This window comes from Simochromis diagramma, unplaced genomic scaffold, assembly GCF_900408965.1.
Source record: "Simochromis diagramma unplaced genomic scaffold, fSimDia1.1 OVJJ01000079.1, whole genome shotgun sequence".
In the NCBI taxonomy this organism is placed as follows: domain Eukaryota; kingdom Metazoa; phylum Chordata; class Actinopteri; order Cichliformes; family Cichlidae; genus Simochromis; species Simochromis diagramma.
The window spans coordinates 3,487,413-3,549,170 of NW_024387075.1; the positions used below are offsets into that span (position 1 = coordinate 3,487,413).

General features: G+C 40.0%; 4 protein-coding genes and 1 long non-coding RNA gene across 10 annotated transcripts in view; 2 read left to right on the top strand and 3 right to left on the bottom strand.

The window, feature by feature from the left end:
• The window catches only part of LOC120742216 (cellular retinoic acid-binding protein 1), an 8,883-nt gene extending 4,870 nt beyond the window's left edge, over positions 1 to 4,013 (bottom strand). Inside the window, exons 1-3 of the mRNA XM_040045392.1 lie at positions 3,844 to 4,013; positions 1,671 to 1,849; positions 1,322 to 1,435 (exon numbers count right to left, since the gene is read on the bottom strand). Of these exons, the coding sequence (XP_039901326.1) occupies positions 1,322 to 1,435; positions 1,671 to 1,849; positions 3,844 to 3,913 (363 nt within the window). The 5' untranslated portion in view covers positions 3,914 to 4,013. The remainder of the gene's footprint in view (positions 1 to 1,321; positions 1,436 to 1,670; positions 1,850 to 3,843) is intronic.
• A 3,026-nt stretch (positions 4,014 to 7,039) lies between these two features.
• On the bottom strand, positions 7,040 to 13,847 carry LOC120742215 (solute carrier family 25 member 44-like). The gene is made up of 4 exons (XM_040045391.1): positions 13,626 to 13,847; positions 12,217 to 12,885; positions 11,933 to 12,060; positions 7,040 to 7,891 (listed from the first exon to the last, which is right to left on the bottom strand). The coding sequence occupies exons 2-4, from the start codon at positions 12,842 to 12,844 to the stop codon at positions 7,700 to 7,702; spliced, it is 948 nt and encodes a 315-aa protein (XP_039901325.1). The 5' UTR covers positions 12,845 to 12,885; positions 13,626 to 13,847; the 3' UTR covers positions 7,040 to 7,699.
• A 603-nt stretch (positions 13,848 to 14,450) lies between these two features.
• On the top strand, positions 14,451 to 19,013 carry psma4 (proteasome 20S subunit alpha 4). 2 transcript variants are annotated; one of them, XM_040045393.1, is made up of 9 exons: positions 14,451 to 14,570; positions 14,976 to 15,001; positions 15,104 to 15,146; positions 15,591 to 15,753; positions 15,843 to 15,920; positions 16,220 to 16,308; positions 17,597 to 17,727; positions 18,049 to 18,172; positions 18,295 to 19,013. In XM_040045393.1, exons 2-9 carry the CDS (start codon positions 14,999 to 15,001, stop codon positions 18,447 to 18,449), a joined length of 786 nt encoding a protein of 261 aa, XP_039901327.1. In that variant the 5' UTR covers positions 14,451 to 14,570; positions 14,976 to 14,998; the 3' UTR covers positions 18,450 to 19,013. The 2 variants fall into 2 exon arrangements, with proteins under 2 accessions (XP_039901327.1, XP_039901328.1); XM_040045394.1 differs by having other exon boundaries at positions 14,479 to 14,570; positions 14,934 to 15,001.
• Positions 19,014 to 32,853: 13,840 nt separating this feature from the next.
• LOC120742283 lies at positions 32,854 to 49,474 on the bottom strand. 2 transcript variants are annotated; one of them, XR_005697835.1, is made up of 2 exons: positions 49,369 to 49,474; positions 32,854 to 34,080 (listed from the first exon to the last, which is right to left on the bottom strand). It is a non-coding gene; the product is annotated as an uncharacterized LOC120742283 (long non-coding RNA). The 2 variants fall into 2 exon arrangements; XR_005697834.1 differs by having other exon boundaries at positions 32,854 to 34,117; positions 49,369 to 49,465.
• Positions 49,475 to 49,610: 136 nt separating this feature from the next.
• On the top strand, positions 49,611 to 60,080 carry rbpms2a (RNA binding protein, mRNA processing factor 2a). Of its 4 annotated transcripts, none has more exons than XM_040045527.1 (8): positions 49,617 to 50,040; positions 52,304 to 52,381; positions 53,730 to 53,768; positions 54,011 to 54,073; positions 55,032 to 55,182; positions 56,011 to 56,174; positions 57,912 to 57,984; positions 59,001 to 60,080. In XM_040045527.1, exons 1-7 carry the CDS (start codon positions 49,777 to 49,779, stop codon positions 57,975 to 57,977), a joined length of 825 nt encoding a protein of 274 aa, XP_039901461.1. In that variant the 5' UTR covers positions 49,617 to 49,776; the 3' UTR covers positions 57,978 to 57,984; positions 59,001 to 60,080. The 4 variants fall into 4 exon arrangements, with proteins under 4 accessions (XP_039901464.1, XP_039901461.1, XP_039901463.1 ...); XM_040045528.1 differs by having other exon boundaries at positions 49,619 to 50,040; positions 56,011 to 56,159; XM_040045530.1 differs by lacking the exon at positions 54,011 to 54,073 and having other exon boundaries at positions 49,611 to 50,040.
• The last annotated feature ends 1,678 nt before the right edge of the window (positions 60,081 to 61,758 follow it).

The following is a 61,758-nucleotide window of genomic DNA, read 5'->3' on the forward strand; positions in this document are numbered from 1 at the left end:
ATGAGGAATGGATGGTTTCTCCAACTAACCATGGGAGCTTAACCTCTTAAGCCCCAAGCCTACCTGATCTCCTGCCTTTTGCCCCCGTATCAGGGGGCGTTGGGGCTTAAAAGGTTAAAGACATTTCCCATGAACTACACAGTATTTTAGAAAACTGGTAAAAAAATTGCACATCTGGTGTCACCACCCATTTCTGAACTCCCTTGACCATCTGCTCGGTTTGGGCTTCTGCTCTGTTTTTCTGTGGAAAATGACTACTTTCTGAGAGCTGAATAAAAAGATTGATACTATTGTTAACTGTATATACTGATTTTCATAATAGAGCTACTGATTGTTTTTACTATTAACAGATTGATCTGTTGGACTTTTTGGTAGTCCCCAAAGTCAGAGCTAACAGCTTTGGATGATTTGTTTACTCTAATCAACGCAAAAGCCAATTATATACAGCATGGTATCAAAAAGGACCAAAGGTAAAGTCTGGCCACCTCATATCCTCTTTGACTCTAGAATACTTTGGTACAGAGAGGAGTTCATGGTCCACTCTGGGACTATAAGGTGCCCAGATCATCACCCCTCCACCACTGTGCTTGACAGTTAAGTGTGTTTATGAGTTTTTGAGGGTTTGAGTTTTACCAAATGTGGCGCTGTGGATCATGGCCAAACAACTCCACTTTTTTTATTTGTCCAATGGACATTGTTCCAGAAGAGAGAAGAGGCTTTCACCTGGCAACCCTTTCATGCAAAAGCAATACAAAAACCATAATGCCAAATTTCTGCTTTCATAGAAGTGCTCACACTTGCTAATATTTAGCCAGTCATGCTCATTTGATTAGCAGAATCTGACTGCTACTTTCCCTCCAAAATCCTATGAAAGCAGCAAGAATGTACTTAGTTTTTTACAACTGCATTTTCATATACAGTCTGTGATAGAGGTAAATATTAACCTTCTAACTCTTGTGAAAAAACTACTCCTTTAAGAAAAATGCTTTGCTGAACTATTTGAACTGTGGTTTTGATTTTTAAAGCACCCATGTGAATAAAGACTTCCAAATCTGACACCCCGTCCCACTTTGCAATACATCCAAACATCTGTTCATTAATCTGCTGAGGGATTTCAGCCTCCGATGTTGATAATCCTTCTTGACGGTGAAAGTTTGGGAGCCACAATTTCACAGAAATTTAATTTTCTTCTACAGTGAAAAACAAATGTGATCATCTCAAAAAAGACAAATGCCCATAGTATAATGCATTCCCTATACTCTACAGCTGCACACACTGTCGCCACATTTCTAGTTAGAGTATAAACTTACAAATTACTCACCAATATCAGTTCATCCCCTTTGAGTTCTCGGCTCCAGAAGGTCTTTGGGCCGTTCCCGCTCAGAAGAGTCTGTTTGCTGTAAATCTTGCTTTCCGTTTCCCAAGTGGCCAAACTCTGTCGAAAAGCATAATTTTAATGAGTTTCCTGTATTTCATCACTTTGGCTTCACCTGGCTGTTAGCACAGATGTGAGGGTTGTTTATCTCTGTCTGTCACACTAATGTCTCATTTTTTTTTACTACTTCCTGCCACTTTTAAGGCTTTGCAGTTTGTTTGTTTCCCCCCCAGCATCCATAGCTTCAGCATAGGTACATTTCAGAGTTCAAATTTTGACAGGTCAATTCACTTACCTTACACTTTCTGCCATCCACTGTCTCCTCATTAAACTCTTCGCCAATACAGAAGTTGATCTCCGTGGTGCGCACTGTGGTTGAAGTCTTGATGTAGAAGTGCTCTCCGTTCTGTCTTATCTCCACATGGGGCTTGGATGCGGCTGCCACGGCTACCTTCCTCAGCATGGCATTTACACCTGAAAGCATGCACCAATTTCCCAATGAGGCACTTTGTGGCTCACCTATCTCCACAGCCAGTCATACAAGTCCTCCAAGGAAGTCCTCCTCTGCCTGCTCCACTCTGTGTGTAGGGGGAGGGGCACACACAGGCTTTTTGGTTGGCTATCTTTGTGATGACCTTCACTGAAATCAGTGTCAGTGAAGAAACTGCCAATCAGTGCCATGGTCTTTGTATAATTCATGGTTCTGTTATTTATTCGTTTGTGTTTTTGAATGTTGCTTCTTTAATTATTTTTTTATTTTAATCTTTAGTTGTAATTCTCAATTGTTTATTTTTTAAGTACCTTCTGTGCTGCCTTATGTCTGGTTATCATTGCCTGTGTGAGTTTGGTCCAGGTCTTTTCTTTCTTTTGGTTTTGTAGTTTAGATCCTCCTGTGGTTTTCTTTGTTTCTTATTTTCCTCCTTTGCTCTTTTCCCACCATTGTTCGTGTCTAAGTTCACCATCTCTTATTACTTTTCCCTCATTTTGTGTGTTTACTTTAGTGTGTTTTTGCTGTAGCCTCCGTCAGGTTTTCATTGCGTGCTCTATGTTTTCTCTCTGTGTTTGAGATTCATCTTATTTGCCAATTTGGGGTTTTTTTTATGCTTTTGTTGTCCAGTAATTTGTAAAACCTGGTTTTCAATACAACTTTTTCAGGTCTTCTATCCTCTACATTTAACTATTAAATCTAAATGCCACACCCCTACATAGTTCTAACCTAGTGTTCTTTTTAACCTGAAAAACTAGGTTTTAACTCTAAAACAGGCCTTAAGAAAGAGAACCAGGCAGAAAGGTCCATGTTTGACAGAATCCCTCATGACACTGACGGTCTAAAACTCTATTTGGTACCAAGTGGTTTTATTTATTTTATTGTTTTGTTCGCAGCTGTCCTCTTTTCGAAAAAGAAAACATAACTGTAGTATGATTGTACCTATAAAAACATGGTTACACTCTCTGCACAACTACAGCACATAACAGTGGTGTTCCATAAGGAGAGCATCTATTAAAGCAAAGTGATCTCTGTCCTTGCATATCTGCTTTATTGTCCCTGCTTGCCTTTGTTTAGAAGTCACCCCATGCCACTGATATTTACATACATTAAAGTGTGTTAATGAGCCTGTAGACGACTAAATGAATACATTTCAGATATCTACTTCTTACTGCTTTCTCTATATTCTATTGTCTGGTGTTGACTTGTCACCTTACATTTTTTCTGCTCCCCTCTAGGGCCAAAAAGATGGTAAGAAAAATATCAGAGCTCATGTTTCTAAGTAAAGGTAGAAGATGCCTGTCCCATCTATCTCAGTCAAACGAAAAGTCATCACCTTTTAGCTGTCAGGAGAAGATGTTAGAGTCTAAACTTGATGGTTTAATTATTTGATAATCGGAGCGTTCAGCGTGTACAACTGAGATTTTTATCACCAGATGTTGTCAATTTTGAGAGTGCAGTGCCAATGTGATGACATGGAGGAATGCTTATTTGATTTGTTTAGCTGTCCTGCAATACGTGATAGATTCTGTCTTTCAAATTAGTGGAAAAACCATTAACCAGATCTGTTGAAGTGCAAACAGTCAGATGACAGAATTCTTCAGTCTGTTTCCACTCAAGTGCACCACTAGAGCTTAAGTGCGGTGTTTGTTCCAGTGTTAAATTTGTCTCCTGTCACTATATTTTCCTATTAAAAAAATAAACAGCAAGTACCAGACTAAAATTAGGCATATGTGGATTAGCAAATGACTTATATTTGTATCAATTTAAACAGCCTTTTGTTGTAGCTTTTTGGTTTTTTTACATTTATAAACCACAATTTCACTGAACTTGCCTTTATTTCAAAGTAATGCATTTCAATTTAATTGGGGTAATAAAAGATAATAACCCACTAACTAGAATACTGCATTTTCAGTTATGTTTGAAAAAAACCTTTGAATAAACTCACACCTTAAGGTAAGAAAGAGTCATTTGTCCTCACCCAAAGCTTTGAGAAGCTCGTCGAAGTTCTCGCTGCTTTTCATTTTCCAGGTGCCTGTGAAATTCTGCATTTTGTGCGGTTTTGATTGTGTGTCAGCCGAACGCCTCCTTTCTTCTGTCTCCTCTGCTGCCTTTCTTCAGGCTTTCTCTCTCCGCTTCCCTCCGTCTGTCCCTGTGCTCCCTCCCTTTCTCCTCCCTATGTGTAATGATCCCTCATGGCAGACCAAACCCCCTCGACCTCTGCCTCCCCCTCAACAGACACATTTATACACCTACACACACACACACACACACACATATCTCTGATGGTTTGTTCTGATTAGAGAATTCTTTTCATGACCTCAAACTGCTGTTTAGTTTCAAGGTTTTCAGGTCTCATCTCATCTGCAGTGGAAATAAATTCAAATCTTTTTCGCTAAATTTCTCAGAGCTGATTAAACAAAGAGCGCTATCATGTACTGAATAGCAAATCCGATTTTAAAGGATGTGTTTGAAGTAGCAGAAATCATGTTTTTGGTTAGTTTTTGAGTAGTTGGAGGGGTTTCCACCTCTACAGAGGTGAACGTGGTGCGTTATAAGTTGTTTTCTGGATTTGTTACAAGACAATAAAAGCTGTCCATATGAAGACATTTCCCAAATTTTAACACCTATGTGGAGTTCCCTTGCAGAAGCAGTGCGTCACAATCCGTTGCATGACCTTTATTTTTGCTTGAAATGAGGACTGATTGAATTAGGACCCCCATCTCATGTCTCCCTTTTGTTTTGTTAGGCTGCAAAGGAATCACTTTACAGTATAAGGTGGAGAGGAGAAAAAATTACAGCAGTCTTCTAAAGATGAAATTTTCATCCACACAATGAACACATCATCATCTCATCACTTTTGCTGAAGATGAGACAGACTTATGTAATAAAACTCCTTTGTGGTCACTATTTGCCCTCTTTTCACATATCAAACAACTTTCTTGTGTAATCGTCTTTTCAATACCACGCTCATGTGGATGCTTTCAGTGCACCACACACCCTCACACAGCTTCCACCAATACATCCCATGAGAATGAGGGGCCCTCCCTTTAACCTCGGCCAAGTCAGATTTGTTCTCCGTCTGACGGCCCCTCATCAATCTTTTTGACAAAATGCCTCCCAGACATGGCTTGATAATTAATGTATAGCTCAGAACAGGGAGCACTCTGTCATCCCACCAGGAAGTGTCAGCTCAAAGGAGGCCTCTGCCGTCTTCACTCGGCCTCCTTGTTTGTTTCATTCATCAGTAGATTTGTCCGTTGGTCTCTGGGTGGCTTTATTTTCAAAGGGAAAGTGAACGTTTTGTTTGGCATAGAGAGACAGTTGGAGGATGTGTGACAGGCTCAGAGGGAAGAGTGTACGCTGTAAGAGCATTGCCTTTTGCCATCTGTTGTCCAGCTCATGCAAATTGAGCTTTTTAACGTACGTGTCAGTTGCGTTGGTGCTGCAATCTGTTTAATCTGATCTTAAAGAGTCAGGGTTTTTCACTCATGTAGGTCTCCAGTGACCTTTCTGAAGAACTGAGAACGTGTGACTGTACACTAGCACTTTTATTATTATGATAACAAGGATTCCAGTCTTCACACTAAAATATTTGCAAAGCTATTCTATTGGGAATAACACCATTTAAACCCAGTGGACTTTGCAAAGTAGATCCTTTCATCTCATTATCTAACTAACATAATGAGATATGACCTTTGGTGCCAGAGCGTCACCTTGGATAAGATCTATGGATGCCTTACGGTTAGGTGAACATCAAGGAAACACATTGTCCCATCAGACCCTCTTATCTGCACGTTGAACTCCCCGAGGACCATACACAGGAATGCACAATATTGACATGCACCCTCAATACAATAATAATTAAAAAGATTTTAATCTCAGTGAGATTATTTCCTTGAATAACTAAGATAAAAACAATAACACTAAAGCCAACACTGAAACTAATCAAAAATTAAACTGGAAATAAATAAAAACTGAACGGAAACAAGAAAACCCAATATGGAAACTACTGGATTAAAAGCAAAGTCAAAGATTCAAGTAGAAACAACACCCCCCCCCCCCAAAAAAGAAAAAACTATAATAACTGACAGACTCCTTTTTATAGCTCTTATGTTTTATTGAACAAATACCTGAAGACACACTGACACATGATATGAACCCAGGTGTATTCTGCGTGACATAATCAGGTTTCGATTTACAGTAAAAGACAAAAATATATCACTTTCATTAGTCACTCGAGGCTGCATAAATGAAAATGGGGAAAAAAGTATTAATCTTAAAAAAAACCATTTTGCATTAATTCCCAGCTCATCCATATGGAGTCTTAGTTTTAGTTCATTCCAAAGTCCAACTGGGATCCCGTGAGTTATTCCAACACAGCAGACGTACGCGTAACTTAACACATGGACAGTTATGGCTCCACCTAAACGTTTAGACACGTTACCTTCTCCTGTCTTAGAATCCTTTCTACAATCTGACCATTTCAGATTATTTAAAATAAATGTTTTGTTTTGTAATTGACTACCTTCCATAAAGTGCAACTAAAAACACCTATGTGAGCCCAAAGTTACTCCTCTTAAGCAAATGTTAGTCACCATATTCCCCAAAAGAAAATAAACCTGAAAAAATAATAATAATTTAGGTCTTTTTAAAATTCACACAGCTTAGAGGAAACATACAAATACATTGTGCTGAAATGGACAAAGCATTCACATTATTGCACATATACTGTCACAATAGCGAAACAGCAGTTAGTTCACAACCAGGTTAGAGTCACAGCCCTGAGCATAATGGAAAGATTTCACTTGTAGTCGCCTTCCTGTTAGATAACAAAACACTAAATGAGCCTTTTACTAACCAGCTTGATCACAGTGATATTTTCGACACTGCTAATAAAACCCCTCAGTAAAGTCAGTAAAAAGTGTAAATAAAACATTATACGGTATATGCACCATGTTTTGGATCGTGTCAATTGCATGATGACTTTGAATCAAAATAAAAATCTGTCACATTGTAGATTCTAAAATGAAATGTTTGAATGCAACCTGGCTGATGCACACAGCTTTAAAAAGCATTCGCATTAAAAAGGCAGGTTTTAAAAAAAACAACAACAACAAAAAAATAGGCCAAGAAAAAGGAACTTCAAACGGAGATAAAAGCCAGTCTGGTGAACATAAGGACACAAACACTTGGGAAAGATTTATTTACTGCTGATGTGAATGCGTCATCGCCAGTTAAATGAACTTCATCCAAACCATCATCAAAACACTTCTTGGCTTTTTTTAGAAGAGCACAAACACAGGTTACTACAGTAACCATCTGGTTACTCTCACAAATGATCAAACATAATAACTGTCAGCAATCAACTCTCCACAGCAAAGGTCCTCAAACAAGACTTTCAATCATCAAAATGCCAACACATGAGGATCAAATATATAAAGTAAATATATAAAGTAAGTCCCATTAGGCTGCATTATCTTCCATGCCCTCGCCATTACTGAAACAAAATGGCATCACCCCTTTAATTCATACCAAACAGCAGCAGGTTCTGTTAATCGGCAACACATAAAAACTGTAAACCTGGTTAATATTCTTAATAACCAGGTAATTCATGTTAAGGTTACTGGTTTGTTTGTTTGTTTGAAGTTGGTTTGAAGTTTGAAGATTAGAATTCATAGTGTGTATTTAAATTACTCCATTTTGACCCCAGGGCTGTTAAATGCAATTAAAGCAAATCCTTTTTCACTCAGTACTTACACACAAAGTCTAAATTAGGGTTGAGGGCTACAAGTGGCACAATAAACTGGTCCTTATATTGTCTCTCCAGATATCTTCTACCAGTGTCTTGAATCCACCAGCTCTGGTCGCAAACTCAGTTTCTTTAGTGTCTCATAGCCAACCACCATGACGATGGCGGTGGGTGTGGATGAAATGATGCGTGCAGACAGTCCTTTGGTCAATCCCCAGAAGCCCTCCTCTTTGATCAGCTCCCTGAACGTCTCAATGATGGAGTTCCTCCCTTCAACCTAAACACATACAAATCCCATTACCATTTAGAACCACACAAACATCACAGCTAAGAGTAGGGCTGAGTAATGTGTTTAATCTAGTCAGTCAAGGCAAACATTTCCTTATTTTCGTTTAGTAATGTAATATTTATGCTTTAAGGGAGAAACTGCGAGTTAGTTCAAAAAAAAAAAAAAAAAAAAAAAAAAAAAAAATTGTGAGTCATTGTCAAAATAAAGTTTTACTCTTTGGTCATGTTTTTTTGTTTGTTTGTTTGTTTGTTTGTTTGTTTTACAAGCTGGACCTGGGCCCTATTTCAGGAAGCCGGTTTAGAAAACTCAGAGTGAAAAACGATACTCAGGGTTGAGTAACCCCGAACTGTCCAACTCGGAATATTCGGTTTCAGAAAGGCTGATAACAATTAGTTCAGTCAACGCGGAGTTGCTTTAACCCCAAGTTAAGCGCGTGCACGAGGATACATAAAGCCCTGATTAGTGGAGCACAGATTAAGCGAGTCACCGTGGAGACGGAGGGAAAGAAGGCGCGGTCAATGTATCTTACAGCGCTTGAGGCTGAAATTCTGATGGCAGCATATGCCGATAACATGCAAATTTTGCGGAAAAAAAGTAACACAGCCTCAGCTGCAAAAGAAAGGGAACATGCATGGCAAAACAAAGCCGACAGAGTCAATGCGTGAGTGTTAATTTAAACATTGATCTAGGGATTTCCACCCATGTAACACGTTATTTTATTATATTTTATTTTATTTTTTATTTTATACATTTTATTTTGTGACGTGATGTGAGCGCAGGTGCAACCCAACAGGCCCCAAACGTTCCTGGCAGCAAGTAAAAATGAAATATAAAAATATAGTCCAAACAGGTAAGGTGTAATTGTATTATGAGCCATAGTGCTTGGTCTGTTTGTCTGATGTAAATCAATTGCAGTTAGAGGCTACATTAATTTCCCCTCTGTAAGCACTTATTGAAATTATCTGAGCACATTACAAGTACATATTTGCTTACTCTGTATGCTCAAATGTGACCCGTTATAGCCAACAGAAAAAAAGCGGAGGCCCGAAAAACAGGTGGGGGTCCTCCACCACCACCACTCACAGAGGCTGAGCAGTTGGCTTCCACATTTGTGATAATGTTGGCAGCATCACATATGATCTTCACAGTGCAGAGAACACAAATTAGCATCCATTACTATAATGAAATAATTTGTTAGTTTGAAATGCTACAGGGAACTATGTACCTGCACATTAATGCTGTGGAAAGACTTCCTGTTCACATAGTCTCCTTCATTTACTGAAGGAGCAATGATTGGAATGTGAGTGCCATCTATACAGCCAATCACGCCTGGGAACCGTGAGAATAAATGTAAAATTTAAGTAGTAGTTCAAATATCACCACATCATGAATTAAGTTTCGTTCATCCTGATACCTGCAATTTTGTGGAATCCCTCTTTGATAAATCTTGTGGGTCTATGACCGGGGAACACCACAAACGAGTACAGGAGATGTTTCAGTGCAACTGTAACATTCCTGACTGCCCGACAGACGGTAGCCTTGGAAACGTGCTCAGCGTCACCAATATTATACAGAAAGCTCCCGTTTGCAAAAAACCGAAGTGCAATACAAATAATATGTAATGAACTGAGAGGATGTCCGCGATGTGTCACATGAGCAATATTAGGCCTGAGGATGTTATTCAAATAAATTATAGATTGTGCTGAAAAACGGTAACGTTCACACAGAAAATCATCAGGAAATGATAAAATGTCCGAACGCGCTCTAATCACTCTCTCCCGGCGGAGAGCTCTGCGGAGAATTTGGGCTTCAACATCTACTGGCTCTTCAAGGAAGGAGCACGCCATGTCTGACACTTCCTACAGTCAGGTTTCTGACAAAGAGGCGGAGAAAGTCAGGGTTAGTTGAAGTAAACCTGCTAGGGGGCAGGTTAGCTTCACGGAGTGTGTCATCATAGTAACTCACTCAGAATTAATCTAAACTCGCTTTGTGAAACCGAAAACCCAGAGTTTTCGTTAACTCAGGGTATACTTACTCAGAGTTTGCACTAAACCGGCTTCCTGAAATAGGGCCCTGGTCTTGAAGTAAGGGCTACCAGATCATCTATGGTTTAGAGAGAACTTAAAGAAGAATAGCATTGATCCAAAAATAAATAAATAAATAAATAAATAAATGACATTTCCTGATCATGTTTGACTCAAATGAGACCATCCATTAAAGGGTGGTGGAGGGGGACGACGCCTCGGACAGGTTGCCAATTTGTCACTGGGCTAATAGCTGATTTTGACTTCTGCATTGAAACATCACTGTAGGTATGTCATAACCACAAACACCTCTGAAACTCTACACTATCACCATGGCATAACCCGACATGACATGCACCTCTCTGGAAATGTAACTACACGTCACATCGATGGAGCAACCAGTGTAATCGGCCTTTTCTGTACTTTCGATCCCTCCTGTGCATTTCTGGCTACATTTCCTCTGCAGTTCTTCAGTTTATCGGTGAGAGAACCATCACCACCTCAGTATAGAGACTAATAATCACAGCATTATTTATAATGACTTTATAGATTTGTTTCTATTAAGGCTGCCATCGCATATAAGACACCTGGATATAATTACAAGGTGGTTAACACCCGCAGGTATGAATGCTGGTAACAGCCTCGGCCACATGTGTACGTTACATCACAGACTCTACAAGGATTCAACTGTAACACACACATCCAGACAACTCTTCACATTTACACTTACAGCCAATTTATAACTACTATTTATGCTAGCATGGGTGTTTTTGGACTGTGGCAAGGCAGCCATGTGGGCAAGAAGGCCACATAAGCACAGAGGGAACATGCAAGCTTCACATAGAAATGTGCAGTTGACTTATGCACATGAACTCTTGACTTCAAACAAGTGGATTGTGTTGGACTCTGTTGTGTATATAAAATGTTTATGTTTGTTTAGTGTAACACTGAGGGCCGTGGGAGCGCTGCAATTTAAAATTCCTGTGTATAATCTGTACATACGGTTTTTGAAGATAAAGCTAACTTTGACTTTAGTGCCATTTTTTGCAACACATTCAACTTGCTATACATAAATATAACTTCTATATCCTAAATTTTAATCATATGTTTGCAATAAGTCCAGACTGACTAAATAAATTGCTTAAAAGTGCAACAGACCACCAAAAAGCTTAAAATGTTTTTTTAAACACATTATTCTACATAAACAGATAAGTCATAATGTATCCCCAAAATTGAAATGAAATGAAAAAATGTTGCATAAAATCCTTTCAAATCACAAATTTTATTCATTCATTCATAACTTCATTTTTGAGGTACTCTTGCTATAACCTGCAGCAAAAATGAAAATAAATGTATATTGTGGCCAATATGCAAAACGTATGCATGCACATCAACATAGACCATTTCCAAAAGTGCATTCAAACTTCTAAGGCACAAAAGTCAAACATGACTTTTTAATAACACAAGTGAAGCTGTGATAAGCCTTGGAGAGGGAAAAAAGGGGGGGAGGAATTACATCTTTTTGTTTTCGCAGCTAGTGGCGCTCATGAAAACATTTAACAATTTATGATGAAAACGTGGTGATATATATTGCGACACAGGAAGCGCTGTGAACAGCTGATCATATTGATAAAACACCTGCATCTGCATTATGTTTTTGTTGTTGCACATGCTTTTCACGTGATTGACATTAGCAGAAGGAAACAGCGGTCTGAGACATGCTGAAGGCACGATATAAGCACAACTCCTGGAATTTTATATGCAAAAAAAATAATGCTCTAACTTATTTGGTTGCATTTCTACCAGCATTTAAAAATGGATATGCAAAGCTGGAAGCACAGGCAATCCTGCTGGTGATAAAGAATAGGAAGGGTCATTTTCACACAGACTTCTTTTTGCAACCAAAGGTGCCACCACCTGTTGGCCATTCGACAGGAAGCAGTTTTCCTTTATATACAGTCTATACTTCCAACAATTGTAATTGGTGAGAAACATAATAGCTTACCTGGACTCGGGCTCTGACCACATCCATTGGATTGGTGACAGTAGAGGCAGTAGCAGCAGCTAGTGGTCCAGCCATGGCTTGTAAGATCAGATGAGGACAGTCGCTGGGAGCCAGTTTAGAGAGTTGCTCTGCAGAACATTACACATGCAGATATGATATTAATCACATGTTGAGGCCATGAAGCATTCATTCACACTACAAATTTACTAAAATAATGAAAACACAAAAGATAAGACAGGCTTACAGCCTCAAAGTCAAGAAACTGCACTATAGCTTCCACTTACCAGCATAAAAGTGATAGAAAGGCCACCACACAGCACTGTTCGGTATATAGGTGAGTAAAGAAGCCACATATCCCCTGTAGAAACCCCTAAACCCATCAGCAGCAAAAATCTGAGCAATAATGTTCCTGGTTTGGCCAAACACTTTCTTTGGCTTTCCAGTCTCAGTGTTTGAGTCAAGCCGAAAGCGTGTGAGGTGCTGCCCTTGGCCCTGCATCATCAGCTGCTGAGATATGACGTCAATGGGAACAGTGATGCTCTGAGCGACCAGGGAGGCCGAGCCCCCCGCCACCAGTGACTTGACGGTGTTGTCCTCTGAATACTGCGAAACGTACTTCCTCACCAGCTCATAGGTGGTTATGTACGCTTGGCCTGAGATGAGGGTGAAGGTGTTGACCATGAAGCCACGATACAGGCCTCGTACGCCCTCCACCCGCAGGATCTTGAAGAAGGCATCGAAGGTGCCGCCATAGAGTGACTTGCCCTTCTGCACTTGTAGTCGAGTCCGGATCAGAGTGGCCGGGTAGACTGTGGCCCGGATTGTCATAGTCATGAACAACCCGAAGGAGTAGAACTTCTTTTTGTCGAGGTCCTCCCATTCGATGATCTGGATGTTCCTTTTCTGCTGCATCCTGACAGCTGTAGGTGCCCCCTCATCAGACGGATTCTTGTCTAACACACGGAGAAAAAAAGAAAGAAAGAAAACAGAACTGTCTTTAAAGTGGCAGCTAAAAGAAACTGTGTGGGGGGGTTTTTATATTCAAACTGAAAAACTGGCAAACATTTTGTGTTCTGAAACTCTTTTAGACACTGTATTCTGGAGATGAAGGGCAAGTGCAGAAACTTCATGAAAATCCTCCTGGATGCAATAATAACCTCTCCAATTTAGGTGATCTTGTACCATTTTGCCATTCCTAATATTACCTAAATATATTACGAAATGCCTTTAATACAAAACTGGTTGTTACTTCTCCTTGAGCAGTAATGTTTAACTTACATCCAGTTATCTACGAATGAGTTCAAGGGTCATGCTGACACTAGCAAATCAAAGCTAAAAGGCTGTTTCTAAAGAAATAAGTGTCTTACGTAAAAACTGTACTACCATGCTCTTACAAATGTCTGATTATATATGTACACATTATAGCAGAATGTAGCTGACCCCGGTATCAGAGGACACCGCGTTCCCGAGTAAACGTGGAGTCAACTGAAGCGCCAGTGTTTCAGCTGAAAACAACACGTAAACCTAATATAGCAACTAACACACTGAGCAAACCAAGAGCTTCACAAAACGTGCCAGTTGCCACCTACTGGTTTAGCGTTGTTAGCTAACATATTTTAGCTTAAGCCGCGCTAGCCCCGGAGTAAACGATGTTAGCATTGGTTGAACGTTAACTAGCTTCGTGACTACTTACCTATTCGGACATATGTTTATTTCTGAGTCATCTGCTTAGTGTAAGTCGAGCATGAAACATCGCGTCAACAAACGACTGGGAATGTGTAACTAAAGCTAGCGTGGGTGAAAGACAAGAAAACACGGAGTTGGCTAACTTCCAAGCTAGTCGGCTAACTCTCCGAGATCTTCCTGCTCCCATTCAAACGCCATGCTGTTCAAACAGCCAATCACATGCAAAGTGTCTTCTTCGCTTTCTTTTACTTTACGCTTCCGGATATCTCAGCTGTCTCGTTACTGTCGCGCACCACCAGGGCTGGAGTAGTAAATGTATTTCAGCAAGTTCAAGAGGCAAGAAAAGGCAACTTACCCGAATTCTGTTTTGAATATATACTTTATCAGGGCCCAGTTTCTGATATTAGTTTAAGTAGCGTTTATTATAGTGAACGCGACTTGGTTTAATTTATTGACCATCCATGGTATAAAATATGTTCCCAAGGATATTATAATCTTGGTGTTCCATTGATTTTACCAAATTAATAAAAGCAAATATTTACAATCTAAAGAAAGAAAGAAAGAAAGAAAGAAAGAAAGAAAGAAAGAAAAGGGGAAAAAAAGTATAACTGAAAACAGAACACAAAGGGTTGGTGTGACAGAGGAGGCAGTTTATCCGCTGTGTCTACCCGTAGAGGGAGCAGATGAAAGAAGGAGGAGGATGTACTTTTGCTTCAGTAAAGTTGTCATTTTTAAAAGTGCCATTAGGGGGTGTTCAAGTACATCACTAACCAGCAGTCAGTGAGCTGTGCACTGTGTTACAGACTGATCGGTCCTCCCACTGAGGGGTGGCGCTGCTGAGCGGCTACTTCACTGACGCGGTACGCCGGTGTTTGTGAGGAAACGCCAAACTGAAAGTAGTGGACCTCTCATCCTGGGCAGAAGTACGCCAACTTAGACTCGTTCATCCGAGGTAAATAATACACAATTACTATATAGTCACTACAGTACTTGTTATTCTAGCATAATTTTACATCTTTACTTCCTTTTGTCGTGGAGCAGCTTGGCGACTTCGTTTGTTATGAACTAGCTCGTTAGCATGCTAGCTAGCATGCTGAGATATTGCAGATTCATTCTGCTGCACCAGTTAGCCGACTAGCTGCCACGGGCTTATTAAAGCACGCGTTGTTTTTGTAAACCAGCCTCAGAAACTTTTAGCACCTATTTTGGTTTCTGACTGTAGCTAAATATATGTTCACTTTCTTTATCCCTGAATTCAGATACGTCTTGTGTCAATTTTAAAAAGGCATCGTTGTGTGGGTCTTGTCTTCTGCAGCTTACGCCTGTCTGTAACTGCTGCTCTTTTTACCTTTTCCAGGATATTGCCAGCGACTTGAGAAAATGGTACGTAGCTGTTATACTTTTTAAAAATCTCAAAATGTTGTTTGTTTGTTTATTTGTTAAACTAGTATAGGCATTCATTTTGTGTTGTTGTTATTTTTTTAGTCTCGCAGATATGATTCCCGGACAACCATATTTTCTCCAGAGGGTATGTTTTATTTCTTATCTAAGACTTTGTAACCAAATACTGGTCAAAATAATCCAACACAAGAGGCCCAATACTATCATTCTATTATTACATTATTACAATATTACAATCTTATGAGTTTTTGTTATTTTTATCCCTCTATGAACTTCAAAACAAATACAAACTATCCAAATACACCAACTCATGACTAGTACTTAAAGCAGGAACATGTGGTTTAATGAGCCTAGTACAACCCCCTAGAAATAAACACTCTGGGTCAACGCATGAATAATTTGAGTTTAGTATTTTACTTCAGGGGCTACCTGTGAGCTCTTATCCATGGTGAAACTGTTGTAAAAGTATTTGTCTTTAGTATTTTATATAGCCACTGTTTTCCAAAAACTGGTCTTAAAGGGGTTTGTTTTTTCAGTATTGTTCACCTAAAAACCCGACTGTAATTTACAGGACGCCTGTATCAGGTGGAGTACGCAATGGAAGCAATCGGTCATGCTGGAACGTGTCTGGGTATCCTAGCAAATGACGGGGTGCTGTTGGCAGCAGAGAGACGCAACATCCACAAACTGCTTGATGAGGTTTTCTTCTCTGAGAAGATCTACAAACTCAATGAGTAAGTGAGCTTCACTAGATTCTTACCTTCAAAATGTAGTCATTCATTTTGTTTTTTGGTTAACATTGCGTTTGTGGTCACATTTTCAGAGACATGGCCTGCAGCGTTGCTGGGATCACATCAGATGCTAATGTACTGACAAATGAGCTGCGGCTAATTGCACAGAGGTGAGTTTCAGAAGGAGACACATTTATGGCTGTAATTAGAAACAAAGGGATGATGGTGAATGCAGGCTGATATAACCACCACCAGCAGTTGTTTTCATAGCCATAAATAAAGAAAAGCCTAAATATGTGTAGACTGGTGCACTTTCAAAATGAATCTTATTACTTGAGTTATTTTATCACAAAATGTGTTAAATAGTTGGTGATCTGAAGTTTGAGATTACAGCCTTAAACATGTGTCTGTAGTTTCTAACCATTTCTCTCATTTACACCAACCACTAACCAGTTTGAATTCTTCTTAGGTATTTATTGCAGTACCAGGAGCCAATACCCTGTGAGCAGCTGGTCACAGCTCTGTGTGACATTAAGCAAGCTTACACACAGTTTGGAGGTAAGATGCACTGTCTGTTTTAATGCTCACAGCCTTTTACATTGCTCACCATGGCAAATCTCCTCAACTTATTGTCAGTCCTTACTTTTAAAGTGTTTTAAATGGGGATGTGCTTGACTGGTCAACTAGACATTTAAACACTGCTGCCCTTGCTCTTTAACACCAGAAACACTAGTTAGTTAAACATCCATTCATCCGCTTATCCTTTTCAGGGTTGCGGGGGGCGCTGGAGCCTATCCCAGCTGTCATAGGGCAAGAGGCGGGCTAACACACAGAAACAGAAAATCATTCGCACTCACATTCACAACTATGGGCAATTTAGATTAATCAGTTAACCTATCCCCAATAAGTGCATGTCTTTGGATTGTGGGAGGAAGCCGGAGTACCTGGAGGGAACCCACGCAAACATGGGGAGAACATGCAAACTCCATACAGAAAGACCCCAGTTTAATGGTGGAGTTGAACTCAGGACCTTCTTGCTGTGCGGCAGCAGTGCTAACCACCATGCTGCCGGTTAAACATAATATTCTTATTTTATTATTGTACAACTGTAGTTGCCGGTTCAAAGTCATTACTGTGCCAGCAACTGCTAACCATGGCTATAGCCCCTGAAAGACAGCTGCACCACCCTCGCTCTGTCTGTCTATGAAGGGAAGTTTTGAATGGGAAAGAGGTGGGAGTAAAAAGAGGACAGCCATGCTAACCCGTGTAATGCTGCAGTACTTTGATTTTAGAAAGAATTAGCAGGTGTATGTCAGCTGTGTATGGAAACAGCAACCAAAGCCAGGTGTAACCACAATCCACAGCAAGGTGTGGAGGCTAGCATGTTGCTGTTGCTGCTAGCACTGCTAAGCTTAGCAAGATTCTTCAAACTAATCTGACACTTTGTGTTTTTGCAGTGTTATACATCCATGATACAAAGTGACACACATAACAGCAACATTTAAAACATGATTTGATTAACAAGAAACGTGATTAAGTTTCTTCTAGCTACTAAAATACACCAAATATTTATCTACGTCCATTAACGTGCATGCAGTTTTCAGTGTTTTCTCAGTGTGTTTTGTATTCGAGACTAGTCGACTAGTGAGATTTTTTTTTTTTTCTGTCATTTAAGTGACTAGTAAATTTGTTGCCAGGAACATCTGTAGTTTTAAATGTCTCTTCATAACACTGACTTTTATACTTTTTTTTGTCAAACCTGATATCTGTGAAGCTCTCCTCTCTGCTTAAAACACAAAAGATGCATTTTATCATTTTCTAATAGCTGTGTGGTTTGTCTTGACAGGTAAGAGGCCATTTGGTGTTTCTCTCCTCTACATGGGCTGGGATAAGCATTACGGCTTCCAGTTGTACCAAAGCGACCCCAGTGGCAACTATGGAGGCTGGAAGGCAACCTGCATTGGAAACAACAGCGCTGTAAGCCCGAAAATACTCTGATAATGAAAATCTGTGAAATGATCTCATTACATACACCAGGTAGTGGGAAGCAAACCAGATTGTAGTCTTAAATCTCAGGAGCTCGTGATAATCCTGTATTTACCTTAGTTTCTTTGATTTTTATTTTATTTCTTTATTTTTTTTGTCTTGGGTTTGGTTAAACCCATATAGTAATGGATATTCTAAATGTTTGTGTTTTTTCTAGTGAAATTCTAGAGGCCTAAGTGACACATGTATACACATATTTTTTTTAATACACTGTTTTTGTGGCGTTTGACACGTTCACTTCTTTTGCTTCAGGCTGCCGTATCCATGCTGAAGCAGGACTACAAAGAGGGAGAGATGACTCTGTCCTCTGCTCTGGCTTTGGCTGTCAAAGTCCTCAACAAAACAATGGATGTCAGCAAGCTGTCGGCAGAGAAAGGTGAGGCGCAAAAGGGCTTTCTTACTGTTATTTCCATTTACTATCAGTGGACCAAAATTGGGTCCTGCCTTGTTGCCAACAGTATACGAAAATAAAACCCTGTTTCGCACCGACTGTTTCAGTGGAGATTGCCACCCTGACACGGGAAGATGGGAAGACGAAAATAAAAGTGCTGAAACAGAAAGAAGTGGAGGAACTCATCAAGCGCCACGAGGCCGAAGAGGCGAAGGCTGAGAAAGACAAAAAGGAGAAGGAGCAGAAGGAAAAGGACAAATGAGCAAAATAATAATTTTCTTTTCACCCGTGTCACCAAAACCTGTTTTGTTTTGTCTTTTACATTAAACATTTGGAAACTGATAGAAATGTTGGTTTATTTGTACATGTCATACACGTGATCCGTGTTTTATTTACACAATAAAACACGCTTTAGAGCAATATCAATGTAATAAGCAGTATGCTGAATTTTGAAGTTAATTAAAGGCCATCTGTATGGCTGTGTTGTCATAAGCTCCCCTTGTTTTTTGCCACTTGATGGAGCCATCGGTCTTGTGGATGAACACTTTTTATTCAACATAAGAGAGGCTAAGAAAACACTACTACTTTTGGTAGTATCGCAATTAATTGTGAAACTGTCACTTCAAAAATAAAAAAATCCAGCATGTTGAAGCACGCATCTAGTCACCAAAATCGAGATCACAGTTTGACTATTAATTCAAAGAAATAGAAGTTGTTATGTGCTCTGTTTTCCCAGAGAGGCAGATAAATATTTACCACATGTCTTGCATAACCTTCTCTTCCATGACACTGAGCGTTAAAAATAAAGTTTCCTCTGTTTACTGTTGGCCCATTGAGCCTCGCATCCTTCAGCCAGCTCCATCTCACTTCCTCTGTAATGTGATCTGCTTACCACTTGATGGCGAATGTGTTCACCTTTCAAATATACTCCAGCCAATGTCCTTCTGGTCTGTGTTAGGGAACACATGTGCACTTAATTCTTCTCATAGAGTCGTAGCATGGCTCTATCATTTTTATCTCAAAACACTGCTCAGTTTGCACCATAAACTATGAAAAATAACCACCACAATTTGGTTAACAGCCATCAGTCAGCGAACAAGATGTGCTGAATACAGAGCAGTGGAGCCAGACTCACAGATGTAAAAGTTTAAAATAAATCACACATAATCCTAAGTGATCGGGCAATAGTTGTCATTATGCCATCAATTTTGTGTACACAAACACTCAGATATGTTGGATAGCATGGTATAAAGAGCAGGTGGTTAATATGAACACAACTCCGTGCCTGTATCACTGGTGTGTGATCAGTAAAGGGAACTTTGTTACAAACGATGTAGGTGATCACTAAAACCAGCTGTTGTTAACACTATAGAACATATCCACTAGAAGGCTGAGCTGACCGACACCATCACTTCCTGTATAGACAGAAAATATCTCAGCAGAGCTCCAATCAATAAAGCAAATCTTCTGGTCAGTGTTTGTGTTTTGGACTGTTCATTTCTATTTTTCTTTACATTCTTTGCTATAGAATAGATAGATCTATCTAGATAGATAGATAGATAGATAGATAGATAGATAGATAGATAGATGGATGGATGGATGGATGGATAGATTTTATATGTATCTTTTTAGTCTTTTCACATCACCTGGAAAGATTATGTTGCACTAACCTAGTTTTTAATACAGCTGTTGATTGCCAGTTTCTTCCATCATATTTGCTAAAGCAAGGTTGTGTATATTGCATTGTGCTGTCAGCAGTACACAACAGAATTCGTTCACGAGTGCTTTTGCACATTTTTATTTATAATATAGGCTCAAATTCACAAGTGTTTGGACAGTGGCACAGTTTAGGAAACCTTGCGTCTGCATACCAGCGCAATGAAGCAATCAACACTGTTTAGTTCAGATTTGCAGCTTTATTTTATTTTTAAAAATACTGCAAGATTTCTATAAATAGAGAAACAGTGGAGTGACAGCATCCTTCACAGAGAATGGGGTTGTCCCATAAATTTGCCCTCCCGTTGAATCTGTCGGCTTTCTCTTTGTTCATAATGAGACTCGAGTATGGCCTCCTGAACTGCATTGTTAAAGCAAGATGGCAGAGTGCTGTCCAGAGCTTTCAGATTTTCATGTTTTGGTTATAAAGGTCTCAGACAAAGAGGAATGACAAGAACAAAGTCGATATTGCTCTGCCTTTTCTTGCATGGAGAGCTCTCGGAGCTACTGAGGGTCTCTCAAGTTTGTCGTGGTTTCTGTTGGTTTTTTGTTTTTGTTTTTTTGTCTTTTTTCTTTTCTATCTTTTTATTCTTGATAACAACACAGGATAGCAATTAAATGAGACATATCCATGACAAGGACATGGAGGACTTGCAAGAACAACAGAAACTAGAAAACAATCGTTTTAATACAAGGGACGGTGTAATGCACAAATAACTGCTGTGCAAGTAAGTTTAACTATATTCCCGTCACTGATCAAATAAAAGATAGGATTAAATAAATGTTAATATTAAAATTAATAACATTAATAATTATCATCTTTATCCCCTATTTGCTCTGATGAATCTGTAATGTTACAGATTTGCCTTAAAGCGTTACTTTTTGATAAAGCATATAGTCAGGGCTGGATCATGTGACCTGGAATCCTCCTTTAGTTATGCTGCAATAGGCCTGGGCTACTGGGAGCCTTCCCATGATGCATTAAATGTTCCTCCTTCTATCACCTTTTTTTACTCACGTGTTTATACACCACTCTGCATTTATCATTAGTTATTTATCATATTCCAGAGCATGTCTTTTGTCCTGTCTTCCTCCCTTTACCTCCAACCAGTTGTGACAGATGGCTGTCCCTCCCTGAGCTTGGTTCTGCCAGAGGTTTCTTTGTGTTAAAAGGGAGTTTTTCCTTCCCTCTGTCGCCAAAGTGCTTGTTCATATGGGGTCATCTGATTGCTGGGTTTTCTCTGTATCATTGTACAGTCTTTACCTTACAATAATAAGTGCATTGAGGCAATATATAGATAACATTGAACTGATTTGAAATGAGAAACATTTGAGTGACCACTCAACAATTTGGTCTATTTTCTAAATAAATAAATAAATAAGTAATGCACTGGGCCAGCTCAGCAACACAAAAACGCCTTTAAGACTATGAAAGTAAACTAAAGCAGACAATGGTGAAACTCTTTCCTTGGCCTCCCTAGGCCAAAGCGAGAACACTTGAGCAGACAGGGTTATCATGGTCAGCATCTCCAAACAAGAGACACTTCCATGGATGTAAATACAAAGGGAATAAAATAAAAAAAAACAGGCTGCAAGGTTAGTGTCACACTGGTGGCCCTCAGAAACAGAAGTGTCAAGTTAGATTAGGGTATCTAAAAAAAGCCTGTTCAAATCTGGACTCTCAGGACAGATTAACCAGAATGGGGAAAATAGAGAAGTATGGAAAGTGAAAGGAACAGCTTTCTTGCAAACATCTGTCAAACATGGTGGAGGCAATGTTATGGTATGGGCAGCTGCCAGTGGAACTGAGTCACTAGAGTTTATCGATGATGTGACTGTTAATAGAAGCAGCAGGATGGTCAGTGTGCAGGGTTGTACTCTTTGCTCAGATTCATCCTGTTGCTAAAACTGATCAGATGGCCCTTCGTAGTGCAGTTGGATAACGACCCAAATCATATCATGATGAGTTTATTAAAGTAAAGGATCAGAAATGAATGAGTCAGTCAAGACTGTAGACAAAACTGAAGGCAGCAGAGGATGCCTGGCAACAAGGATTTTCTTTGAAAAATGATATAAGCGATATGATATAATACATTTTTGCTGGGACTCTAAATATCTTTGAGATAGATAGATAGATACAGTGGGGCAAAAAAGTATTTAGTCAGCCACCGATTGTGCAAGTTCCCCCACCTAAAATGATGACAGAGGTCAGTAATTTGCACCAGAGGTACACTTCAACTGTGAGAGACAGAATGTGAAAAAAAAAAAAAAAAAAAAATCCATGAATCCACATGGTAGGATTTGTAAAGAATTTATTCGTAAATCAGGGTGGAAAATAAGTATTTGGTCAATAACAAAAATACAACTCAATACTTTGTAAAATAACCTTTGTTGGCAATAACAGAGGTCAAACGTTTACTATAGGTCTTTACCAGGTTTGCACACACAGTAGCTGGTATTTTGGCCCATTCCTCCATGCAGATCTTCTCGAGAGCAGTGATGTTTTGGGGCTGTCGCTGAGCAACACGGACTTTCAACTCCCGCCACAGATTTTCTATGGGGTTGAGGTCTGGAGACTGGCTAGGCCACTCCAGGACTTTCAAATGCTTCTTACGGAGCCACTCCTTTGTTGCCCGGGCGGTGTGTTTTGGATCATTGTCATGTTGGAAGACCCAGCCTCGTTTCATCTTCAAAGTTCTCACTGATGGAAGGAGGTTTTGGCTCAAAATCTCACGATACATGGCCCCATTCATTCTGTCCTTAACACGGATCAGTCGTCCTGTCCCCTTGGCAGAAAAACAGCCCCATAGCATGATGTTTCCACCCCCATGCTTCACAGTAGGTATGGTGTTCTTGGGATGCAACTCAGTATTCTTCTTCCTCCAAACACGACGAGTTGAGTTTATACCAAAAAGTTCTACTTTGGTTTCATCTGACCACATGACATTCTCCCAATCCTCTGCTGTATCATCCATGTGCTCTCTGGCAAACTTCAGACGGGCCTGGACATGCACTGGCTTCAGCAGCGGAACACGTCTGGCACTGCGGGATTTGATTCCCTGCCGTTGTAGTGTGTTACTGATGGTGACCTTTCTTACTTTGGTCCCAGCTCTCTGCAGGTCATTCACCAGGTCCCCCCGTGTGGTTCTGGGATCTTTGCTCACCGTTCTCATGATCATTTTGACCCCACGGGACGAGATCTTGCGTGGAGCCCCAGATCGTGGGAGATTATCAGTGGTCTTGTATGTCTTCCATTTTCTGATGATTGCTCCCACAGTTGATTTTTTCACACCAAGCTGCTTGCCTATTGTAGATTCACTCTTCCCAGTCTGGTGCAGGTCTACAGTACTTTTCCTGGTGTCCTTCGAAAGCTCTTTGGTCTTGGTCTTGGCCATGGTGGAGTTTGGAGTCTGACTGTTTGAGGCTGTGGACAGGTGTCTTTTATACAGATGATGAGTTCAAACAGGTGCCATTCATACAGGTAACGAGTGGGGGACAGAAAAGCTTCTTACGGAAGACGTTACAGGTCTGTGAGAGCCAGAGATTTTCCTTGTTTGAGGTGACCAAATACTTATTTTCCACCCTAATTTACAAATAAATTCTTTACAAATCCTACCATGTGAATTCATGGGATTTTTTTTCACATTCTGTCTCTCACAGTTGAAGTGTACCTCTGGTGCAAATTACTGACCTCTGTCATCATTTTAAGTGGGGGAACTTGCACAATCGGTGGCTGACTAAATACTTTTTTGCCCCACTGTAGATAGATAGATAGATAGATAGATAGATAGATACGATGGAGGGTTCTAACCCCTTGGAATGAATTATGGATTTGACGGGGAGCCTCAGTGGATGGATCAGCAGTGCGGATACCTGAGAGCTCCTTGAAAGGCTTGTCAGTAAATGATTCAGAGATTATTTGCAAAGACAGAGGGAGTAGTGAATTACAAAGGTTGTCAGCACTCGTCTCCATCTCAGCCCCTGAGACACAAATGGGTCTCCTCGCAGCTGTGTTCCTCAGCTGAAAACAAGCAGGAGTAAACCAAACACTTTAGATGCCTGGTTAAATGTCTTGCAAAATAGATAATTAAATAAATGAATGAATAAATAAATAAATAAATAAGTAAAATTGCATTGCTTTGTTTATGCTAATCTTGATTGTTAAACCAGATGTCAAAGTGAATATTATGCAGAAGATAAACTGAGAGTAGATGAAAATATCTGCCTGGTCACAAGTGCCAGGTGCTGGCAGAACATAACTAAGAAGGTAACTTCAGGTAAACTAAGAATGGAAAAACACACTCACACAAACACGCAATGTTTCTTCTTCTTCAAGACAGCTTTCTAACAGCAGAGTTTGTGCGTGTCCCATTAAAACTGATGCACTTGAGCTAAATCCAAGATAAAGGCTACTGAATTGAAAACTTCTTTTTGCTTGACGTCAGTCTTTCAGGTTGGATCTAACATGGACTTAAAATGTAAGTCAACAGCACTAATTCATTTAAAGGCCAGGCGTGGTGTGGCCACAGTGTTGAGTGGGAGGGTTCTTGGCATCTGAATGACTGTTGGCCGCTTGGGGACTTCCCCTCCTGGGCCCAGGCCAAAAGAAATTGTGTAGCAAACATGTCCAGTGACCTCCCCTCCCCCTTTTTCTAATTCTGTAAATCTAAAGTTTTGAAAAAAGGAATTTTAACTTCTCGGTTTAAAATTTCACTTTTAAGGAGAGCAATTCATCTTAAGGGTCACCGAAGCTTCGTTGAACTTGCATATCCTCCAAAACAACCCGAGCATGTTGGGATGACTCTCGTGGAAGCCAACCACTGTGATGACACAGATAGGGAGACCATGGCAATCTGCTGCAGTGTAAACAAAGCACCAGAAAAGCACTGGAATGTCTCTGCAGTGGGAGCTGGAGTAGGAGGTCAGCCAGAGGCCAAGGCAGGTGGTATATATCAGAATCGAGGCTGACATCTCAGCATTAAGTTATCCAAACAAGAGGCAGGCGGTATGTTATCCTGCTAGCGCTGGAGGAGGAGCGGCAGGAGCAGGAGGAGGAGATGATAGAGAAGGAAGGAAGAGTCAAAGAGAGAGGGGGGGGGCGGTGAAGGAGAATGAGAACAAGGGGGAGTGACCCTATAATCGTCTTCTCATCTCTCCCCCAGTCCCAGAGGAGAGGCCACACCAGTTAGCATAAAAGGCTAAACATAACATGAAACTTGCTGCCTTTTTGAAGCCTTTGATCCCATCGCTGATCCTGAGAGTCTAAGCCACCTATCACTGGCATCAAGTCCAAGATGGTTTACAGCACAGGAGACCCCCAGCCATCCAGACTTTGGACTTGCACTGGTGCAGGGCTGGGACCACGTGTTTGACGACTGACGAAATCAGTTCAGTGCTTCTTCTAGGCCCCCCTGGATCTGGCTCAGAACGGGGTAGGCATGGTTTGCAGTCATGCCATGCAGCTCATCTCTGAACCTGAGCCATGCAAAGATCAGCTCTTCTTAAATGGCTAGATTCAAAACAAATAAGGACACATTTATGTTATTATTGCCTTAATTGAGTCAAAGCGGTTTGTGCTTTTATTTTTAGTGTAATCTTTTTGTTCTTTTTCTTCCTTTTTTTTTTTAGATAGGAGGAAATAACAACGGGAAATGAGGAGCACACAACAAAGGTCAGAGGCCAAAGACAAACAGAGGAAGGCACCAGCATCTTAACCCCTAAACCACCAGGATGTTCCAGGTCTGACTTTTACCTAAGAAGGATCAAGACTTTTAGCACGAGTACATAAGCACAGTGTGAACCCAAGGATAATTTATTCTGTAGTGTTGGGTTAAATCTTCTTTAACAGCCATTTTTATTACGGCCCTAAGTCTTAATCTATAAACTGAAGGAGGAGGTTGGCTTCAGGTGCATGAAGTAAAGCTCAAAGTTCAGCATTTCACACCAAATTAAACTCGTTCAGCTACTGAACTGGATCTGCTGCTTCTTTCTGGATAAGATGAAACATGTGGCTATAAAAGACTCACTGGCTGTGTCATATAGCTTTGTCATCTTTAAGTTAATAACTTCAGCACAGCATCCAATTTGAGGTATTGTAGGTAACTCCTGTAATCGCAAACCTGCGCTTACACCAGGTAGTCGTCATCTTTAAACTATGAAACTATGTCTTTAATCAACATTACCTCTTTTACTGACTGTACCATTTACCATCAGGCTCCAATTTAAAGCCAAGGCCACTCAGCGATGTGTGAAATTCTGACCTTACTGGGATTCAGGAATTAAACAATCTTCTCATCCGTGACAGTAATTTTGCGAGCAGCCCGCAAATCCAGGAGATTACAGGCTCGCCGCTCACCACCAGATCAAGACAGTTCACCATAAATGGAGTTGAGGAGCAGTAAACAATAATTACAAGCCGAGCTCCTGATATGACCTATTATGGAGAGGCAAATGAAGCTATGTTGCTGCTGGCACATAATAGCAGGCTTTGTGGGGCATTATACTATATTGGCATAGGCAGATATTTTGGGGAAAACATTTACATGGCCTTGAAATAATAATACATGGTTAATGTAAAAAAAAAAAAAAAAAAAAAGGTTAAAAAACCAAAACTTTAGTCATTTTTCTATTTTAATTTCAGTGACTAGACTCAGGACTCCTCAGTGAGGCTTTCAAGTCAATTGTCAAGTCTGTAAAATATGTGCTGATTCTAATCAAGCTTATATAAATTTGTAATCTTTGAAAAAAATATCAATGTCACACAGTTTACACTCAGACAAACACCACAGTAGTTTATTTATTTTAAAGCGTTTAGGTGGTCTCTTGTTTTCATTTTCACTTGTTTTTCACCACAGTTAGATATTATTCACATGTGCCCCTCTGTTTCTGCTTCCAACACCAGCCACTTTTCTCTGTTTGCCTAATAAGGTCCTGAAATGAGCTCCTACTGTTCAGCGAGGCGATCCAGTTACAAAGGTAGGCTCCTGAGACGTCTGTTTTTATTACTGCAAAAAACAATTTCTGCTTTTGTCAAACCTGTCACGTGCTTATTTTAACACTGAAGAAAACTTTACACCTTATTCACACCTGGAGAAAACAAACCTTAGATATTCAGTCTGTAGTCAAGGTTGTAAGCTTTAGCAAGAATAAGCATGAATGTAGTTTTCATTATTTGCCCTCTATTTCTGTGCCACAGCCTTCATTAAAAATACAACAAATGTAGACTTTGAAATTTACAGTAAATATAGAGAAAATCTAAAGCAAATGAAATATAGAGGAAATTTGACCTTTATATAACCAGGTCAATCCCACTGAGATCTCTTTTAGCAGGGAGACCAAGCCAAGAGGGCAGCAGCATAGATACACAGAACACACATCAAATGAATTTAACAACTAGAACACTTGCACATAGACAAGGTTAACTTTAATGATCTCACCAGAACTTTGTTCATCAGAACAACGTCTTAAAATTAATTTCAGATTGTAATTTACTCCCAGCACTTGGTGCCAAAACTCAAAATGCTTTCTCCCCCAATTCAGTTTTTATTCTGTAGATTATAAAATGCAGAACATCCGTAGATCTGATATCATGACTTCCATTTTTCCTTGTTAACAAGCATGAGAAATAAGACGGAACAATAACCAAAATAGTTTTAGAAATAACCTCATACCAGTGACTGAGGCTTCTAATGCATGAAGATGTCCAATTGACTTTAGAATAAAGTACACATTGGTGAGTAAGGGGACTGCAGTTGGTGATGAATCGCAGGCCTTGTGATACACTCAGTCCAGCATGTGAAGACAATGAACAGAAGCATTCAGAAACAACACGTCTCCATAATCAACGACGGGCATAAAAAACGTTGTCTCCACCGATAAAATCTTAATTAAAGTTTCTTTTTTTGTTTTTTTTTTTTACAGCATCTTGAATATTCTCCTTTAAAGACAAAAGATCATCCTTTTTAAATCCAAGATAATTACAAACAGATACAAGCTCAATTTTGTTGAACTCAGGCAATACCGATTTGAAGCTGTAAACAAATTAAATTTTGCTTTGTCTACATTTAAGACAACTTGTAGATGACAAAGTTATACTTGTATTCTATCAAATGAAAGTTGTAAATACTCAAAGGCCTCAGCAGGAATGGGCGCTGCACAATATATGACAATACCATCTGCGTAAACGTGACATTAAAATTGACTGGAAGCAACAACAATGATCTGCAAACCATGAAAAAAGCAAAAAGGAAACTCCACTAAACAGTACATTTTAGTTGCTATTTTCTTCCACAACACTGTTCAAAAACCCAGACACCAATCTGGGTTCATTATTAACCGCAGAAGTAACTCATTCAGTGGGGAAATGTCAAACGCAGGCTGAATATGGAGTTAAAGCAGACACACCTGCACTCAGATGATCTGAAACCTGCTTTCTCATGTAAAGAGTATATCCTGAGTATGATCAAGACCAGGATACACTTTCACCGGATTTTATGTAAACTCTACTTGATGCATTGCCTGGCTGCTTTTCAGCTTTTAGAAACTGACAGACCCAAACTAAGCTAAACCTCAAAAGAATGCGAGTAGCTCCGAGCGCTGGGCAGCGGAGGGGTCTTCCATTGTGTTTCTTCTTGGTTAGATTCTGATTAACCACTAAAACAACATAGCTTACGTGCTACACTTGCGTGCAAATCTACAGCAATGCATGTGTGCTGAGAGAGAATAAAAGCACCATGATCACTCCTGGTTCACTTCATATCACAAGCCCAACATGATGTATAACTCATCCTGCTTTCTGTCCTCTTCTCCCTATAGAAAGTAGACCCAGGGTACATGAGAAAATGTGTATTTACTTCCATCTGCCTGATTGTTCACATTGCCCATTAAAGCTATTTTCCCCCTCACATCTGACCTTTAAAATTTGTGCATTAAATGCTTCAAGTTTGTTCTCTGTAACAATGTCAAGCTTGTGATTCGTAGTTGTTCCGATCATGGATCAGACCAACTCTGCTATCCTCAATCTGTTTATGAAAGCTGCTACAGCCACCAGCTAGTTACTGAGGTCGTTACTGAGGTCCTTGGATTTAAAATCATTTGTAAATGAAGGGCACTCGTATATTAGTGGCATTAACACTGTTTCTGATTTAATAGATAAATAAAAAGATTTTTATGGAATAAAATGGCTTTTTGTATTTTAACCTTTATTAGAATTCCACAGTGACGATGAAGTGAAACCAAAGAAAACTTCCATCTACACATCCCACACAAGCATATCTTTTCTTTAACAGGATGAAGACAGATAAATTCAGCAGGTGTTCTCCTCCTGTCTTAAATATTCCTCTGTCTTTCTCTCCTTGTGGCCTCACTCACCTTGACCTTCCCTGGCTGCAGATGGCCACACCGGCTGTGTGAGTTTCCTCAATGGGCCCTTTTGTTTCTCTTTATCAAATACATTGAAACAATACTCTCATTTATTTAATGTGGTATACTTTGATTCCCCCGTTCATGATGAGACAGTGTTTCATGCTTAGTCATTTAAAAGTATGTCATGTGTACAATATTACTCTACATAGGTCCACAATTTATTGGACAAAGATGATTTTTTTTTGTAGTTTTGCTTCATCCACTGTCCCCCACCATAGTGGCTATTAATATAACATGGCATGGACATCACCACATCCTGCATTGCCTGCCTTGAGATGCTCTGCTTGGTGTTGCTGCCACCTTCAGTTGTTGCTTGTTTGTGGGTCTCTCTGCTTCCAGTTTTGTCCTCAGTGCCTGAAAAGCAAGCTCTGTTGTGATGAGATCAGGTCCCTGACTTGGCCATTGAAAAATGTCCTAATTTTTGGCTTTGTGAAACTCTTGGTTTGCTTTTGCAGTTTGCTTTGGGTCACTATCCGTTTGCTCTGTGAAGCTCTGTTAGATCAGTTTTGAAGGATCTGGCTGAATCTGAGCAGAGAGTGTAACCCTTTACACTTCACAATTCATCCTGGTGCTTGTATCAGAGGTCACATCATCAATAAACACTAGTGACTCGGTTCCACTGGCAATTCTGTCATCATACACTTCAGTTGTCTTCTGTGGGCTTTGTAGCCTTTTAGTTTTGCTGCGCTGGCTGGTGCATTTATGCTTTATATGAATGAACCAGATTGTGGATTTGGACACCAGTAAAGTTCTTGCCATGGCTTTTATATTGATTGTTTGTTTAAAAATCAACTGAGGTATTGTATTTTCCAACAATTTATGGCACTCACTATGTCAAGTAATGATTTCAGATTGTACAGAAAACCACAAACGCAGCAAAAAACCTTTGCTTTTTAATAAAGTACAACAGATAAGTCTGTGCAAGCTTAGTCTTAAATATAATTCTGTTGTTGGTCATTCAAATTAATCTACACTGCTTTTGTTTTCAAGGTAAAGTGTATGTCTCTGTTCCTCGTCCTTCAGGCTTTATGAGCTGCACACATGTAGGCAGCAAAACATGACATCATCACAGTTCGGAAAAGTTGCACAAAAAAAGTTTGGGAAGTTTTAGCTGATGTCTCAGTCCATTGTCTCAACTAGAGCATCTTCCATTGCCCCCTTTAGATAAAAGTCCCCCAGAAACTCTGTGTGTTACATTTTTGATAAGAGATGAGCCCTGAAAACAGCGGGTAGCATCTAAATTATGCAACCGTTTGCATCCTCTTAGGGGCAAAAGTAGAGCTGGGCTGAGTTGTCGAAGGGAACGAGCCATGACAGGCCGGGTTGTGGGGAGGAGGGTGAGTATGCATTATGAATGGTGCTAAGTATGCCTCAGCTGGCGGAGCTGAGTGGGGGTGATGGAAAGCGATGGGATAGTGCCAACCTATTGGTTGCCCGTGGGTAATGCACTTTATCTTACCTCCAAAAACATTTTCTCTGATTCTGTTCAGCCATTAAAGCCCCCCACCCGCCCACCCGCCCACTTTTCTACACATCACCTGCTCTGGGCCTAAAATGTTCACCGGAAGAACAGGATCTCCACTTTCTCCAAATAAAATTCATGCAGTTGCTTAGTGCAAGAACAGCCAGGAAGATGACTAATAGCTTGTAACAAACGGCACTTTCTAGGATTGAGTTGGATGTTCAGACAGCTGTTTTTTAGATAACTTTAACAACTTTGCATCAAAGAAGCCAGACTACCTTAGTGCTTAAAAGTTCATCATATATCCATATATATTTTAGGTGTTCTTGGAACTGATCCAGAATGTTGACCAAAAATGAATCAAGTAAGACATAAAATATTTCTATCAATCAATCAAAGCCAAAAAATGAAATAATGTCCACAATATGGTGTTTTTACCCAAATGTTTTTAACTAGATTTGATTCAAGAATTTTCAGCATTTTTCTTGTTATTTTTTATTGCCTCGTCACTAAATATTGCCAATAAATATATCGAACAGAATCTATATATATATATATATGTATGTTTTGTATTACTTCTCAAAATGGCAACCCTCAGTCCTTCCTGTATGAAATGTCCCATGATCCTTCAGCTTTCCTCATGCAGTCAGCCTTGGGGGAGAACTCTCTCTGGAATTCTGCAATGCTCAGCCGAGTCGCTAAACCAAGTTTAATATTTGATGAAATTAGTTCTGCTCACTGATTCTGCACTCTTACTTCTGCTGAGTGACTCCAGCCCCAAACTGCAACCTGATTTTTCCTTTTTGGTTTTGATTGTTTGCGACGTTTCACACCTAATGTGAGACAATTTAAAGCTATTTGAAAAGAAAAAGCTCCATTTAGAAGAAACCAACTAAGCAAGAACTTAACCTTTATGTGTGACAACCAGTCTCTAGACTGTAAACATATACTGGACGTGACAAATTATGTTTTAGAGCATAGTAGATGTCTATGTTTACATCATCTCTAACAGGGAAGAGATGGAAAATTCTGAAAAAGGGACTGTCATATGTTAAAAGCATAGTTCTTACAGTAACCGTCTTCAACAAAACTCAAACTCTGTCTGATGAAATTTGGGGACGTTTCCTCCTCTGAAAGGTCTCTGTGTGATTACACTTGTCATAAATCTGTGTACACATGTGCCTCACCGTTACTGCCTATAAAAAAACTTTTTCATTTTATAGACACTATGAATGGAAATTTTAACAAAATTATTAACATAGATTTTTCTTGTCAAATTTTCCAAAAGGAAATATAAAAAAGTCAAGAAGTGCTTGCCACGTCTGTCCCATTAAACCTAGAAACCAAAGTATTTGTGCACGGCCACATATCCCCGTGCTTGCCGGAACACATTTGTGCACATAGAGCAGATGTTTCCTCACAAGGATTTTTTGACTGGCGTGTGCCTTTTTTGTGCATAAGACTAATTAAATGCCATTAAAAAGTAATTTCCTTGTTTTCTTGTCCAGAGTGAACACGTTTAGTTCACTGCTAGTACTGAACCACAGTGTACACTAATGTGAAATGATTTTTTTTTTAATACCACATCTTTATAATTCATAACATAGGCTCGATTGCCCTGCTACTCAGTCTCCCCAAACTGCCAGCTCTCACTCTCTTTGCACTAAACCTATATCAGCTAAACTGTAATTAATTAAGCTTAATATAATAAATGAGCTAGCACATTTAAAAGAAAAGGGGTTCATATTCTGTAATGTGTCTGAACCTTGGAAGACGTTTGAACTTAATCAGAAAATTACAAAATTAGTCGGTTTTTAAGAAGTGCAAAAATTTGTGCAAAATACGATTTTTTTAAAAGTCTGAATTTAAACATTTCCCTTTTTGTCTGAAATATGCTGAATCCCTAAAAATAGCTTCTCCTAATTCCAGGAAGGCATGTTTAGATTTCACGGAAAAGAAAAATGATAACCAGGAGAAATGTGGGGAAGAGCAAAGATATTTCAACTCACGAGTGCACTGACAGCACAGTCTTACTTCTAGGTAACATAAAGTCTTCATCCGTTTGTAGCTGGATTGTAATAAATTAGAGATGTTACTTTCCAAGCTCAGGCGTCAGGATGAGCAAATGGCGTAAAAGCCTGGTGTTTATTTGGGACAGATTGATTTAGTGTCTCTGAGTGGGACTGAACTCGGTCCTGCTGCTCTTAACTGCCTTGTTATTGTCCATTAGATGAGAGCCATGCCTGAGATCTGTGGCACGGAGAAGGAACAGGAGAATGTGCGTTGAACATGTGTTTGGACTGGAGTCCAGTGATTGATGCTCTTTGAGATTTACCCACCATCGCTACCAAAGGACTTGCACCGTACTCAAGCCTGGGCTGAGGACACAGTAAATGTGACAACAAAGAAGAAGTAAGAAGTATGTGCAAACATGGTTAAAGAACATATGATGTTGGGGTTTTTTGAGATACTTCCTTTTTAACTTTCTAACTGCTGAGCGTCTGATTCTGAACACCTCTGAAATACAACTCTCAGGCATATCTATGCTTGGCCCCACTTATCTCAAAATGCATTGAGGAGTAGATCTGACTGAACAGCTAAGACACTGTGAGATCATCTTGGCAGCAGCATCTTGCTAGCATGTTAACAGTGACGAGTACTTTTGCATATATAATAGCTACGTTTAGATTGATAGCATGCTAACATTTGCAAATTAAACACTGGTAGAAATCACACACTTTATAACAGATGGAAAACTGAAATTAACTAACCGCCAGTTGCTACATGTAGCCTTCACTGGGCTTTTTGGCTGTCACCATCTTGCTGTCTGAAAGTGGATCTGACCGAGGAATGAAGACACTTCATACACAATACAATTTTTAAAATAAATTAAAACTTAAAACTAGGAAAATGTTTTCTGATGTAATAAATCAGGATGATTTTCTCATAGACATGTAAACAATCACCCCTGCTGGCATCTAGGAAAGAGTACAATGTTTGCTAAAAGTGTTTCTCACAGATCTGGAGGTTTTAGTGGGGGTTAAATGTTCTGTCATCCCAAAGAAGGCACACAGAGTAATTACCTTATATAAGGTCTTTCTCTCCAAGTAGTTCATTTGCAAACACTTTGTGAAAACTGTCACTGATAGTATAACCAGCTGCCTCTCCAGGCAGTCTTTCCTGCCACAGATGGACTCCAACTCCACAGACTGCACTTTGTAGTTGTTTTTCTACTCTGCAGTCTTGCTGAGCTCACCACGGCAGTTGTCCACCTGCTGCAGGTTTTGTCCCTCTAAGTCATGGAGAACAACAAGGACTAGCATCACCAGCTGTAATCCAAGGCAGTGAAACAAGAGAGAGAACCAGGTTAGTCATGGGAAAAGGCAGGAAATGAGGCTGATAGGGCTGATGACCAGCACGTTAGCAGCAGTTGAACTTAGTAGTAAATCAGTTGCAGTTGGTGCTACAAAAATGGCAAATCTACATGAATGAACATTAATATATCAGGTTAGGCAATCCAAGTGAGTCTATTTATGAAACGGACTGGTGAGAAATGGCAACAGCTTTATAATAAATGGAGTTGCCTGCTGCCTGCTGAATAGAAAAAAAATCAATCTTTGCTAGCAGTGTTTCTCACAGGTGAACAATTTTCAGTTGGATGTTGGATAGGTTAAAATTATTTTTAACCTACAAATTTTATAGAAAATGAAGACTCCAGAGATCGCCAGACGTATTATTATTATTAGTATTATTATTATTATTGATCTATAACAGTGACATGAATGTGACGCTATCCAAGAGCTTTCAAGATTTTTCATCCCTATTTAGCCAGTGTTGTACAAGTTCAAGTTTTGCAAGGACAAGTTTAGTTCATATTGTTTAAAAGGAACAAATTCATATTCATAGTTCACAGTTTAGAATTTACAACTAGGTTGACTAAAAGTATTGTTTATTTCTGCATTTGTTTAACTGAGCTGCTCTGAGTTTTTCCTTTTCAGTAGAACGCACGTCAGACTCTGACAATTCCCAAACTAAAAGAGCTGTTTCAAACTACTGAAGAATCATTGACAAAATACTTTCATAAGAGAAGTATGCAAATGCATTCATGTTGCTTGCAATTATACTATAGAAACACAAGTATTAGGTCACACCTCTTCATCTTTATATTCAGGCATTTTCTGTCCCATTACCACAGGTGTATAAAGTCAGCCACCTAGCCATGCAGCCTGCCTTTACAAACATTTGTGAAAGGATGAGGTGTTCTAAAGAGCATAATCTGACGTCACCATTGCAACATGTCAGGGTTTTTTTTTTTACATTTCTTGCTCTTAGATAAGTGGTCTTATTGGATGAGTGGGAAGATTTAGGAACCACAGCAACTCAGCCATGAAGTGTCTGAACACATAAAGTTACATAATGAATTCATTAAACCCAATAACTGCAGAGATCCAAAGGTCCTCTGGCATAAAACATCAGCAGAAAAACTGTGCACCAGGAGTTAGTGGATTGGGTTTCCATGGCTGAGCAGCTCCTACAGGTGTAATATTTAGGTGGTCCACTACTTAATCATTAGTGTATTTCCCAAGAGTAGCCAAATGCCTCAACTCAATGAGACATTTCAGACTGGCTGCCAGTGTGGGTGACATCCTGACTCATGCACGTTAGCTTTTTTGTGTCAGGATGTCTTCTGATTTTGTTCTTAAAACTCCTTCATTGGACTGTCTTCAGTGCTATCTGTCGGAAGTGCTCTTAGCAGTAGCTACAACAACAGGTCGTATTACTGTTTACCGTCCAATACATGTGCATTGATCGCTAGAATGTTCTTTAGTAGCAAGAGCTATTTGCTCAGTTCACTGACAACATGAGCACATCTGGGCACCATAAATAAAAACACAAGTAAAAAACATAAATGGCAATCAGCTCAGAGGGTGTTGCAAGATTTCAGTCTGGACTTAAGTTGGACTTAAGATGGCTAAATAAAATCCATTGATCCAAGCTCTCTGGATAAAGTCTTACAAAATGAGTCGCTTTTCATTCTGTGATAATATTATGTGTATTTGTATATTGGTATGAAGTCAAAAAGTGCATTAGATTTTCTCTGTTTTCAGGAAACCTGAAATGTGGTTTTGATTTTCACTCCTTTTTTTTTTTTTAAGAGTCACAAACTTGCTTGAGCTTCTGCACCTTGCCACGCTCAACGTCACATATTTCACCCATTTGTGCCGGTTACAAACCAGCACATCACAGGTTATAGCCTCAGTGATTTGCTGGAAACTTTCATATCATCTCCACAGTTGACTCATTCATCACACCACAAAAATAGAACACCGCAGCTCTCGGCTTGCACTGGCGGTACACAGAGGCCCGTTTAACTGTCGTCACAGCGCTCTGAAAGCCTCTTAGAGCCTGTATATGTAACATTGTGGGGGAAAAAAAAGTATATGGGCTGCAAGGGGTTTACATTTGTTCAACCATATTTGGATTTTCCATCTTTGAACAGGCCAGCTTTAAAGTTGTCAGAATTATAACTCAGTTTGTGTTTTGAGGTTGGTTAGTTTGGCTTTAATAAACACACGGAACTCACAAAACATCTGGATCATTGGAAAGTGACTAAAACAGAGGGGAAGGGGTGTTGAGAAAACACAAACGGTTTTAGTTCAGTGGCTAAAGTCTACAGAATGTTTACACAAACCCATACAATCACACACACCGCTAGTCTAACAAGTGGAAATGAGTTTATTAAAGAAATTCCCTGTGAGAAATCACTAATAATAATGTTATCGTTCAATAAATGACTGCAAATGTGTTGAGATTTACAAGTGAAAATTGAGATTTAACCGTATTTCATTAGGCCCCCTAACACTGCTACACAGCTGTTATGAAGTCTTCTGTTTATGAGTGGGCAGCGGGTCGTTTACATTCCAGAGGCGCTGCCCAAAAACAGAACATTATCATGTCTCACAGCTGAGTAAAAAAAAAAGAAAAAAAAAAGAGTTCAAACACAGTCTAAATGTGCGGCACAAGATGGTCTGCTTGTTTTGGGTGCTACAAAAAGTACCCACAAGTGAAGGAAAAGGGTGAAGGGTGGGGGTCTGATTGTTATCTAAAGGTCTTCCCGTGTTGGAAATCCCTGTGATGAGGGAATAGTTATCTGCAGCTACCCTCTACCATCCTCCTACTAGCGTTAAATATTACATGCAGCAAAGATTTTAACAGAAAATCCTCACAATAAAACATCAAGCAAGAGATCCCAGCCAGTTTTTCCTTCATATTTTCTCTGTCATTCACGCTACGCATTCATCTTATTTGGTCTCTGGAGAGACTTTGAATAAGAGCGCATTCACTTTATTTACAGATTGGAGATTGGGTTAAGGAAGCAACAACATAGTTTAGTTAATGTGTCTTTCCGCTGCTTGGAGGTCCATCCCTGAAGCCTGTTTCATGAAACCCTTTTCATTCACTTGTCTGCTTCTAGCATGATTGTTTTATTTACATATTAAGCTTTAGTGGATTATTTAAAAAATTAATATGCTTCATTCAGTAACAGGCAGACAAATGATTTGGAGTTTTAGTGGAGATCTGGACCAACACAGAAAAAACAATGTAACCATCTTGGTGAAGAAACTGTTTTGTTTTCTTCTCTCTTTTTTTAATTGCACATTTGCCAAAAAGTAAAATAAATATGAATTTCCACATGGCTCTTCTCTTCCCAGCTGAACTTTGGGGGGGGGGGGGGGGGGGGGGGGGCTCCATATGTTTTACTTCAGTTCCTTTATTTTAACTTTTCCCACCCGTTTTTCATTCCCTCGAGAAGCTGGCAGCAGACTTTCAGATCCCACCAGCCCCTGTTAGATGGGAATCTGCTGCCCTTTGGTTTAAATAGCATAACCCTCTGTGTCCCATACTCCATACACAAACAGGAAGTTAAGGCCTTAATTCTGTGGGAGGATGTTGTGAAAGTGTTTGTTTTTCACTAAGTTCATAGTAACGTTGCATTTCACAACAGCACCACCTCTAAAGTGCAGTAGTCAGGCAGTTTGCCGTGTTCAATTTGCTGACTTTTATTTTGGAGTATGATTCAGAAAAGCAATTTCATTCACATTTTCCCATGATGAGGAAAATCTCAGTGGACTTTTTCCCCCCCCTTTATCTGCAAGTTTGACTTCATGAGAAAATTACTATTTAAATGGTCCCGGCGGGTTATTTCTTCTGCACTTCCTCTTGCTAGGAATGCTCAAAGTGGGAGTGTTTCAGCATAATAGGAAATACCTTATAAGATTAAGAACATGATCATCTCTGCTCTGTCATTTCTGCAAGACTGAAAAACGAGTGTGAGAAAAACAGAGACCAACAGACTGCCAGAAGAAGAAAAAAAAAATTTGTTTTTTATTCCAAAGCTGCAAACAATATGTAACACACGGTCTCGCAGTAGTCCCATGATCTGGCAAATCTTTCGGAACATTTTTTAGCTCACAGTTTTGTTTTCTGCTTTGTATGAAACAATAAACATAGTCACTGCTGGCACCAACTTTGTTGTCGTTTTGGAAAACATAACAATTCTGAGATCCAAGAGTGGTGGAGGCAATGAACTGGGGTTACAGTGTGTAGCAATGATAGAATATCATATTTGTTGTGCCACGAAGTCCTGATGTAACCGAGACCTTATTTTTCTTAAAAGGTGATTCATGCTGACTCTTCAGTAATTTACAAATTCAAAGGCCTCTGCAGTAAAGCTGTGAACACAGGGATGTTACCACAGTGGTCAGTGCTGTACATCTGGAGAGATGAAGAAAGGTTTGACATCTAAAAATAATAAAGAAAAAGAAACCAGCAATGCAAAAAGTCTTGTGTTTGTCTGCTTTCATTCCTCCACTGCAATGAATTATAACAGATGTTTTTAACAGATACTAAATATAGCTGCAAACAGCGATGATGGGACCAAGCAACTTAGCAGAGCTCCTGGTTGCCATGTTAGCTCAATATGAAAATGCTTAAACCATGGTTGTAGGGCCTTTTGGAAGTCCATACACCAAGTTTGGGCAGCTGGATACTGTAGTGGTAAGACTACACACTTTTGGAGCGAGAGTCACAAGTTTGAGGGTCCTGGCTAGACCACCCATGCTAAAACCAAGCCCTGGAATGGCGCGGCTATGTCTGGAGCTCTGACACAAGCTACATTTTGTACTGTGTCTGTGACAAACAAAAATTTGCATTTAATTTGGTGTCAATGCATTAAAATGGTTGCTGAGAAATGACCTCACTTCCTGTTTGGTAGCATCACTGCCCACTTCCTGTTTGAGTGGTTTGCTGGTTGACCATTGCGTTAAGACTGGTTAAAAATAAAAAAAGGACTTTAGAATCATCAATTAACCTAACCCCACAGTGCTACAGTGGCTAGTAACACCCACCGCCATGCTGTACTCGACCTCACACCCTATGGTAGCTGGGCCAGGCCCCCGACTCTGAATTGGATGGATGGACAGACAGGAGGATGGACGGGACTTCTTCCACCTTGATTTCATCCAAGAAGCCAGTAGTACGTCATTTCTTATATATAGGCATAATCTTCAAAGGCTGTGTGCATAAACGAACCTTCAACTTTGGAAATGCTTAAGGAAACTTCATGAAAATGATAAGGTGACTGTCCACAATCAGTGTAACAAAGATGTGCTGCACCTTGGAGAGAGAGTGAGCTCTATCAATTAAACAATAATCAATAAATACTCTTGTAAACAATGTTTTTATTACATGAACAAGAGTCTACTAAACAAAATTAACACGACACTGTGCCCCTTTATCAGGTGTTAATGTGGAAAATTAGAGACCCAAACTAACAAAAAACTTCATGCACTGATTTCTGTCATGAAACCTAAAATTCATCCAAAGTGAGATTCTAAAAACTGAAGTTCTCAGAAGCTGAATATGATGTTGTTGAAGCGACAGCAGAAGTGGGCTTCTTCTTTTCTCTCGGGGGATTTGTGGGTTGATCGATAAAACTGATTTTAGTGATGAGTCATCCAGGAGAGTTTTCAGTCAATAATGTCTCCGTTCTTATCAGTAAACTAAAAGTTGTGTGGAGTACAGGTGCTGTTGTAAAATCCAACAGTAAACATGGCATGGTATCCACATAGCTACAAAGCTGTGCAACAGTCTTGAGCCACCCCTATGTCTTTATATATTGATTACAAGGACCCAGGATTTATTTTCTTCTTTTTAAAGTGGTCCTGACCAAGCATTCCGAAAGGTTGTTTTTTTTTGGACATCTGCTTTTGCATTCGTTTTTAGTCGAGTCCGTGTACCTGACCATTTGCAGAGCAGTACATTTTTTTTTGTTTTTTTAGCTCACTTCACTGACCAATCATCAATCATTCATCAGAAAAAATGGGCCCTAACTCAAGGAATGAAGCAGTGTTGTGTCTACACATAACAGACAACTTAACTAAAAGACAATTTTAAGTTGTAGCTTTAGGCACTTTGCAGCCTGTCACAAAAACAGAAAGTTTATTACAATTTTTTTACTGGAATATACAAAAATACCAGACATGACAAAGTTCGACAGACATAAAATAGTGTTTTTGCACCAACAAGGCAACGGCTAAAGAGCTATTACCCCTTGGTATATCTCAAGATGGTGTGAGCAAACTGGATAAATGGAGGACAAATCTTTATCTTCATTGCAAAAATTTAAATTCAGTGGCAGTCTTGCCCCTGTGCAACTTAGGTTTTCACATATTCATAACTTGATTTATTGGCTGAATTACTCGCCTGAATTACTATGTAGCAGACTTTAGATTCAATCTTTCTCCACCTTCTCCTGCTAATGGTGGGATAAGGCCATGCTCAAGTACACTTTGGTACACAATAGGTTGTAACTTATACAATTTACGGTATTAAACAGAGTTCACTTCTCAAAGTCTCATTTATCAAAAACTGAACCTAACATAGTGGACCAGTGTGACCGATGTTATGCCTTACTTTGCCATCTGAGACATAATGTCTTAAGGGTGTTATGTCACAGCCCGAAAAGGGGACATGGGCTCATCCTCCCGCAGGCCCACCACCCGCAGAAGGCTTGCTACCTGTATGTTGGGGTTCTTTCCGGTGGATGAGAGGGTTTGTTCCCTGCGCCTTAGGGTCGGGGAACGGGTCCTGACTGTCATCTGCGCTTATGCACCGAGCGGCAGTTCAAAGTACCCAGCCTTCTTAGAGTCCCTGGGTGGGGTGCTGGAAGGTGCTCCACCTGGAGACTCTGTTGTCCTTCTGGGAGACTTCAGTGCTCACGTGGGTAACGACAGCGAGACCTGGAGGGGCGTGATTGAGAGGAATGGCCTCCCTCATCTGAACCCGAGTGGTGTTTTGTTATTGGACTTCTGTGCAAATCACAGTTTGGCCATAACAAACACATAAGAGTGTCCATAAGTGCACGTGGCACCAGGACGCAGGTCGATGATCGATTTTGTAATCGTATCACCAGACCTGCGACCATATGTTCTGGACACTCAGGTAAAGAGAGGGGCTGAGCTGTTAACGGATCACCACCTGGTGGTGAGTTGGATCAGGTGGCGGGGGAGGACGCTGGACAGACCCGGTGCACCTAAACGAGTAGTGAGGGTGTGCTGGGAATGCCTAGCAGAGGCCCCAGTCCGTGAGATCTTCAACGCACACCTCCGGCAGAGCTTCAACAGCATTCCGAGGGAGATTGGGGACATTGAGTCCGAATGGACCATGTTCAGCATCTCCATTGCTGAAGCTGCTGCATTGAGCTGCAGCTGCAGGGTGGTTGGTGCCTGTTGTGATGGTAACCCCCGAACCAAATGGTGGACACCAGAGGTGAAGGGAGCCACCAGGCTGAAGAAGGAGTCCTATTGGGCTTGGTTAGCCTGTGGGACTTCGGAGGCAGCTGACAGGTACCGATAGGCCAAGTGGAATGCGGCGCGGGCAGTGGCTGAAGTAATAACTCGGGTGTGGGAGGAGTTCAGAGAGGCCACTGAAAAAGACTTTCAGACTGCCTCGAAGAGATTCTGGCAAACCGTCAGGCGTCTCAGGAGGGGAAAGTGGTGCTCTACCCGCACTGTGTATAGTGCTGGTGGAGCGCTGCTGACTTCAACTGAGAAAATTGTCAGGCGGTGGAAGGAATACTTCGAGGACCTCCTTAATCCCACTGACATGTCTTCCGAGGAGGAAGCAGAGTCTGGGGATGAGGGGAATGACCCGCCAATTTCCGGTGGGGGGAGGTCACTGAGGCAGTTAAACAACTCCTTGGTGGCAGAGCCCCTGGTGTGGATGAGGTCCGCCCCGAGTTCCTGAAGGCTCTGGACGTTGTAGTGCTGTCCTGGTTGACACGCCTCTACAATGTTGCGATCAGGGGCAGTACCCCTGGCAGACCCCAGTACCCCTGGACTGGCAGACTGTGGTGGTGGTCCACATTTTTAAGAAGGGGGACCGGAGGGTGTGTTCCAACTACAGGGGGATCACACTCCTCAGCCTCCCTGGGAAAGTCTATGCCAGGGTGCTGGAAAGGAGAGTTCGTCCGCTAGTCGAACTTCAGATACAGGAGGAACAATGCGGTTTTCGTCCTGGTCGTGGAACACTGGACCAGCTCTTTATCCTCTCAAGGATACTTGAGGGTGCGTGGGAGTTTGCCCAACCAGTCTACATGTGTTTTGTGGACTTGGAGAAGGCATTCAACCGTGTCCCTCGGGGTGTCCTGTGGGAGGTGCTACGGGAGTATAGGGTGTCTGGCCCATTGCTACGGGCCATTGGAACCCTATACAACCGTTGCAAGAGCTTGGTTTGCATTGCCGGCAATAAGTCGGACTCGTTCCCGGTGGGTGATGGACTCCGCCAGGGCTGCCCTTTGTCACTGATTCTGTTCATAATTTTTATGGACAGGATTTCTAGGCGCAGCCAAGTGGCGGAGGGCTTTCACATAGGTGGGCTCAGAATCTCATCTTTCCATGGATGATGTGAAATTGGGTGGAACGGGAACAAACTGGAACGGTTCGCAGCCGAGTGTGAAGCAGTGGGAATGAGGATCAGCACCTCCAAATCTGAGGCCATGGTCCTCAGCCGGAAAAGGGTGGAGTTCAAGTATCTCGGGGTCTTGTTCGCGAGTGATGGGAGAAGGGAGCCAGAGATTAACAGACGGATTGGTGCTGCAGCGCAGTGATACGGATGCTGCACCGGTCCATCGTGGTGAGCTAAGCGTAAAAGCGAAGCTCTCAATTTACTGGTCGATCTACGTCCCTACCCTCACTTATGGTCACGAGCTGTGGGTAGTGACGTGACCCGGCCCCGAATAAAGCAGAAGAAGGTGGATGGATGGTGTTATGTCATTTCTCAGAGGAAAAACGCTTATTATCCTATTTTTTCAAAAATTTCATTGATTATTTTAATACTTTACAAACTCTCACTGTAGACTAACCCGCACAATATGTGTCCATTTCAGTAACTTTATCCCTACTTTTAATTCTTTAACATTATCTTTTTTCTCAATTAGAATATTTTTTTCTTTTTAAAGAAGAGATGGTAGACCAAAAAAAAAAAAAAAACCTATCTATAGGAGATCTGACTGTCAGGTTCTTAAGAAATATGAATTACCAAAAGATCTGGCACAGGAGTTGAGAAATGCATCTGGCCCTTCAGTCGATTTGTATCCCTTGTTTTCCTTTTAATTCAGTTCAATTCAATTCGGATTTATTTATAAAGCATCAAATCACAACCACAGATGAGTTGCTGAGGATCTGGGGAGATTTTCTTTCAGTAAGCGCTGCTGTTTTTGCTGCTGTTAGCTACTGTTAGCTGTTAGCGTTCACCACAGTTAGTGAAACATTCTTTGAAGTGGATGTAACTTTGTTGGACTATAATGCTTAATAAATAAACTCTCATATACTATCTGAGAATGTAATCAAAAACTGTTTATCAGAGGCAAAGTTTGATTTTACAACTTTTAAGCCTAACGTTAGCTGGCATAATGTTAGCTTGTAACCAGCTGTTGTTGTTGTCTAACTGGCTCATTGTCAGCTGTCTGGAGAAAGGAGGGTTGTATGTCTAATCTGCAAAAAATAAGTAATTGCAACAATATTGGGAATAAATAAACATGTCTATGAACATTTTTGTGTCTTAGAGTCCTGACTTCAGTTCAGGAGATGAGGCGAGGAAGAGGAGGACATTTTATTAAAATCCCGGTAGCATTATCTTTTTCCTTCTTCCCTAATATCTAGGGTCTAAACGTGCAGGGATAAATTTAAATGTCTCTTCATGGCACATGAATGTCTATGACTTTTCATCTCATCTGACTTATGCATACTATGTATTTGGACGGTCGCTAGCCACATAGATAAAATGCCATTAGTCAGAGCGTAGACGTCCTTCCCAGCCACTGTATTTAAATATGGTATGGGAACAAACTGGCTTCCACAAATCACAAATCTGCTCCTATCAACTTTTAATTGAATAACTATAAGTACTTATAGTTCTTATAGTTAATGGTTCTTATAGTACCATTAAGCAACAGAAAGAAAAAAAACCTACTCACAAAGGTAGTGGCAAACTAATGAATAAATGGATCTCTTTACAGCATTATTTTGCGTGAAGACCAAAATTAAGCCAAAAAGAGCATCAGTACTAGTCTGTGTGATCTGGATAAGTGAGTAATACTTATCTTTGGTGACAGCTTCATAGTAGCTCAAAAGGCTACTTTAAAAGTCTGTGTTGGTTGAGATTTCCCTGACTTACAAAATAATATCTTGAAAACTCAAAACATTACTCCTGTTTTTGTTTTGTTTGTTTGTTTGTTTGTTTGTTTGTTTGTTTGTTTGTTTGTTTGTTTGTTTGTTTGTTTGTTTGTTTTTGGGGGGGGGATGTGTGTTTGTTTTTTGCTAAAAATCATTCAACAACTAATGTAGCTAGTTCTATCCTTTCAACCATTAATACATATGATAATAATAATAATAATAATAATAATAATAATAATAATTCACCTTGTTTGCACATTGTTTGTTATAAATATTGCAACAACAAAGATGTGACATATGAAAGCATTAACTGTTACTTGTGCTAATTAAGGATTTCTTTTTGGTTCCATGAGTTGTTGATAGACTGTCGACCTTTTAACACTTTAACTTGAGACCAGCAGATTTAAATTAACCAAAATCCAGTATTTAACACTTTCAGCCACAGAGGCCGCTGTTTCCACTACTCAACAAATGTTGCTTACTCTTTAAATGGAAATTAACAAGTAAAACGTTATACCCAATGAATCTACGTAGAAGTGTGGGTATGTCTGATGCATGTATCTGCACAGTGCAGTATATGCGGGTTGATTGATTTCCACCACAAGAAGCTGCTTTGTCACCCCGCTCTTGTCCTCTCTGGCTCTCACAGCAGGTGTGACAATGTCTGACAAGTGTTAGCAAAAAAGGCAGGAGAAAAATGTGGCAACCAAATGGATAAATGGTGCTATCACTGGTGAAGAGCATCCTACACATTTTAGTGGCATAAAGCTCTTTCAATAAAAGCAAATTCAGTTTATATGGGATCTAGAATGAAAGCCTAGCAACATCCACGCCTTTGATTGGTTTTAATGTATTCATGAAGGGAGTTATTTATTGGACAAAGTATTCATGAAACGTCACAAATGTATCCCGCGCCTCCCTCGCTTAGTGAGTGGGAGAAAAAGCTTCAAAGTTTCCTAGGACCTCAAAATGGATGTTTGGCTGTACCACAGAGGACACGGAGAACACAAGCTAAGTGCTTTAGCAGCGGGTGACGCTAACACACTAGGACAGGCTCAGTGTGGCGTGAAGCAGAAGAGTGCTGTGCGAGGTGACTTATGGGACAATGGGGCCGCTTTTCGCAAATAAAACATGAGGCTTATCCAGAGCCTCTGAACTATACAGGCTCTGCTTCTGTCAGGTGTTTGTGGTTTGAAAGAGAGGGCGGAAAAATCTGATTTAATGGTCCTGAACTGTGTGGATTATCTTGTGGATACAATGAAGGGTAATTTAACAAGACACTTTATTGATGGTAATGCCCAGGAGCCATATTTAAAATCTACTTTTGCACTTTTTTATGTTAATTAATGTCTTATTTCACAGTGTCTTCTGATTGAAACTAAATAATTTTTACAGTCAGTGAAACATACAAATCCATATATTCATGGCTGAAACATTTCCTGAATTGGAATTAGTCCTTAAAATTCATGTCCTTTAACTTTCTCTATGATTGGTGGTTTAGTAAAAATACAATCTAAACTAGAATTTGAAGTTAAATTCTGAACAATGTTTGCAGGACCCCCATCAGGACAGTGGAGATTGTGAGGTTAAATAATGTGTTGAAATATCACAGGAGATAGCTTAAATAAGGGTACATTTGTTAACATGTGAAATATAAAATAGATATGATATGATATGATATGATTAAACTGAGAAGATCACTAGACAGGATGTTGCATTTGCAAGATCTAATATTTTGGATTCATATATTGTACTACATGCTTATCAAAAATGACAGTAGCCCAAGGAGTGGAACCAAAGACATAATAAAAAACAAATCATGCTACACAGAAAAGACTACTTTGAAACTACTGATTTAGTTGAAAGGAAACATTTTTTGACAAATGCATTCATCAATAAAAGCAGGCGGCACTCATCCAGTCCAGAAGAGCAGACTGATTTTCACATTTTTCTTCAGCTCAGAAAAAACATACTCAAATGTATGAAAGCAATCCACAAAGAATAAAACTAAACATCTCTTTTCAACCATAAATGGCTCAGCCCTCAATTATGTAAAGCCTCCATGCACAAAGGTCTATGAGTGCACCTCCAAACAACATCAAGTGTTCTTTTAAAATCAGCCGAAGAGACATATAATAAATAAGACATATTTTGTTTGGTACATCTGCACAAAGTTATCTTTAGCAGTGAAGATGGCTGTGACATGTAGGTATATAAAAGGTTTAGAGCCTCAATGACTTATTTCTTTTTTGCTTTTTGAATGGTTATCTCATCTGCTTCGGATTTCTAAGCAATTTATTTTTATTCCTTTAAAATGGTTTGGCAAACTGATGGAATTGATACGTGAATTTGATGTAATGAATGATATTTGTAAAAGGGAACATCAGAAAATGATCACTGAATGTGATGCAGATCAGTTCTATTATCTATGTACGCACGTCTTCTTTTTTTTAATGTTTTTTTAATGTTTTTCAATTTTTTAAAATGGAAAAGGCTGAATAAATTAATGATCATTCAGCAACACAGTTAACATTTCGTAGGCAGCGAGCCTTACTAAAGAGACAAACAGAACATAATACATGTCATTTTTTTCACATCTTCCAAACTCAAGCATAATTTAGCTGCTAGCTTCTGGTAGAGAAGAGTCACTTCCCCTTATCTAATGTATACTGGGGGAGTTTCTCCCTAAACCATTTCCATAAACTGTAGAACTACATCCTGTGGCAAGGAGCTTCGTCTCGAAATGAGAAACATATCCTTTAGGAAGGAGATTTGAGTAAAATGTAAACGTCCATTAAATTGTGTAAGTCCAGTACCTGTCCAGTTATAAGAATATTAACTGGGTAGCATTTTATTGTAATTCCATTTTTTACATTTATCCTGGTGTCATTTTACTTCTGATGGTATGTGTTTTTGTTTTGCTGGTTTTAATTGATGTGAAGCAGCTCATGAGTTGTATCTTAAAGGATAAATTTACTTACTGAGAACAGAACCTTAAAACCCGACTTATCTTTATCTCAGTTTATAGAGCAGATTATAATCCTTAATTTCACTGGTCAGAACCATTACGATAATAACAGTCATAGGCTGCTTTATTCAGAGTTTCTCAGTTTTTATAAACATTAAAGTTTGCCTATTTGTGCACAAATTTATGGAGGGCAGCAACAAATTATTATTTTCTCATATTCAGCTAATATGCAAAATTTGAAATTGTCTTCAATTTTTTTTGAAAAATACAAAGATATTTAAACATTTAAAGTCATGCAAAACAAAGAAAAAGAAGAAAATGTGTATATTTTAGGAGAAGAGAAACAGGAAACGATTCCCAGTGTCTTGATCAGAAAATCACTTTGCTGCTGATGTACAGTGCAGGATAAAGGTTCAGACTGAATCTGCAAGCTATAAAATTAGGCCTCCATTGAAATACAGTCGCACGCCGATCACAGTGCGATAAACAGATTGTTTTTCGTTGTTTAAGGGTTTGCACGAATACCTTCTTGCTTGTGTTGAAATGTCTCACCTCTCATTGAGCGACTGGACTCTTCTTTGACTTCAATATGTGTGTACATGTATTAAGCACTTGGGTTAAGTGTGTGCAGAAACACACTGAAAAAGCAGCTTCACTATTTTTAGTGAGAATACGTCGGTCCACCCCCCTGCTCCTCGCCCCGTGGGCTTGATTGTGTTCCTATACAAAGTCAGGAAACCAGTTGGCCTCTGAGAGCTGACTTGTTGTGAGGAAACACGCTGTAGGCTGGGCTCGCATCCAGTGCTGAGCCTCGATACACAACACAAGTCGTCCCTCCACCCACGCCCTTCTTACATCAACCTGAGCCCAAACAATTAACACTCAGTTATTATTTCTTCGTCGTTACGTGATTCTGTTTAGATTAGTAGAGGTTACAACATTTCTATGATGCACATTTATATCACATTTTAAAAAGGCCCTGTTCTCTCATTTATTTTGCAGTTTATTAACCAAATTCACACAAAATCAGCAAAATTACATCTCTCTCTCTTTTTTTAGCACATTTTAAAAATATTTTAGGCTATTCAGCATCATGCTTGCATCTTGTGATATATTTTAAGAGGACATTTTAAGTTCTACATTTCTGAGTATTTGTGTACCAGCTATTAAAGGTTAAGGTAAACCATAAATCATCGGTTCAGTTTTGTTATTTTACTCTGATATAGTAGAAATATTCAAAATGATCTAAATTAGAGGAGTTAGATCTCACTGTATGTCCTCATTCTGTCATATTCCTAAAATCAGCAGTCAGTGCTGGAATGGGTATTCAGATGTTTTTTCAATGGGAAAAGCAGAAATACCACATTTACCTTCATCCTTCAGCAAAAGTGTCAGCAAGGGATAAAAAAAAGGGCATATAAAGATATACTTGACAGTAAATCTGAAATGGCCTCTACCATCGGTACACACTGAATTATATTTATTACAATTTCACTTTATAAAACACTTTACTGTATAATGTTCTGTATTTTACTCTTCACCAAAAAAAAAAACGGTGAATAAAAGAGCAAAAGCCAATAATCTCCTAAATTAGTGCGCAGCAAAATTATACATCCAATTATGTAAAGACCAGAATTTCGCTTAATCGTGAAACACACGTTAAGTAAATATATAACTACAAATTCAACATTACAGTAAAAATCGGCGCTTAATATTTGCTGAAGAGATTTTTTTTCTTTTCTTTTTGGGAAAGGTTGTAGAAGTTGCAGGCCAAAGAGGAAAAAAGAACAAACATATGAGTTTAGCATATAGCTAATGCCAGCAACACCAACAGTAGTTTCATTTTCGATAAAGTTAACGGGTTTGCGGTCGTTACCATTGGCTGCGAGGGGGTCCCATAGAAACGGTGATGTAGCGGCGCAGGGGCCGGGTCTTCCTGCAACAGCTGAGGCGGATCTGCAGCCTGATTACGGCTCACAGCAGACTCCAACATAATTGATGACCTAATTGAAAACCAGGAGGAGGAGGAGAGACGGGGTGGAGGGGGGAGCTCAGGAGGAGGGAGAGAGAAAGACGCGCTCCAATGAGGAAAAAGTTTACTTGTTCTTCCTCCGCACAGTCCCACAGCTGAGGGCATTGATGTGAGCGCGGAGGCTTTCAGTTTTTTTACGCGCACTTCTTCCCCCATCTCTCACCCTCACACACGGAGCACAAATCCACCTTCTCACCTTTAGTTTAGCGCGTGTCTGTGTTTCCTTTTTCCTTTTCCTCCTCCCTTTTATGAATGATTCTCTCTCGCAGTGTTGCTGTTAAACTATCCTCGGATACTTCGCCGTCCTCGTCCGCACAGACTCACCTCGGCACATCTTCTCTGCTCAAGTTCAAACGCCACCAGGACTTTCACTGCAGCTTCAGACGCACTTGGGGGAAATATCACTCGACGAGGAAAAACTTGATACTCTGTGCAGCAGCAGCAGCCGACGCGACCGTCAACATGAGTCTGAAAGCTGACGCAGAGCCGAATAACAACGTTTCCATCGAGGAGGAGGTGAGTTTAGCCAAAGTTGTATTTCTTCTGCGCGCAGGGCTGTGACCCGGTCACGTTCACGTTTAATGAAAACTTTGTTTCCGGCCGCGCATTCAGACTTCTCCCAAATTATCTTTTACGTTCTTCCAGTCGGTCCCGAAGCGCTTTATGATGAACAAAAATTAAAGGGGCATTGCCGCGCCACCTGAGGAGCCTCACAAAGTTGCGCACACGTTAATATTTTCCAAATGGTTACTTGAACGCGTGGTGCTGTGAGCTTCAACTTTCACTAATCCTAGTTTTTACACGTTAATATTACCTCTGTTTGCAGATTGTTAGCAGCAGCGTGCAAAGACTGTTAAAAATGACCCCGTCTGTTTTGAGGTTTTTTTTTTCTCTTCATATCCTTGGAGATTCTGTGAATTTGTGAGACATGCAAGCATGTCAAATCTAACAATTTGTCTAAAAAATTAGGCTTGGAAATTAAATTTGTCTTCGAAATATCCTGTAGACGTTTTTTTTTTTTCTTTGAAAGCGCAACTAACTTGTTATCATTTCATTTATTTGTATTTATGCCAGTAAAATTCATATTCATAGTGAATAGTGTAGCGTTTTTCTTTTTTGCACCCCCCCCCCCCTTACAAAAATCTGCCATTGTCATTTTTGTCACCATAAAACTGGAACCTAAAACAAAATGTTGCAGTGTGATATTTATTTTCAAAGCCCTCTTTAATTTGTTTTAATTTAAATTATTTTCAGCAGCCACTCTTGTGTCTGTGTGGCCAGCTATATTTCCTCTTTAATGACTCCTTATAGCGAGACACTGAGGGGAGCACCAGGCCTTTTGTTCCTCCTTCTTTGTTCCCATTGTCTTACAACAAAGCCTTGAGTAGCCACTTGACTTTTTTTTTCTTTCTTTTTTTTGTTTGCAGCCCATTTTCCTTTAACATTTTTTCTTCATAATTAGGAGCAAAGAATACATTTAGGAATTTTTCCTCCTAATTCTTTGTTTGTTTGTTTTTTTTTTAATTTATTTATTTTTTTTGGGTCATCTGTTGAATCCTGAAAAAGCTTCATTGTCAGTCATTAACAATTCTGCTTGTTTCTGGAAATCGATCTGTGTAAAACTGATTATTGTGAATTTTACAGAAGCCACACAGGGTGCACGGGCTTCCTTGCAGCTCCAGCTCTATGCTTGCCGTCTTGGAGGCACTGTTGGTGAGAAGCTGGAGGATAAATTAAAACATCTCCACTGAGTTGTGTCCAGCTGGGCCAGCTTTCAGTCGCTGTATATGCTGACTTGTAAAGAGCTGAGAATTGCTGCTGTGCGGCACCTGAAAAATGCCGGAGGGCCGACAGGGTTGGGGCCGCGGGTCAGAGGAAGGAAATGGTGTCACGCTGTGCACTGTTGTCCAGTGCTGTTCCTCTGGCAGCCCCATTGTACTGTGGGCCTTCCCACCGGCTGGGAACTAATGGGTCCTCACACCGCCCTGTTCATTTTCCTGCCCACACTGGATTATACACAGCACTAGTTTTCAGTATCTGATCAAGGCAGGTTCAAGGCTTCTTTCTTTTGGGGGGGGCACATGGCCTTTAAGATCCTCTACAGCTTCACGTTCACCATTTTCTGTGTAACATGTTGGAGAAATGTACGGCTGAAACAACGCTGTACTCCCAGTTTTCGCTCATCGATGACTCATTATTCCTGATTCATCATTTTGTAATCCCTTAAATAAAGCGGAGCTCTGTTTGGGGTTCTGGCGGTTCCTGACTTGAGGTTCGAGACCCAGCCAAGGGTTCACTTGTTAATTTTCAGAGGTCACAGCATGATTAAGACTAACATAAAAGGGGGAAACTGCAGTACAAAAATGACTTTCACATTCATCAGTGGATAATTGTAGGTCTTTGTGACATTTAAAAGTAATGGTGTCGGGAAGATTTGAGGCCTCTTGTTGGCCAGATAAACTGGAAGTTGAGACTATTGGCCTAAAGTAACATCTACTGAAATGTTTTTTTCTTGTAGTACAACTTTACACTGCAGTATTTCAGCGTTTTAGCCACTGAAGTAATTTAGGAAAGGTCTGTGAAGCTCTTGCTACTGGAACAGCAGACCCATAATTGTTTTAAAGGTCAGTTCAAATTTCCACGGTCTGAGCTTTCTTTTGGTATTTGGTAATTATCAAGGTTTTTTTTTTTTTTTTTTAAATCTTTTGAGTGATAAGTGGTCTAATAAAACACAGAAAATTTGCTAATGTGATCCCCCTCCTTTCTTTTTTGTCTGCAGGTACGAACACTGTTTGTCAGTGGCCTACCGGTCGATATCAAGCCACGGGAACTTTACCTTCTCTTCAGACCTTTTAAAGTAAGTTCTATAGTTTCTAATGCAGTTTTAGGTACATGTGATGGAATTTGTGTTGCACATCGTGAAACTGCACTGGTGCATTTGGGTAATATCAGCTGATTGGATGTGGATTTGTCCCTCTACTTAAAAATCAAGGGTAGCTCCTGCGTGCCAGGCTCTGGAAGAGACCTGTGGACACTTTCTATAAAGATTACCTGCATGAAAAAGTGAAGAATCTCTTCAAGTGCCTATGAACAGCCAGACCGTACTGTGCTTCTTTTTTAGTGTAACTAAGCCCACCCAATTCCTTTCTTTCTAGTCCAGATATTTACATATATGGAAATGAGGCCACATTATTGTTCACCCATTGCTGTTTTTTTTCCTGACGGGACTCGAGTTCCATAAACACCCCTCCCACCCTTGTCCTAACTAACCAAATTGGAAGTGGTATCCCTCGCACATGGATGGCCTTGTGGAATGTGTAAATGAGTAGCTCTCGCGATTGGCCAACCAATTCTCTCCATGACCCAGCTAGCCCACTGTGTAGGGAAATTTTATTTCCTCTAACATTTGTGCATTGTGAAACACCGATTGTACTTGTAACACTGCTTTGTTTTGGCCCCTTTTACATCTACAGTAGGCAAACACTGCTCATTGTGTACTGATAGGGTTAATCTGATCTCAGTTCTTACATTCAGGACTACATTTAAATAAAGACTTTGTGTCCTTATACTGGCACTTCTAAAGAGAAGTGCTGTAACTTCACCTATTCTGCCTCTTTTCTTGCTCTGAATTACTGAAACTGAGTCTGGTTTGGACTGGTGCTAAAGATTTATCATAGCCACTAAAAGTTGTTTAATTTTCCATAGCTGTAAATCAGGTTTAGGAAAGATCCCATTTATCAATAGTTTAGTCAGGCAAAATTCCCCTTCATTTCTTAGTTAAAACAGGAGTAAATTCCTAAACCTTGTGCTGTTTTTGTTTTATTTTTTTATTTTACTTAAATTGGCTTTATTTGGAAGTCATGCCCAAGCTGTTATTAAACTAATGCAAAAGAGAATCTTGCATATCTGATAGCACATGCTTGGCCTATTACAGTCCTCGTTTTCCTTTGATTAGCTTTGGAGACAAATCTGACTCAGTATTCTACATGTAGTCAAACTGCAGAAGGCTTCACCTGTTGCAAATGTGCATGTAATTTGATTGTGACAAATGTAAATGAAACTGTCACAGAGTGTGGGATGGTCTGCTGCGGAGCTCAAAGTGAAGGTGCACAAAAGCAGACTTCTCTTCATATAGTGAGACATTCATGCTTGACTTCCTGCATGTGACTCCAGGGTGGATAATTGGCTATCTTTCTTCCCCGCAGGGTTATGAAGGGTCACTGATTAAGTTAACATCAAAACAGGTGAGATGCCTTCATCATTGCTTTAATGCCATATTAAATAAACTTGCAGGCTGTGTTGGCACTAGTTTTCTTTTTAATTCGACAAGACACAGAAATTCCTACTTCATCAGGATCATTATATTGTGACGGCAAAATAATGAGTGTGATATTTGAAGAAAATGATGGTGCTTGTGTGTGTCAAGTTGTAGCTTTGTCGGCACGTGTTGTCACAGTGCGTGTTTCCTCCCTTCTTTCTCTTCCAGCCTGTCGGGTTTGTAACCTTTGACAGTCGGTCTGGAGCTGAAGCTGCAAAAAATGCACTAAATGTAAGCAACGGCTTGTTTTTACAGTCTTCTGTTTTCCCTCTATTTAATAAAACAAATCGTAAATGGAATTAGATTTGTTCTAACCTTTGCTTTAACCTAAGAGAGTGATTGGGACTTGAAAGTCTTTTGGACCCTTTCTTAAAAATTTCTCGAAGCCAACCCATTTTGTCTTTTATAATTCAATGGCAGGGCCATTTTTGGAAAGAGGCCAGAATCCCGTAGCCTTACGGTAGTTTACTTTGACCTTGATACACATCCTTCTTAGTCCTGTGTAGCTTTCCTCATTTTGCATATCACTGCTTTTACTGTAATACTTGTTCTATAGCCACATGTGTAGTGTTTATATGGACACATCTTCTGTAGTGTAACTCTTATTTTTGTCACTCAGTAGCCCACATTGGCAGTATCTAACACTTCTCTCTCATAACCTAGCATTCCTTATGAGCATCACCTCTTAGACACATCAGCAGTCACACACAAACACACACATACACCAAAATACTACTCACCTGCATGTGGGCACAACGCTTAGGGCACAAGAACACAAGCAGGGTCAAACCACAAACTTAAACACTCAACGTCTCACCACTGGCCCTTTTCTTCATCCCCGTCTCCTCTGAGCTCACGTGACTGATCACCCGCGGTCGCCTGCGCTCTCCGTTTTTTGTCATGAGGAGAAAGAGATGCAAGCGTGTTTGAAATATTTCAGAAGTGTCCTTCAATCTGCCCTTATATTGACGTCTTTTTTTGTGAGTAGTTTTAGTTTAGTGACGTTGGAGCGGGTGTGTTAGCATCCCAGTGAGAGTAGTTCGTTCAAGGGAAGCTTGAAGGATACGTTCTGACTATTTAAGCTCTGCTTAAGGAAAGGGCGCCATGTGAGACTGAGCTACAGCCCCGCGAACTGAGCCCACCTCCCTTACGATACTGTGTCCCTCCCTCCCTCCGTCTCTCCCCCCAGGGAATCCGTTTTGACCCTGAAAGTCCCCAGACCCTGCGCTTAGAGTTTGCTAAAGCCAACACGAAGATGGCAAAGAGTAAGCTGATGGCCACACCGAACCCCACAAATATCCACCCTGCTCTAGGAGCACACTTCATTGCACGGGACCCATGTAAGTCTTACCGCTGCACCACTCTAGGCTCTCATCCACTCTCACCCTGACAATGCCAGTACATAGCTGTCCTTGTTGCCCTTTTCTTTAAACAAATTTTGGATATTGTGGGATTTTTTTATTTTTATTTTTTTTAGGCAAATACCTGTAGGTTAAACTTCTAACAAATGAAGGACTAACTCACCTCTGCATGCATGCGTCATCTCAAGTCTTTTGACAGCGGCTTTGCTTCTGTCCAGCTGGGAAATTCCACCCTCAGGTTTTAGTCAGCAGTCATCTCTGCGCTCTTTGCCTGAACACCTCAGTGATTCTTTAGGGTTTGACAAGAAATTTTTTTTTTTTTTTTAGATCCTCTCAGATCATATTTTCCCCACTGATTTTTTTTTTTTTTTTTTCTTCACAAAGGGCAAGAAGGGGAAGCAACAGGACTAAAAAAACATCAGTTCACAAAACATTATCAAGCATTTTACACAGTAACACTGCATTGTTGCACTTGCAGCATCCAGACTGGATCTTATGCTGATCTTTTATACTAGAACTATTAGTTTTGCAAATTGACCCAATGCTAAAGTTAAGTGAGCTAATTTGCAATCAAATTGTAGTTTGTCTGATTCACATAGAAAATGTTTGTTTTTTGTTTTTTAAACGGTAAAACTTTATTACTTCAAGAACAATGACTGTTAAAAAATTGGGTCGATTGGGTTTTTTTTTTTTTTTTTTTTTTTTTAATGATTGGGTTTTTTAAATATATATTATTATAAAGCAATGACGAAAGCCACTAGAGGTAGGTCAGTCAGCTCTGTTTCCTTCCACCTTGTGCTTCCTCAGATGATCTGACTGGGGCAGCACTGATCCCAGCGTCACCGGATGCGTGGACTCCTTACCCTCTGTATACCACTGAGCTGACTCCAGGCCTCCCTCACGCAGCCTTCACTTACCCAGCGGCCGCCGCTGCAGCCGCAGCCCTCCACGCCCAGGTGAGGGACCAACCGGTGTGTTTCTTTCTTCCCTTTTCTTTTTAAACATCCCCATCTGTGAATTCTGTTAGATTAATGCCCACACTCTGATACAATGCTGATTATCATAACCTAAAATTCATGATTCTTGCACAAGTGTTAATTTCAGTTTGTCCATTTAATCTGTAAAATTAAATGTGATCCAAAAATGTAAGAGCTTGAGATTCAGGATCCAGAACTGTGCTGCTGAAAGCAGAGGTTCAGTTTCTAGAAACAAACCTAGTGGTCCTCTGAGGTAATGCAGTTACAGCATCGGCATGCGTTGCTTAAAAGGATGACGGTATCGAGTCTGAGTTGAGGTTGTCGGTGCAACTTTGTAGTCCTGTCAAACGGTGAGCCAAGATCTTTTTTTTTTTTAATAATAAAAAGATGTTTTAAAATGGGAAATTCTGGGATCAGGATCATATTTGATAATCCCCCACAGGGCAATTTTTAAATTGTTAAAGGTTTAGGTTCTCATCTATGGTTATGCATCAGTGGAGATTTGTGCATTTTGAGTGCAACCTTTAAATACAGTACTCGCTTTAAATCTTATGTTTTTGATCACGAGAGATACATTTTTGTGGATGTGACTTATAGCATTCTGTATTTGCTGGGGGGTTAAAGATGCACATACTAATGAACCTGTGATTTGGTTTTCAGCATGGAATAACGCTGTAATATTAAACGCATCCATGTGAGGCTAAAGTGTGTTTGATGCAAGTTTTGCATTTACAGTAGACTGTAGCTGGAGTCTGGTGTTTGGGGGGGGGGAGGAAGGAATCTGGTTTTTAATCTCAACTCTATTTCTGATGAATGGAGGATGAGGAATCTGTACAGAAATGGGTAGTGTTTACACTGTAAGCTAATTGCACTCTATTTGCTAGAGCAATAGTGCAGCCAGCTACCAGGGAGTAGGCAGGGCTTTTAGTAACAATAGCAATGGAAAATATTTCTCGTGTTGGGTCATTTAAAGTTCATTGTCAGCTAATGCAGTCGTGCAATAGGAGTGCAGGGGAGTGCTAGACTGTAAAGTAGGCAGCTATTACTTTGGCCATCTTGTCACACACAGAGGGCTCAGGAATGTAAGGCATTTGCTTGGAGAAATTGTCGGACCTTATGGCCTTTTCTGGAGGTGCCAACTTACTGTCTATGTTCCTGCTGGAAGAGAAACTGAGTGGGTAGAAACATAAAGGAGGGAAAAGCTTTTAATTGCATTCTGATGAAAGATCCCCTAAAATGCCGCCGATCCTAATGCTCTTCCACTGCCTGGCTTTTTTTGTGTTTTATCTACGACACGACCAGAAAATCCTCGACATGTCTCCAAACAAGTGTTGATAACTGCAGAACTATGTTGAGCATTCTGGCCGTGCAGTTGTGGCCTATAACAGTTTGTAGAAACAGGAGGCCTCATTTTCTAAGGTTTAGTCACAGGTAAGGAAAGGTACAGACATACCAGCTCCTACCCTGTGGAAATGTTTAACACACGGAGAAGTTCACCTCTCCACATTTCCATGCCTGTTAATTACTCCAGGACTTGTCCTGAATGAGCAGCTACGTGACCCACATTCCCATGGCTTCAGTGACTAGGGCTTAAAGGGACACTCGGTCCTCCTAAACCTGCCTGTAAAAGTATCGTTTCCGAGTATTAATTGTTAATCTGCAGAATTGTAGATTGAAGCACTGAAGCCTGGTTTTGGTCTGGTGTACATGACTGTGTTTGTGTTTCTTTAGATGCGCTGGTACCCTACTCCCTCTGAGACTTCCCAGCCTGGATGGAAGTCCCGGCAGTTTTGTTAGATATTTAGTGAGTAACCTTTGGTCAAACAGTATTTTTAGAATTGTCACCGTCCCACTTATTGCTGCTAGCCTGATGTCATACATACTGAAACCTGCATAATGACACATCATAATTTATAAGTAAACACAGCACAATAAAAAAACACAAATGCATATGCCTGAATATCTGACTAGCTGTTAAAGGACAGGGCTGGCAATATTCTGATTTCTATTGCCAAAATCCAGTAAGACGTTAATGTAGCCAGGACTTCCCGAGCCTTTCTGTAACTCGGCCCCAAATTATTTCTTCTCATTAAAGATGTACATTTTTATAAAAAGGCTTCAAATTTGATCTTTTTATAATGTAAAATGGCTTCCTAAAACACAACTCTTATGCTTTTTGTTTCTTATATATAGTTTTGTGTATTTAAATGAATTTCTTTGCCCATTTGAAGCAGTTTTCATCTGTTTTAAGATGCTTTGCAGGGGTTTGAGCTGAGGATTAACATATTTGGTGCATGAATGGGTGTTTCCAGCAGAGGGGTATGATCGTTGTTGCAGAATAGGTGATTATCATCACACTGAACTTTTAGACCAGTGATGTAGTTTTTCTATTATAGGACTCTTGACTGGCTGACACTTTACCATGAACAGATACTGTAGGGTTTGTTTTCCCCTTCCTTTTGGGGTCAGTCTGCATTCTGCTGTAAATGTTTACTAATGCATCAAATGTCCATTAGTCCACAGCTGAAATGTCCCCAGCAAATGCACCAGTTGCCTCTGTTTGAGTATACAGGATATACTAGCAGTGTGTCTAGCAGTTTGGGTAACTGGATCATTTTTTTTTTTTTTTTTTTTTTTAAATGTCCTGTTAAGGTGTTTGACTTAAATTTGAACCAGTTGTTTTGGGGCTGAGCACCACAGATGGAAAAGGGAAGTCTGAGCACTCACACGGTCTTAGATCATTTTGGTTTTTTAAACTGGGAAGCTACCTGGCATTAAAACTGATAGTCTTGTCTGTCTCCTCCCCTTTTTTTTCTTCAGGCCTCTGGAAACCACACCTTTGTCCAGCTGAAGTGAGGTTTGCCAAGCTCTGCATTAATTTAATCAGTTTATTTAATGGACAAATGTGCATTACTATAAGCAAACAGTATTTATATCTCCTTCCGATTGTCTCTGGGGGAGCCTGAGTTAAGACCAGTTTGCTGTCGACAATCTGAGCTTATCCTTGGCAACTATTGTGGTACCATCTTAGCACTTCAAAAAAAAAAAAAAACCTCATGCAAAACCTTTTCAAACTCCATGGCTCATAATTGCTGAGGAAAATTGATGCATTGAAGCAACTGTTGTTAAGCTAGTCCTTCCCTGAGTTACCGCTGCTCCTGGGAGGTTTAGAAGCGTTATAAGTCATTGCATGTTAAAGTCTTTTTGGCATGAATTTAGAACGCAGAGTTCTGTGTATCCTAATTTTCTTAGTGTATGTGTTGCTGCTTTTCCTTGGCCTAGACAGCGAAATGTTTTGTTTATCTGTAGAACCTTGGTCTTACCTCTGTGAAAGCTAGGCTGTTGTGTAAATGGCTTATCTCGCATGGACCTTGTGAATGCATCCCTATGTTCTGACAATCCCAGTCCTTATGATCATATCAATGTTTGTCATTATTTGAGTAAAGGAAAGTACAAATATTTTTGTACTTTTTGCATAATGTATATTTATGCATTTTTGTGCAACTAAATAATGAACCTGTATAAGTTGTATGTTTAGTCGTCTCTTGTGTTTTTGGTGTTTTTTGAGCCTATAATCCTGTTGAAGTAGTTTTAAAGAAGAAAAAGTGCAATTTGTTTAAAGGGGAAGTGGGTATCTGTCAAAACATGGAAGTATTCTGAACGTGGCTTGTGCCATTCTGCTAAAATGAGATTGCTGTAAAATGATCTGTCAGAATGTGAAACTGGACTACAAACAAAGGGTTGCTTTTTTGGGGGGGTGGGGGCATTTTGAAATGGGAAGCAGGATTAGACTGATGGAGGAATTTAGTTTGTGGTTTAGAACCTGTTTGTCTTTGTATCTGCTGTGCATAAGATGTAAAAAATGATAATCCCATCTTATGAATAAAAAGTGAATGCATATATCTGGACATCTGTCATTTCTCACTGAGTCAAGTCGGTCGCTAAAGTTAAACGCTCCAACGCTATGCTAACTCAAAGAAACATCAGATGTTGGCATCAATAATTCATACGAACTTTTCATTTGTGATGCACCACTGCATTAATGTCTGTTTGCGTCATATGTGGAGCTGACCTCCACACTCTGCCTTCATTAGCTGCTAAAATGCTCTGCTCAACCTACCGTGATCCTCCAGGGACTCTTAAGCAACTCTTCTCAATAAGACCAGCTGCCTAATTGAAGTGGTGCTGGTGGTAACTATTTATATTTGACAATATTGTGCTAATTAAGCGACAGTGCCATGAAAAAGTATTTGGCCTTTGTTTGTTTGGGTTTTTTTGTTGTTGTTTTTTTGGGGGGCACATTTGTCACACTAAATGTTTCAGACCATCAAAGGAAAATTTAATACCAGGTAAATATGACCCTAATAAATACAAAGTGCAGTTTCTAAATGATTTTTAAGTGAAAAAAGCTTTTACAAACATTCCCTGGACATGTCAAATGTGATCGACTCCCATGGTTAAATGAAGATTTTGTTTTATCGTTTTCAATGGCCACACCCACGTCAAATTACTGCCAGACCTTCTGAATCAGTCAAAAATCAAAAATCCCTTAAATTGGAACCTGTCTGATAAAGTGAAGCAGGTTAAAGCAAACCAACACATTATGCTATGATCTAAATGAATGACCAGTAGTCATTGATGCCTGTCAGTCTGTAAAGGGTTACAAAGCAGTTTCTAGGCTTTGGGACTCAATGAGCCACGGTAAGGGCAATTATCAACGGATAAAGAAAACTGGCGAACTGAACTTTTTGAAAGGTTTGAGTTCTGCTCTGGTATAAAATTAGCATATTTTACAAAACATCACAAAAACGTGGTGATAGTGTGACGGTCTGAGGCTGCTTTGCCGCTTCCTGAAGGAGAATATCTGGCCATCACTTCAAGCATTGAAGCTCAAGCACACTTGATTTGCAGCAGGACAATGAGTCAAAACACACTGTCCACATGTGGATGGTTCAAAAGTAAGTTTTTGGTGTGGCGTAGTCAAAGTCTGGAGTTGAACCTAATGAAATGCAGTTTGTGATAGAAAACCCTCCAGTGTGTCTGAATGAATTCTCTAAAGAAAATTGGGCCAAAATTCCCCAAGTGATGTCAAAGACTCATTGCCAGTTATCACAAATGTTTTCCTGCAGTTCTTGCTGACAAGGGTGGAAGAACCATTTGTTGGGTTTTTCATGTAAGCCCAGCTAAGTTTGGAAAACCTTTTCCCCTCAAATGATTTCAAATCTGCATTTCGTATTTACATCAGTAGTTTTAGTCCAATATTAAAATTTGTTTGGTAATCTGAAACATTTTAGTGTGAAAAATATGCAAAAACATTAAATTCCCTGTGTAAATACATGACTGGTAGTCCACATTCATATTTAAGTCTTTTTATTTTAGAAATTGATTTATAAATTAAATTTATATTTAGTTTAATTCCTTCATGATATTTAGTTTAATTCCTCTGGTGATTTTAGAACATTGTCATTTAAAGCTAAAATAAATTCATACTTTCACTATAATGGGTTAAAATGGGTTTGATCTGTTTGGATCATTAAAAATTCTCTAACTTGAATTTTTAAAAGAGAACTTGATCAAG

Excerpts from the sequence above, each read along its gene's own strand:
- LOC120742215 (XM_040045391.1), bottom strand. The coding sequence starts at position 12,844 with ATGCAGCAGAAAAGGAACATCCAGATCATCGAATGGGAGGACCTCGAC. Across the intron at positions 12,061-12,216 it reads TTTCTATCACTTTTATGCTG|AGCAACTCTCTAAACTGGCT; the intron begins GTAAGTGGAAGC and ends AATGTTCTGCAG. Across the intron at positions 7,892-11,932 it reads TGGTCAGAGCCCGAGTCCAG|GTTGAAGGGAGGAACTCCAT; the intron begins GTAAGCTATTAT and ends GTATGTGTTTAG.
- psma4 (XM_040045393.1), top strand. Across the intron at positions 15,754-15,842 it reads AAGATCTACAAACTCAATGA|AGACATGGCCTGCAGCGTTG; the intron begins GTAAGTGAGCTT and ends TCACATTTTCAG. Across the intron at positions 16,309-17,596 it reads AGCTTACACACAGTTTGGAG|GTAAGAGGCCATTTGGTGTT; the intron begins GTAAGATGCACT and ends TTGTCTTGACAG.
- rbpms2a (XM_040045527.1), top strand. The coding sequence starts at position 49,777 with ATGATTCTCTCTCGCAGTGTTGCTGTTAAACTATCCTCGGATACTTCG. Across the intron at positions 53,769-54,010 it reads TTAAGTTAACATCAAAACAG|CCTGTCGGGTTTGTAACCTT; the intron begins GTGAGATGCCTT and ends TTTCTCTTCCAG. Across the intron at positions 54,074-55,031 it reads CTGCAAAAAATGCACTAAAT|GGAATCCGTTTTGACCCTGA; the intron begins GTAAGCAACGGC and ends CTCTCCCCCCAG.